Genomic DNA, 70,655 nt, shown 5'->3' with positions numbered 1-70,655 from the left:
CATAGACAGCTCTCTCCTGCCTTTAATCCAAGAGCCAAAATAGGAGAGTCAGTGGCCCAGCCAGGACTTCCAGAGATAACCCAGGACTGCTCACAGCCAGACAAGCAACATCTACTCGTACCCACATTAAGCAGAGCAGAGCCTCCCAGCCTTCTCAGAGCCAAAATTCCCTTTTCCCACCTCCTCTGACTCTTGACATCTCCCGTCTCGCACTGTGTCACCCCCTCCACCCTACAATGCCAAAATTAACTGTATTTTCCCTGCTCAGGATCCACACCCTTCCCTCCCCCACAGAGACCCACCCCTAGCAGGGTGGCTTTGCTAAATGCAAAGGGGTTCCTCCTGCAAGGAGAAGCCCTGCTGCCTCAGCTTCAATTGTCAGTATAAAAGTGAGCAGGGGATGGTGCTTTGAGCAGTCTGGGAGTGGGACCTGCAACTTGGAAAACTCCTTCAGGAGGAACACACAGGACCTATGCAATGCAGAAGGTTTCATGAAAAGGGAAATGGGGCAGTAAAAGAAAAACTATGCAAAATATTACTTTATTAGTAATCTGTTTACTTAACTACTGCAGAGATTAAAAAAAAAAGCTGTCTCCCTATTTATCCATTAGCTCCTCTTCCATCCAGCTGCACTGCTGAATTCCCATATTTATGACATCAGTGCATGTTGCTATAGAGATAATTAATTAATGCAACATAATCAAGTCAGCAATTTTACTACTTTACAGCTTAACGCAGGACTAGAAATAGAGTGGGGAGAACACCAAAGCTCAGTTCTGAAAAGCAGGGGTTTTAATGGTCCTTTAAGCACTGAGAGTTGGGTCTGAAAGTCATTTCCACAGCACATGAAATGTACCACATTTGGCATAATCACTGCCATTAGAAGCCCGGGGAAAAATTAGAAAAACAGCAATAAAGAGGAATGAAAGTTCTGACAAAAAATTACAGGTGGAGAGCAGAGTGCTCCGAGCACCCAGCAAAACTCTTCATCTCCACCTGGCAAAAACACCCTGGCTCAGCAGGCACCTGGCCAAAGAGGCTGCAAGCTGTGATGTCCTAGTGCCTAAATCCCAAATACACGGGGCTTTTTTCCAAGAGCCACCCCAAAAATCATCTTTCCTGGGGTGCCAGCCTTCTCTGGAAGAGCAGCCCCTCGTGGGACCTGCTGAGCCAGCTGGTGCTGAGCAGGGGTTGGGATGAGCTCTCTGCATGGCAGCAGTCGGTGCCGTGCTCAGCCAGGAGCTCTCCCTGCTGCCCAGTCCCAGCCAGGTTTCCCTGCCTGTCACAGGTGGGGCACACGGGGAGGCAGGAGGGGAGACCAGGCACTCTCACCTCTCTCGTCTGTAGCTGCCTCCTGACAGGCAGGTTGACATTTTACAGCTGACAAGGACATCAGTGACTTGTCAATGTGTCCAGACAAGGCATGCTTTGATGGGAGCTGTATCTCCATCCAGGAGCTTGCCTTCCTACCAAGAACTAGGCCAAAAAAAAGGATGCTGTGGAATATCCAAGTAGGTACCACACTTGCTGCTTGTAACTCCACCCTCTTCTTAATTTAGAAGGTTAAAATCAGTCCCCTTTTTCAAGGGAAGCCTTATTTTTTTGTCCTGTACTAATTAAGATCTTTTTATATAGTTTTCAGTTCAGGGTCTCTGCCTTCTGAGGTTAGAAAGACGAAAGCAGCGCAGATGAAATTAGGTCACTTAACCCTCAGGACGCTCCCATTCCTCAGCAGAAGTTGCTCCACACACAGTGGAGCCAAGGGGAAAAAGCTTTAAGAGAGACACATGCAGAATAACTGAGCCAAAGGCTGTGTTCTGGGGACAAGAGTGACATCATAAAGCCACATTTGCCTTCCATAACCATGAAGTTTTTCAGGCTGTGGTATTTCCACTGCAAGTTTCACTGTGAAGCCACCTACACTTCTCAGAGAGCTGCCCAGTGAAGAAACAACCAAAAATTATTTTAAAAAAAAATTAAAACAGAATTTAGTAGGAAAATCAGCAGACCAGAATACTGCTGCCCTGCTTTATAAGCTGCCTCCACAACACGCAGAGAGATTTTTCACAGAGGCATGGAGAACAAGGGGGAAATGCCCTTATTAAGCTGAAGAGGGGAAGGTTTAGATGGGATATTGGGAAAAAATTCTTCCCTCTGAGGTTGGTGAGGCCCTGGCACAGGATGCCCAGAGAAGCTGTGGCTGCCCCTGGATCCCTGGCAGTGTCCAATGCCAGGCTGGAAGGGGTTTGGAACAAGCTGTTCTAGTGGAAGGTGTCCCTGCCCATGGCAGGGAGGGTGGCACTGGCTGAACTTTAACTTCCTTTCCAACCCAAACCATTCCATGCTTCCACACACAATTTCAATTAAAGCACGGAAAAGTGCACATTTTTTATGTTGCATTCATGTACAGCACAGTCAAAGAAAATTAGGACAAAAAAACACCCAAGTATTAAAGGCATTATGATTTGTTTGGTGCCTTCAGCATCAGCTCCCGATTCTCTCCAGGCTCAGCTACTTTCAATAGGATAAATTGCACAGAGTCACTAAAATCCAGAGCTTATTGCACACCATCTGCAGGCAGAGAGAGTCTTCTATTCCCACACCAGAGCCTTTTTTTCTCCTGGCAGGCTGCTGCTGTGACCTGTTGCAAGGCTTCTCCGTGTCTGCCTGCAGCAGAGCCCAGGAGGAGACAGCTCCACCTCCAAGGGTCACTCCCGTGGCAGAAACCTGTGGGACAATTTTCCTGCCGCAGTTTGGACAGCAATATCCAAGCCACCGGAATATTTGCCTGATCCTCACAAAACCCAGAGGAAAAACCCACTCTTGCAGCCACCAGCTGCTGCTGCTGCAAAGGTTTATAACTGGAATAAAGAGAGAACACATCCTCCCTAAAGCCAGACGACAGCCCAACCCAGATAGAGGCAAGAAATCATCTCTGGTGAGAGCAACAATGAGCAATTTAGCTTGATTATATCCTTGCAGATCTCCCTATTTATAATGGTTTGCATTATTTTGAATGCAAACTGGTGGGCATTTTTTTTTCCCCTGTGCATCAGCTCTCGTGACCAAAACTTGTCATTAGCTCCTGATTAAAAGAGATTTTAAATAAGGAGTGGAAGCAAGACCCAAAAAGTGCTGCTGCATCCCCGTCCTCTTGTATCAGACTGACTCTGTTCCAAATGTCAGCTTTATTTACTGTTTGCAGGCCACTAAGCTTTTTTGTCTTGCAAGAGAGGTAAAATTGGGAATACTGGATCAGGTGGGAGAAAAGAGCAACAGAGGAGAGGTAAATAAATAAACAACCATGGGTCCCATGTGCCCAGGAGGCTCCTGGTAGGTCATAATTGCAACATACATGCAAGTTTGTCCACAGATGCAGCAAACAAAATAAGCTTCACTAGTGAGAGCCTGACCTTTTCCATCTTCCCCCCAGCAGAAATCAAGCTCCAACAGGGACCAAAAAAGGGTTAGAAAAAACAAAGATAATAAAGTCAGGCATCAGAAGCACAGGAGACTGAAGGGAAAAGACAGGCAGGTGAAAGGACAACCCAGGAAAACCTGAAATATTGCAAGTCATCCTCCATGGCCAAAATACCATGAGATAACCTATCCCACTAAAATAATGGCAGTGGAGGATGAGGCCAGGTGAGTCCAGGAGCTCCATTTCCATGCTGAGGGGGGAGCTGGCTCTGCCTCAGACACGGATCTGCTCCTTTTGGCACACGTTAGCAGCGCGAGTTGCGGCGGAACAGAATTCCCCTCCAGCAAGGTGCAGGCAGACACCAAACGAGATTAGTTTGAATTTTCCAGACTCGATGGCATCCAGGCCACAGGAAACGTGGCTGATTATTCCAAATGGTGGGTTCCTGACCCCACTGACAGCCAAGCCTCAGCCTTGAGGGGGTGTCTGCACTCACAGACACCGATTCCTCTGTGTACAGAGAACCCAGCGCTGAGCTGGGCCACCCCATCAGCACAGGGCACTGCCTGGGTCACATTTGGGTTCTTTGTGGGTTTTACTCACCTCAAATGCTGTGTCCAGTTCTGGGACCCTCACAAGAAAAATACTGAGGGGCCAGAGCACATCCAGAGAAAGGAACGGAGCTGGGGAAGGGTCTGGAGCCCCAGGAGAGGCTGAGGGAGCTGGGAAGGGGCTGAGCCTGGAGAAAAGGAGGCTCAGGGGGGACCTTGTGGCTCTGCACAGCTCCTGACAGGAGGGGACAGCCAGGGGGGGTTGTGCTGTGCTCCCAGCAAACAAGGAGAGGATGAGAGCAAACAGCCTCAAGCTGCACCAGAGAAGGCTCAGGTTGGACAGCAGGAAGAATTTCCTCATGGAAAGTCGTGTCAAGCTTTGGAATGCTCTGCCCAGGTGGAGCCCCCATCCCTGAAAGTGCCCAGGGAGGTGGCACTCAGCGCTCTGGTCTGGTTGACAAGGTGGGCATAGCTTGGACTCCGTGATCTTGGAGGGCTTTTCCAACCTAAATAATTCTGTGATTCTGGGATTTAGCTCCTGCTTAATTAGCCAGGCTGAGCTCCACCAGGAGAGACACAGCAGGACCTGAGCACTGGAATCACTGCACAGATGCAGCAGCTTAGTGAGTTCAGTCTCCAGAAGGTGCTGGTTTTATAGACATATCTTTCAGTCAAGAGGATGGGAAAGGGGATAGAAAGGAGGGGATCCTCACCCCTGCATCCTGGCAGTACTTCGAGCACTCTGCCTTCATCAGGCAGGCTCAGGGCTTGCTGGTGAGCAAATCCACTGCTCAGAGAGCTCAGAGCTCCTCTCTAAGCCCTCAGCCAAATCCACACTAATGCACTGCTCCCGACTGCACGGGTACTCAGCCCTCCTGCAAGCCCTGAGAGCAGGAAAAGCCAACTCCAATAAATGCAGAGCGATCCCGTTCGATGGCACCTCTTAAATGCAACGCTTAATTAACTCTGCTGGGGCCTTTCCTTCGCTCCCTGTGCTCGTGTTTCTATGCCACCGAGGTTAGGAAAACACCTTCTCCCTGTGCAGAGGGGCCCTCCCTGCCCTGCACAAACCACAGGGCCAGCCCCGAGCTGTGAGAGCCTCTCCTGCAGCAGGCTGGGAGCAGATGGTGGGGTTTTACTGCTCTGGCTGACCCTGGCTTGGAGTGCAAGCCTGCAACCTCACCAGGCTCTGGTGCTCGAGTGGAACAGCAGAAACCAAGCTGTCACCCCGCTGGATCCAGCACTGAGAGTCAGCAACGCTGAACTCTCCAGAAGAAGAGAAAAAGAAAGAAAAGCAGAGATGGGGAGTGGAGGGAACAACCCAAACCAGATGTTTCGAGCAGCTGGCATGGCTGTTTCTCCCAAGATGCTGATGAGCGCAAACTCTGCGGTTTGACAGACCCCATCAGCCGCCCTCTTCCTGCGAACAGAGAATTCAAATCAGCCCTGCTGGATTCAATCATCCTCTCCCCTTAAATAATAAATTGGGGGCAGGACAGGAAAAGGATTTATTCATGTCACTAACTGTCAGGAAAATGTTTACTGTGCTAAAATAACTCGCAGTAAGGGGAAAAAAAAAAGAAGAAGAAAGAGAAAACACCCAGAGGAAAGGGAAACATGAGAACATCAGCTCTGCACGAGGGACTTGGACATGGCCGGGTCAATATTGAGACAGGACAGACATGAGCTCCTCCAGCAGACATTAACAGGGAAAGCAGAGCAGGAAGGAAGGCAAAAGCACATTGGTTGGTTCAGTGTTTGAGCTCTGCTTTTAGGGCAGAGCTGAGAACACACATTATTTTTAATTTTTTTTGTGGGACTTGCAGCAAACCCTGACACAAACTCAACAGGTCACACAGCAGCTCTCCCAGCCCTGGCCTGACAGCCTGCATGACAGCAGAACACATGCTCAAGAGAGAGGGAAAAGAGATTTCAGAAGCAGGGCTGCAAGATGCTCCTCCTGCCAGAGAAAGGTCAGGGCATGGTAGAGGCCTGAGAAATAACAGCAAAAATTCAACATACTAGGAAAAACAAAGACTTTGAAGCATTACTGAGACAGCCTCCAGCTCTGTCACACCAGTCATAAATCCTTTACAACAGAGCATGAGAAGGGCCCAGAACACAAAAGGCTCGAGCAATCTGGCAAAAGTCCACCAAGGACTACTAAACATAAAGTTAATCTGTAACTTTCAGCTCAGGAAGCCCCGGAGGTGCAAAATGCCCCAGACTGGGAGGCAGCAGGAGGCTGGTGCAGATTCTTTCTCAGGATGCTGCCCCTCACTTGAGCCCCACCGGGGAGCTCAGCACAGCCAGTGGACACTGCAGGTGAAGGGGCTCAGGGCCATGTTTCACCAGGCTGTGAGGCTGCTGCACAGCCCCAGGGAGAGGGGCTCATTTAGGGGCACCCTTGGAGAGCTGTACCCACCCACATCTTGCCCAGAGCAGCCGTGGCTGCCCCATCCTGGCAGTGCCCAAGGCCAGGTTGGGTGGGGCTGGGAGCACCCTGGGACAGTGGGAGGTGTCCCTGCCCATGGCAGGGGGGTGGAACAAGATCTGCTTTAAGGCCCCTTCCAACCCAAGCCATTCTGGGTTTACAAGATGTCTAGGACCCCTTCAGCATCTGCAGCAGTGAACTGGGGACAGGCACAGAGCAGAGCCCACATGGAATATCCCATCACTCAACACACCAAACCTGTGCTTTGCTGGAGCACGGCCTTCCAGACAGCCCCTCCAGAGTGGACACACCACAGTTTTCCAACAGCTTGCACTGAAAATTCCCCAAGCTCTCCTGCAATTCATTTCTGTCATCTCATGCAAAACCAGCCCTTCTCGTTTCTCCCATCCTGTTTTTTTATACTGGTGCTCACAGCGGGAACCCTGTACACATCAATTTGTTGATGTTTTGAGCACGTTCCCAACCTTTTAGAGCCCTCCTGTGCTTCAGCAGCTATTCCTCATCCTGGGAGACACTCTGCTGGTGGCACTGAACAGCACAGTGCAGGTGCAGTGGGAGCCATACCAGGGGTTCACATTCCCAGCTTGAGGCTTAAAGGAAACAGTCACCTGCAGAAAATAATCAGCAGGACAATTAGGCACCAATAGCATGGAATTTCCTATTCTCACATCCCCTCAGGCTGCCCAGCATCCAGGGAATGCCCAGAGGCCTTTCTAGATAAATCAGTGCAAAGGACAACCTCATCATGGATAATATCAAACAGCTGAACCCAGAAACAAATTGTTTTCTGCTCTAAGTCTGTGCCTTTCATCACAAGTCCTTAGGGGACAAGCAATGGAATGAGACTCCCTCCTGTCAGGATTAAATCAGGACGACTGTCACAAGAAAATGAACCCAAGTGCTGCACAACGTCCTTGGACACTGCAGTCTCCATGCAGAGGTGGCCAAACACAGGCACATGGAGAGCAAGGTGAGAACCACAGCGAGGCAGAGCCAAGCCCTGCCTCATAACTTATTCCAGCACCAGGATGTCATTCCAGCTCCACCTGCAGGAATTTCTGCAGGTGAGAAAGCCTGGAAGGTTCAGTGGGAAAGGTGTGGCTCTGGGAAGTGAGAGAAGCTGAGGCTGGTGGTGAGAAAAGCAGGGAAGGTGGTGAGCCTGGAGGTTGTATAAAAATACCATTAAATAGCTTGGAAAGTCAAGAGGGTTGGGTTTCTTGGCACAACCCACAGGCAAACGCTGAGTGCAGTTTCCCCAGAGTGCCTTCTAGCAACCTCCAGGAATCCCCTGCTCCAGCCCACACTGTCCCTGTGTTCCATCTCTCCACACAGCTGAAGAGTCCAGGAGCAACATTTGCTGGAGTTGGAGTATTAGAGAACAATGGCAAAATGAAATATCAGTTGACAGAAGGGAACATGCATGATATAAATTGCATTAAAAAAAAAAGTTACTCCTCTAGATTGGGGAATCACAATTGGTGTGTCCTTGTAAAATTATTCACCCCTTTATTAGAGGTTTTTTTGGGGGTGGGAAGTCAATTTAGAAACCTGACTTGATTTGAGCATCAAGCTCAGGCTAAAAGAAGTAGAAATCCAGCTGGTTTCTCAAGTAACCCATTCTATAGAATCATTAGGGTTGGAAAGAACTTCCAGACCAAGTCCAACCCCTAAAAAAGGGGAACACCATTAAAAGGTACAAAAAAGGACTTCAGTACTTTCACACCCACAGAAAAACCCCTCAAACTTATTAGATTCCAGGGAAAAACACATACCAAGCCTTCAAATCTGCACAGTTTTAAAAAGCAGCTATTTCAATGTTATCTGTACAGCACCAATCACAGCCAGGAAATGCAGGAGCACGTTATGGCTCACAGGAGAAATCCCTGCAGGTAAAAGAAGTATGAGAGACAGGAGAGTTCCCAGCACGGATAACCAGTCCCAGAGCAGGTGCAAGGCAGGGAGAGAGCCTCACACAGGGAACAGGGAGAGCTGTGACCTTGAGATGAGAACACATCTGCAATGGTTCTATAAAGATGTCCATCTCCTATTTATATAAAATACCTGTGCAGATAGCCAGGAAGCCATGCATTAAAATCCTGCACCAAGCTTCCAAGGAAACCCCTGATCCACTTCTCTGCTCCCATCTCCATATCAATCCATGGCAAAGCTGTACTAAATGCCTCTTTTCCTCCCCACAGTTAAGAGTAGAAGACCTAGATGCTGGGCATTTTAGCTGAATTATCAGCATGGGCTGGGCTGGGCTTTACCCATGCAGACAGCAATGATGGGGAGGGGGGGGAAAGAAAGAAAAACAAAAGAAGAAAAATCCTGTTCAACCTATTCAAAGGCTGAAATGCCTCACAGCCCTGGCTGTTATGGGGTGATTTTCTTGCCTCTCTCTTCAAGCAGAAAAGCAGCACAGTATGGACTTAGAGATCTAAAGTGGCAGCTGGACTGAGAATGAATGTTTGGTGGGGTAGTACACAGTCAGCAAAACTAACAGCATCCTAAACTGGATCGTTTTGACCAGCTTTAAAATCCAAACTGAGGCTTGTAGGAGACTCCAGAGAATATTGGTGATTCAGAGTTCAAAACGAGCCTTTTTCCCCAGACTGGCTTTGCAGGGGTTTTGGAGAGAAAGAGATGGCAGCAGTAACAAATACAGCATATGTAACATTAGCACACAGGGACAGAATGAACACCACAGACTGATATTATCCCACTGAAATAATGAAGTGCCCTCTACCAAGCCAGGAGTAATGCACTCTCAGCACAAAAGGCCAAGCAGGCTCTAGACTAAACAGTACCCATGGAAAATAAGAGGGCTTAAATTTCCCCCATGAACGTGTGCCAAACCATTCCTGTTGGACAGACACCTCCAAAGGCCATTGAAACGCCAGCAGGGAGCACCAGCACCGAGACAAGAACAGATCCCAGCAGCTTGTGCTTCATACCTTCCCTGCCTGGAGCTCTGAGCAACCTGGTCTAGAGGAACGTGTCCCTGCCCATGGCAGGGGTGGGACGAGATGAGCTTTAAATTCCCTCCCAACCCAAAGCATTCCATGATTTCCCAGGAGGGACCTCTCCCACTGCAGCACTGCGCTGCTGGGATCACTGGGACTCTGCTCTGGAAAACAACAACATTAATGATGTTCAGAGAAGGCATCAGCTCGGGCAGGTCTCTCAGTACCTTTTATAACAGGTCCACCTTTCAGGCACTGCACTGAGCCATGTCTCACACCCTTTGATGTTTCAGGAGCATCACAGGTCACAGCTAACACAAAAAGAAGCCAAAAGGCCTTTTGCAAGGACAGAAACAATTCTGAGAGAGCCACCCGGGGAAAGAAATCCAAACCAGTATCCAAAGAACTCCCTGTTCCAGCTCTGCTCCAGCTCAGCTTCACCAAGAGCTTGGTTCCCCTGCGGATGGGTTGGGCAGAGGTGGGGATGTCAGCCAGAACAAACTCCTGTCACCCTCCCGGAGCCACCCCTCCCAAATAAGCACACAGCCATCATGAGGATCAATTAAAACCAGCAGGAGCAGAGGAGAAGGTGCAATTCCACCCAGTGTTCAACTTTTCCATCCCAGTTTTCCTGGGGTTTTTTTGGGGATCGGTAAATTTTGCCTGTGAGCAATGATAAAACTCTTAATTAAACTTTAAAGGGGGACTGTCTTTGAACCAGAGGAGAGGCACAGCAGGGAAGGGATGCATTATTTAAAGGAGGGTTTGTGTTTTCTACCCCAGCAGCCACCACGAGATTTACCAGGCAAAGCACGGCACTACTACAGAGTCAAAATCCGAGTGCCCGGAGATGAACATTCCATGGTAATGCATGCCTGAATAATCCCTTTATTACACCTTCTGATTGTAACTTTAACAAGGAACAAGTTTTACAGCTAATATTTTGGAGAATTGCAACGGTTTTATTATTATTAGTAGTATTATGGCATGCCAAGAATTCACGGGAGAACGAGCCTCACCTAAGTTTACTTCTTCCATCAGGGGACTAAAGAGATTTTTCACATAAAAATTACCTATCACATGCTGCCTGTAAAAAGATGCGGCTGTAAACATCCTGGGGGCTGCAAGCGAGTATCACAAAGAGCAAAAAATTCCTGCAGGAAGCCTGTCTGGCAAGTTCTTCCTTGCCTGCATCCCGTACACCTCCAGCCCCCTGCAGCTGCTGGAGCAGGGCTGTGCTGGGGATGTGCAGCCAGCCCCTCTGTGTTTGCCTATCGTTTAAATTCGACGTTTCTCGCTTTCTTTTTTCCCTTCTAAATCAAAGAAGAATTAACCTTTGGAGGGGAAAAGATAAATAAAAAACCTGCACGGCCCATCTCCTGCAGTGTTGACACAATTGTTTTCATTTGCAAGCAAATGGGAGTTGAACTTAAACGTCAAATATTCATTTATCAGCATTAACCCAGCTGCCCCTCCCCTCTTTGTCCTCGCTCGCTCAGGCCTTTTTCTTGTTTGCCTTTCAGTGGGTTCGTGAGTGTAGAGTCATTTTTGTGCCCCAGATTATCCCCTGAACTCCTCTGACCCACCGCTTGTCCCCGCCTGTTGAAGCAGCATTAAAAAAAAATTTATATATATATATATATATATATATATATGTAAAATCGGACTTTCAAAAAGGCTGCCATCCAGGGAAATCCATTCTCATCAATGGCGAGACTCCCCGAATCTGTTCTTCACTCCTTTTTCATTTGGAAATGTCAACGCGTGCTGTCAGAGTGCAATTGTTTTCCTTAATCATCCGCGGCAGTGAAGTAGAAAGTGCTCATCTTTGCGGTGGGGAAAAGCCACTCTCTTTATTCACACCCCACTCCGTTTCAAGAGGATGCTTTCCAGGCTGGCTCGGCCCTCGGGAATCGCGGCTCATCCACTCATCTTCTGTACGGGCGATAAAGATCCTTCCACCGGGAAACTGGGGCTTCTTGCGCTGCGGTCGCTGCTGAAGGAAAGGCGCAGGCACAAGGACACGTCCTGGAAGGAGCCCGAGAAACCTTCAGGAAAAGCCATCGAGAAACCCTAAGGAAAAGTCATCTAGAAACCCGGGCATCCTCTTACTTTAAACGTGGGGACTAGAAAAAGGAGTGGGGCTTTGTTGTCTCGATTTTCGCCCGAGCCAGAAAGGCAAGCTGCGGAACGCGGATCCTTTATCGCTCTCCAGAGCTGTTCCTCGGTGTAACAAGCTCCTTAAAATCTTTTCAGTTCAGTAATTGTTGGGGCTTTTTTCCCCTCAGCAATCACAAAGAAAAGCTGCTGAAAGGTGCAGGCAATAGACTTCTTAAAGAGCTGTTGACAACTCCCAGGAAACTTTTACATTTCGAATGCATTCTGCCCACATTTCCTGTATTTTCTGTGGTTCCTAAGTTCCTCAATTTAGCACACAAAGCTATTTGCATGAAAATAGCATCTCGAGAGTTTCTTACAGAAGACTTACAATACCTTGTCTTTAAAAAAAAATACACCACATAATTGTAGAATAATAATGTGTTGAACATCTCAGGTAGACGGGGTAAGAGGAGAATGGAGCACAGAACTGATTGCAAACATTTTTCTTTCATTTTAGTTCCCATCAAGCTCTCATTCTCCAGCTGCCATTCACAATGGTACTCCTAGATACACTAATCTAGTGCCATTATCATTCTCTAAAGGCAAGAAGCGCTTTTATTAAAGCAGAGACAAATTAATTTAATGGTTTCACTGTCTGTGTTTCTAAAAATACATGTAGATTTCCTCTTGACCTGCAGAGAGAAAATTCTATATTGATACATTCTTGGGTAAACCCACTCCTAATGAAAAATAAACATCCCACCTGGCAAGCACCTTTTGCCCAAACTCCCAGAGAAATGGCTGGGATCTGTGATGCACCACCCAGGTCAGCTGAGTGTTAGCTGAGAGATTAAATCTCCTTCTAGAGGAGACAATCCTCAATAAATCCACCAGACTACAAATTCCACCAAGATAAAATGTTTTGGGTAGCCAGCAACTCTCACCTAAGGATGCTGCACCTCCAATCAGCATCTTAAATTACACTATGGAATAAATAGGACAGCTGGCACTTCAACATGCTCCAGATTAAAAAAAAAAACACCACCAGAGGGTTGCTGGTTTTTGTGGGTGAAATTTTGCTGGTGTTTGTGGGTGAAAGTCTCACAAAGAGAGGTTGCTCCTGATGCTGGATGTTGGGATGAGCAAGGTATTTTCCAAGCATTTTATTTGCTTGGGTCCTGGAATTCACACTTCTGTTTCAGAACTGCTAGTAAAGAGGTACTTGGCCTCAAACTGTGCCAGGGGAGGTTCAGGACATCAGGAAGAATTTCTTCACAGAAAAGCTTGTAAAACAATGGAAAATGTGATAGAGGTGTTCAACAGAGGGTTTGTGGCATTCAGTGCTCTGGTCTGGTTCTCCAAAGGAAAAGAAACAACTCAACAAACAAACAAAAAACCAATCAAATAAAAATACCACAACAAAATCAAGAAAGAATACCCACAAAGAATAGCAAATCATTGGAAAGAAGCCCAGGCAGCACCTGGAGTTTTCTTTATGGATATCCCAGCTTCAACCCTGCCTTTCTTACAAGAAAGGTCAGGATCATATCCTAAAATGGCAAATAGGAAGAACCTCTTTTAGGGTGAACAAATGGAGAATTGTCTTGATGACTGGCAGTATTCAGCACATCATCACACAAATTCATTTTAAAAAATGGCAAGGTCACCCCAAACAGCTCTTAGGTAGTAGCCATTCTCATGGAAAAGTTTGTGTGCACAAATGCCAGAAAAACACAAAATAGCAAGAAATATACTGAGAGTAAAAAGAAAAAATTAAAAATCATTGCAAGTAGAGGAGCTCTCCCCCAGGAGGCAGCAGGAGGTTTTTATTTTTTAACACTTCTGACTGTTATTGCAAAGGCAGGAAGAAAAGACAAATTAGAAAGATGAGAAGGTAGCAAAGCACAAGGTCAGCAATAATGTGACTCCGAGGTATTATTGAATTCAGTCAAGGTTAATCACAGGAGCCACATTTTTACCTTGGTGCCTTCACCAGGTGGCTCAACATGATGTAAGGATCCGGCCCAAGAAACATTAGATTCTCTCATTTCTGCCTCACCAAGAAGTATTTGCGAGACCCTGGTTAATTAAACTAATAAACCACAAGTGAAAGCCTGGGCTGGTGCCACTTTTTGACAAACACATTGTTTGGCATTAACAGCCCTTATCCCATCGTGAGGGGATGGGAGCCAGGAGCAGGGAAGGAGCAGCACCGGGGAGAACAAGACAAACCAGCTGATTTTCAATTAAGAGCTGAAATAAAAATGAAGTGCTTTTAGAGCTCGGCCTTCAAACTGCCAATACTCTTAAATAACACAGATACCTGGCCATCCTACAGCCCTGTTAAATCAACTTCATTTGTTCAAAGCAGAGCTCAGAGGTGCTTATTTAACAAGCACCGCTTCAGCATGACTCAACACAGGGAGGAAGCCTTCTGGGGCAAAGGAAAACATCTCTGAGGGATGCTGGGAGGAAAAAATTCTCCTTGGACTGGAAATCACTCACCACAGGAGTTTCTGGCCAGGCGCAGGGCACTTGGAGATCATCTGTCTCTGCTTAGGCTGAGGTAGGTCCTAGTCTGTCCCAGGAAGGAATGCTGCTGCCTCCAGAGGTTAAGCAGCTGGTGAGGGGTGGAGGTTGGGATTGCAGGCTCCTGGAGGGAGAAGCAAACACCTCAGAAGGTGGCTGAGCTCAGGACACCCTAAAAATCCCTCTCAGTTACTACTTCCTTCTTCTTGGCTTTGCTCGAGGACCTTTAAAGCATCGCAAGTGGTTTTGGCCTGGAGGTTGGAGGTTGAATTTGAAAGATGGGTGCTGATGTCCTTACAAACAACCTGATGGGTGAGGGTCTTTGGAGAAGTGGGCGTTAATGTCTTCGAAATGGGGTTTATGTTTGTTAGGGAACGCAGTCTGCCTCCCGAACTTTAGGGTGATGGCAGAAATGTATCTGCACGAACCAATTGCAGAGTCTAGATGGTCTGAACACCTGGTGGACTTTCCTCACACGGAGCACCATTAATGGGCTGGTGTTAGTTCTTGCTAGGCCTGGACAGAAGACTCTAGACATGATGGTATCTCATTTGGACTTGGTTGTTTATTATTTGTTATCTAAGTTACAGCCTCATGAGGTGTGAGCTCTGTCTAGGAAGCCAAGAAAATGGCTACTTCTAATTCGTTTCAAGGACTTTTAAACAATAAGCAAAACCAATTAAAACCTGACCTAAGTTATTTTTATTTACAACCCAATTAAAGATCACTCAATGTCCGCAATGCGGGCTTTCACTGACCAATCAGAAAAGATCACCAAAACCCAAGAAGAAGAAGGAAGTGAAGAAGGATCCAGGCAATGGCCAAATCCCTCCATATTGTCCCTTGTATATATTACTATATTCTATTTCCCAAAACCCCAAACTTTAATCACTTCAGCCTGTGACATTACACACTTCTATACAAACTACACCCACTCCCAGTGCCATCACTCAGTTTTGGAAGCCTCATGTTCTCATGTCCTCAGGTCAAAGCCAGTGCCCTCCTGAGGGTCACTACCTGTCAAAGCAGAACGCCTGATATTTTCAGCATCCAACAGATCTGCAGAACCCAGAAGACAGCCTGAACTTTTAATTTTGGAAGAAAATAACATGTTCAAGGGAGGGAACGTGTGATGGGCAGTTCGGGAAGGCTGCACCTTCCTCCTACCTCAGCCAACAGGGAAAGGAAGAGGGCAACACGTGGCTGGTAATTCAGGATAGGAGGCTGAGTTCTGTGAGAGAGAGACCTCACAGGGATGTGCCCCAGTGGACTCCCCTATTCAAATAAAGTTTCAGGACTCCTCCTTTGTGGACACAGGCTTTTCTTAGCATGACTTTTCTGCACAAACTGAAGCCCTGTCTTGGAGGGTCAGCAGCATCCAAGCTGTCAGTGGGATCCATTGATGGTGGATGGCTCCAAAGCTCTGTTTCAGTCCCTGTAACATTTCGCAGCCTATTACCTGTCACTTGTAATTTGGCCACCTCCCACCACAGGTCACTTGTGCACACATTGTACAGATTCCAGCTTTTTCTCCAGGGGTATCCAGGCATCCTCTGCAAGCTCCCACCTGTCCTCACCTCTCCATCCTTACCAGTTCCCTCTGGGTGGATGTACCTCAGGCACCGCTGCTGCTGCTGCCACCTCACCATCCTGGTTGTTTAGGGCTGAGGGAAGCTCCTGGACCTTATTCACCACATTTTAAGTGCACAGAGCTTCATGTTTCATTAGTGATGACTCTTCCCTGTCATTATCTTCTGCTCTAGTTTCTCTATCCGGATCTCTTTGAACCATTTACAATAAGATCCACTTACTCCAATCCCTGACCCCGCATCTTTTGATGCAACACACAACTAATTCTTTGTGAGAGCCTCTTTCCTTCTGCCAAAGAGCTCTCCAGGAGCAGCTTTGTGTTGCAGCCAAACCCATTCAAAGGCCCCTTCACACACTTATGTTGAAGCTCTCTTTCAATCAGCTCTCCTCGTGGAAGTGCTCTTGTCCACACGTGCTCCAGGCTCTCGTGCACTCCATACAAAGCCTCTCAGCGCCTCCAGAGTGGGGTTTATGGACCAACATGCATTAACCTTTCCTCTAAAAAACCTGAATATGGAGAACCAATGTTATCCTAAAGGCTTAATTACCAGTGGAACAGCTGCAGCCCTTGCAGAGCATTGAACTGCCTTCTTGGGATGCTTGGATGAGGGAAATCGGCACAGAAGTATTTTGAAAGAGTGCTCCTTCATTTATCTCAAAACTACCAATAATCAGGAGTTAATTTTCTCTGTCCTGTTGGAGCTTGTTTGATTTCTTGAGAAATTAATACCTGTCCTTAAGGTTAGGATGATACAAGCACCGATGATTTTTCAGTGGCTCTGCTTCAGGCTTGTAGAACAGCAAAACTGTCATCACATATCATTAGGTAAAGCAGAAGTTTCATTAGGGTTAAAGCAAAAAGAACATGCATTAATATTCTCTGTGATAAATGCAGAAGCATGTCTGATAGAATCATAAAATACCCAGAGCTGGAAGGGGCCCACAAGGATTATCAAGGCCAGCTCCTGGCCCTGAACAGGACACCCCAACAATCCCACCCTGTGCCTGAGAGCAGTGTCCAAATGCTCCTTGAACTTGGGAGGTTTGGGGCCATGACCATTCCCTGGGCAGCCAGTTCAGTCTCTGACCACCTCAATTCACACTTCTGGATAAAAAACATCCTGGACTCTTCTGAACTATCAACATAATCCAAAATATGAGTCAAGCTGGAGCTGTGGCAAAGGAGCAGCGCCACAGAAACACATATAATTTAATTCCCACCTGCCCCCATGCATCTAAATTTAAATCTTTACGAGTGCCCTGCAGCCGAGGTGCAGAGGAAACATTCAGGTCCCGGGTTTAAAATATTTACTGTCCAGTGAGATGTGACCCTTTCCTTAGGGATGCACCCTTGCTTTGGGGAGGGGGAAAAACGTATGAAGGTGTTAAGTGCATAGGAGCACTCTACTCCTCCACACACACCAGCCCAAAGCCCAGGGCGATGCCAAACCAGCCACTGCACTCTGTTCCACTGGTGAGCTCCAAAGTACAAAAACTGAGGCTGTGCAAATGACCCTGCTCTGCTCTGCCGTGAGCCCTGGCAGCCCCCAGGACACGAGCACAGAGCCCTGGCAGGGGGATGCCTCCCACACTCACCCAGCCCGGGGCTGCCACTGCCCGCATGTCGGGGAAAATGGGTTTCTCAGCCCCTCCGTTTCTGAAGCAAGAAGTAGAAAAAGGGACAAGACTGCAATTATTATTCGAGGTTTCAGAACTGGGAGGGATGGGGGAGGCTGGAAAATGTCACAGAGTTCTTGAGGACGGGACACAGGCTGGCTTGTGGGCAAATTAACACAACCGGGAGAATTCGCTCAGGCTCATCAGGGTAATGAAATGTGATATCCACTGGAGAAAGCAGGGGCAGGGACAGCTCCACTTTGCTGTAGCAGCGATGCCCTTTAGACAAAAGACTCCCTGGTGGAATGCAAAACAACTCCAGGACGGAGTGTATTCAAACAGGATCCAAGGATAGCAAACCCGTAACCTCGTAAGTAGATCCCTTCTGTTTTTTTCTGTGCTGCACCAGGATGTGCCTAAGAGTGTGTGGGGAGCAGGCACTCAGAAAACACTGCCATTCTCCTTTTCTCCTCCCAGTCCTGCTGTTCAGGGTCCAGACAAAAAGGTTCCACCCCAAAAATCCTTGCTGACTACACAGGTACAGGCCACGTTCATCAGCCACAGGTTCTTTAACACTGAGTTACAGCAACCACTGGACCATGCAGGGAGGCAAATCCACCTGGTAAACCACTCTGCCCATCCAGACACCTCTTTTCTCTTCCAGATCAACCCAAACCAGCCAGGACTCATTTCCTGTGAGGACAGACAAATTTGAGCTCCTTTTAAACTCTCCTGTTCAAGACCACTGGTTGTTAGGATGGTCTGTGTCATCTCAAGGCCAGCAAGGAAATATTCTTTGCTGTCAACCAGGACTGCCATTCCCACCTCTTCAGAAATGTTTTTTGGTGCTGGTCCAACCTCTGATCCCATGGCACATCCTTCCAGCAGCTCCCAGCCCTTGTGACTCTCCAGGTGTGCAGATAAAGACAGTTTTTCTGTAAATCAAGCTTCTTTCAGGGCCCTCTGCCTTGCCCTTACCTCCCCATCTTCCATCATTACAACCAGATTAATTTTTCAATAAGCAAATCTCCTGGAAAACTCTTTCAGAGGAACTTCAAGGAGATCCTAGGAAAGGTTCTCCAAAACAACTCTGTTCTTGCCCTAACATAGTTTGAGCATTGTGCACACATATGGAGAAGGAAAATTTCCCATTACCCTATGGATAACACCACCTGAGAGCTCCTCTGCGAGGCTGCTGTAGCTCTGAGTGAAAGGGAGTCACCAGTCCTAAGGAGAAGAAAAAAACAGGGATCACAGTTTTAACTCCCTTTTCACACCTTCCTTTGCAGAGGAAATACTGAATTAAGATGTTGGGTGAAGGATAACACATCCCACGCTCTCCCTCTCAGCTTGAAACGTGTAGCCCTCTGTTCCAGAATCCCAAATTGCTGAGCTCGGGCAAGTGATCCATTTATTAAATAATTTCTTTGGTGCTGCCTGGACTTGAATTAATTTTAGTGAATCCATATCCAAAGATGCCAACCCTTATCCCTGAAAGCCTGAACTGCTGTGACATTCTGTTTTCCCTAAGACTGTTGCCTCAAAGCCATCTCCAGGGTCTTGGTACCAGCAACACAGGGATATTTGTTTCTCCACACAGCTTGTTTGGGGTTTTTTTAGGGCTTTAAATAAGCTGTTGCAAAAACGTTGACTTTGCAAACAAAGTTTCCACACGGAGCAATTTGTCTGCTGCGTGGCATCTTAATTTGGATGTGTGTTTTAGGAAGGGTTCAGCGGGCAGCAGCAGCCAGGCTTGGGGAAGTTACATAAATCAGTACATTCACGTCTGTGTGTGCTAACAAGGAATGAATGCCTCCTTCCCTTCCAGTTAGCATTGGCGTGTGTCACGGGCGCCTCCTCTCCCCACCTCTCCCACTGTCTGCAGGATACCACCACAGGAATTGTCATATTGAATTACACTGATAAGCCATCCAATTTAGTGCCCTCTCCCCAGTCACACCCCACACCAGCTGCTACGGATTTAACTCTCCTGCTAATTGACAATGATGGAACAGCACCACCACGAGGGACGTGTTTCCTCTGCATTAGGGGCCCTCCTCTCCTTTCCTTCCATGTTTTGTCACGGGGATTTTCATCCTGCCTCGCATACCTGGGAATGTTGCACATTGCTGTGGTTTTTTGGGAGGGACATGGCAGTGTCAGCCATGAAGACGTTCTGAGGGCTCTGCCAGGAAGACAGGCTGGGAGACCTGGGGCTGTTCAGCCTGGAGAAGACTCCAGGGAGACCCAAGAGCCTGTTCCTGTGCCTAAATGGGGTTGTATAAAAAGGAGAGAGAGTGACTTTTTATAAGGGCTGATAGTGAGAGGACGAGGGGCAATGGTTTTAAACTGACAGAGAGAGGTTTAGATGGGATATTAGGAGGAAGTTGTTCCCTGTAACGGTGGAGAAGCCCTGGCACAGGGTGCCCAGAGGAGCTGTGGCTGCCCCTGGATCCCTGGCAGTGTCCAAGGCCAGGTTGGACGGGGCTTGGAGGAGCCTGGGACAGTGGAAGGCGCCCTGCCCATGTGGCAGGGGGTGGAAGAAGATGGTCTTAAATTTCCCTTTCAACCCAAACTGTTCTGTGGTGCTGGCAAGGAGTTTTGCAGTTTGGTACATTAACTGAGTGAACAACTATTGATTCCTGTATTGCCCTTCAGTAGCAGGTGACCACCACTTAAACCTCCCAAAAAGGGCTACCTGCCCAAGGGCACGGGGTGACTTGCCACTATCATTCAGCGACTTGAACATCTCAGTTACTGTTCTGTCTCTTCTGCAAATAAAGGTTGCAAGTAAAGCAACCTCAGGAAGGACAATTTAAAAAGTGTGATGCTTGCTGTAGCAGGGAAGCCTTCCCTTGCCAGAGCCTATCTTCCCAAACCTTCTGTTTGTGCTGGATCTCCCTTCCTGCCCGCTGGAGGGCTCCAGGCAAGGCGCCAGCTCCCACAGATACATCCAAGACCTCTTCTCAGCCCAGGGCAAGGAAAGAAGGAGCCAGACCAGACTCAGCCCTGCTGGAAGCCTTCCTCCCATGCACCGGGCATGCACACAGCCCCGTGACTCAGATGAACAAAACCCATGGATAATTGCATGTTGCAGGGATCCCACGACAAGGAGGGGATGGGGATGGGCTTGGGCTGCCTTGCAGAGTTCAGCTTTCTCCCTCAGCCAGGAAATTTGCAGCATAATTAAAATGAAATGTTGGTGTCTGTGTTGCACATTGAAATATTGATGGAGGAAGGCATAAAGCATTTTATGAACGCAGGCTTCCACTTTGTGATTTACTGCCCCCAAACACCGCTTTCACAGAACCTACTTGGGAAAAAACAGGGAGAGATGAAAGAGCAATAGGGGTTTTATCACTGCAGAAAATGGGAAGGGAATTGGACAAAGTTAAATACAATGTATTGAGATAGACTTCGGCTCTGAACTTCAGATACAGCAGGAGCTCACTCACACCTGGAAAAGGTCCTCTGAAGTAATTTTTTCCCCTTTCCTTGTGCCACAGCAATGCTGGGAAGGGGCTGCACTGCTTTTAACTGCAGTTAAAAAGAGGTCAAGCCTTTGTTTATAATGGGGCTTGCAGTGAAGCACTCACAGCTGTGTGGGAAGGCACAGGAAGGACTCTCCATCACCTTTACCTGTCACTCTGTCCTTATTACTCAGCCCACCAAGCACACTTAGGCCAAAGGGACTGTGGCTCCATCCCTGTTTCAAAAAAGGGGAGGAGGAAATACTTATTTAATTTTTTTAAATTATTTAATTAATGACCTGATTACAGCACAGGCTAAGACAGAGGCTTTTGCTGTAGCAACAGCAGCAGCTAACCTGCCTGAAGTATATTTGCCACAGAAATGAGTAGCAAATTTGCCTCCAGGATGAGAGAACTCCCAAATCTGAGCGAAAGATGAGACGTGCACAGAAGCACTTGAGTCTGGAGGCTGGCACTCAACCTACCCAATGGCAGGCTCCTTGCCCCCAGCCCCAGGCACTGTCAGGTCCAGCTGAGGTCATGGACAGAGCCTGGTGGAGCAGTTCAACACACCCAGGGTGTGAGATAAGGTGCCCAAATGCCTCACATGTCAGGGGTCTGTGCTGGTTTGGGCTCAGCCCAGCTCCCCCAGCTGGAATATTCTCTTGCTACTTGATGCAGGCATAACCTTGTGTCATTTATTTTAATTCCCAAGTTCATTAGACTTCAGCTTTACATTTTCTACCTATGCTACATTCAAGTTCCATTTCCTCTGCCAAGCTTAAGAACTTGGCTTTCTGAGCCGACTTTAAACCATTAAATTTTGACCATACCTTTGGATTCAAGAGTTTACAGGTACAGTTTTGAACCCCTGGTACAAAGCAGCTGTTGTCCCACAACCTGAGGCAGAAGAGGAAAAAAAGAGAAGCAAAACCAACCAGGTTGAATATTCAAAGCTGGCTGGGTGGAAGAGCCTTTACTAACTACTCATCTTGTGAAAATACGTTTCGTTTTAAGGTCTGAGCCTGTTTTAACATAGAGATGGGATTCATCCAACAGGGCAACTTCCTTGCAAGATGAATTTTTATATTCCATGCTCCCTTTACAAGTAATTCACTCAGAGCCATGCAACAAAACACTTTATGAAGCCCCTCGATTTACTGGTTCCTCAGTAGAAAATATCTGTGGAAAATTAAATATATGCACATATTGAGAAAAACAGTAAGTGATAGATACCATTCAATGAAGTTTTATGTGACCAATTGCTGTTGGTGGATATGTGATTTAAAGATTGCATTAAATATCTGAAGCTTTAACTAATCACTGTATAAATAACTTACAGCAGTGGCTCCAGGCAAACAATGGATTTTCATCTTCTCAGCAGACCTGTATCAACAGAGGTGGATTCAAATTAGGATCTACAGGAGGATGGAAAAAACCCACTAATTCCAGGAACGCTACTGGAAAACCAGAGAGCAAGCCTGAGTAGAGGAACCTGCAAGGAGTAAAAATATCATCTGTTGTTCGTCTCCAAAACTCACAGTGCCACAGGGAGAAAGGCCCAAAAGGTCTGAGAGACACAGGGAAATTATCCACTGCACAATCCCTCCCTGGGTAATCCATGGAATTGTTAATAGAAGAAAAATCCACTGCCCCCAGGACATTCATGGAGGATTGGAGGATCACACTGGATAACCCAAGAGCAGGGGACAAACTTCAACATCTCAGGAGGTCTCACTGAGCCCTTTTAGCTCTTCAATTTAAATAATTTTAATCTGACAGAAGGAGGAGTTGTTTCAGGGCAGATTCACCTGGCAGGAAGGAAATTACAAAACTTCCCAGTATGGCCAAGCATTTGCTGTGTTGCAGGGACATTCAGGAAATAACCTCACGGATGAGCAGGGAGAGCAATACCCTCTTATTTGGGGGAGCAAGGGTGAGCACACAGCTGTGGCTTCCCAGGAAAACACCAGATGTTTGCCTGGGTCAGGAAACACTTCCAAAAAGTGCAACTCTTCCTTCCGGGTTTGGAGGCTGTGCAGACAGCTTTGGGTTACCTGTGTGCAGATGTGGCTCCACCACTGGCCAAGTTAATAGTTAGGAGAAGGAAAGTAATTAGGACACCGAAAAATAATCATCTTCACTTTGTCTCCTTCGTGGCCCAAGAGACATTCTCAGATTCCTTAGAAAACAAGGATAATCATATGGTATTTACCACCTTTAAAGAGCATCCTGTCTCCTTTTTCCCCAAGGATGGTCACTTGGGATAAGGAGAAGAGCTGAAGCTCCTGCCCATCTTTTCCTTTAGCCAACACACAAGGGGCAGGGAGGGGAAGGAAGAAAAATATCATCAAGGTCAGTTTTCCCTGGGATGAGGAAGAAAAGTGCCCTTTCACTGTCCCTTTTGGCTCCTGCTCCTGATGGTGAAATTCAAGAACTAATGAAGATAGATGGGTTCATCCATACAGTTGGGGTCTGGATACTAATGAATATTATTTAATGGTCAAGAGCTGTCACAGGGCACATTGATTAATTAGCAGAGTTAGGAGGAGAGTGACTCCACCAGCACATCAGCTACTAATAATAGAACCCAAATCAGTCGGGAAGCAGAGCCAAAAGGATGAGGCAACTGTAGGCTCACAGCTCACCTTCACCACAGGAAACAAAGGCAAAAACTCTTCCAGATGGATCTTTGCACCTCTGCTGGTCAGAGGTGTGTTGTTATAGGGCCAGGTGTCCTCAGGGAGGACCACTGGGGGTGGAGGTGACCGATCCACGGTTGTGGCTGTGGGTCACTGCTGGGAGAGGTCAGTGAATGGATGGTCCTTTCCCAAAGGATCTGCTGTTCTTTTCTGCAAGGGGATCTACACCCCTTTCAGACCTGACAAGAGACCTCAGCACAGCCCCTCTTTGCAACTTTCTATCTTTTGAGAATACAAATTTTAAATCAGAATTGAGTCTTAAACACTTTGAGGTCTTGGTTTCTCCTTGCTTCTGCTCCCTACCTCTACAAATAACCCCCCACACATCCATTTCAAGCATAATCTACTCAAAACATGAAATCTTTCTCCCTGTGTGGCTACACAGCCTAGGAAAAAACCAAACAACACAACACCACCACCACCACAAGCAGCTTGTTATAGAAGTTTTCTGCACTACTGGAAAACAAACCAAAAAATGAATTAACAAAAGTGACCCCTGGGAGAGGAGAGCTGCACTTAAGATAAGCTTCCCAGGTGTCTGGAGGAGTGCAGGGAATGATGAGGAAATAGCTCTATCACACATACACACATTTGTTAGAGCGCACACTGACACAGCTGGGAGACACTGACAGCTCTGCAGAGTAAGACTAATTTCTAAGCACTGAAAATCATCTTGGTGGAAGGCTTAGGAGTAAAATTATCCAGCCAATCTGACAGAGTGGTCATAATTTTGATGCCTAACATCTCAGTCATGCCTGAGTCACAAATTATCTTTCTGCCTCAGCAGAAAGCAGAGGTCTTCACATTTTCTGTTGACATGACAGACTTGATCGCTTGCTACAGGAGTTTGGAAAGTAAGACAGGTGGGTTTTGCACCATGCTTACTGCCAGTGAAGACAGAGGCATGGGGCAAAGATCCTGTTCCCCACTTCCCTGGTTTCCCACAAGCTCTAAAATACCCTTTCTGATGCTCTGTAAGGAAAAGCCACAATTCCACGCACTAAAGCCCAGCTAAATCTCCCAGCAGTGTAAATGGAAGTGAGAGAAATAAAAGCCAATCCCTTAAACTAAACCTGGAGTGTATCTCAGATTGTCCCTCAAATTTTATCAGAAGATGGTACCACAAAGACAGCAAAAAACCTTCTCCCCAGCTCCTCCCTCCTCGTTGGTGACTTCTGGCAATGAACACCCAAAACGTGTCTCAGAAGCACAGCACCTACAGTCAGATTTTTCTGCTTTGTAGCCCAGAAACCAGCAGGTTTGTAGTAGGTATTTTACAGCATTAATTAATGAAAGCTATGCACCACTAATCAAAATGGGGCCCTGATGCTGCAGTCCACACCTGAGCTCCAGACACAACAATTCAGATCCCAAGTTTTGCTGTGCTGATGAGGAGGGTAAGACACACCAGGTGGGCTCTCACCGATGCTTTAAGTTTTAGCTTTCATATTTTCCAGATTCTGTACTGCTTTAGTATGTAACTCTGAACTTCATATAAAATGTTAGCAAGTTCTCTTCACAGTTCAGTCAGACAAAACAATCCTTTTCCAGCCAGATCCAAGGATTCTTGGGCTCTGATACCCTCTGGACCACAGCTGGGGCACCCTGGAGGTGCTGGCCAGAGTGGGGGGGCAGGAGCTGGGTGTTCCCCTGGTCCAGTGGTTTCCCAGATGTCTTGCCTGTCCTGGCAGAGTCACCAAAAACTGATGCCTGGAGAGGGTGCCTAGGACACAGGGTAGACAGTGTTAAAGGAATGAAGTAGGTATTTATTTAAAGGCCTTCAAAGGATGCACCTTGGGCAGTACAAGAGCCTGGCCTGGACTACACCCAAGACGGATGACCTGTCATGCATATTCACACTTTTATAAGTTTTGGTCCATTTATATATTGGGGTTAATTGTCCAATTACAGCTTCAGTTAATGAAGTCCCATCCTCCCAGGTTGCTCTCCTCAATTCACCATTGTTTATACCTTTTGGGCCTGAAGCTGCAACAGTGTCCTTGGTTCTCAGGCTGGAAAAGGATTGTTTTAAACTGTGAAGAGAACTTGCTAACACTTTATATGAAGTTCAGAGTTATATACTAATGCACTACAGAAACTGGAAAACATGAAAGCTAAAACTCAAGGCATCATCACTCCTTCCCCCTCACAACAGGCACATCTTCGCAGGAGGGTGCCCAAAACTGCAAGTGCTTTTAAATATCACAGTTCTGCCTCCTGCCCTAAGCTGCATTTGCCCACAGAAACAAGGCTGAATTTCCAAGGAGCAATTGGGGTGAGACACTCTCAAACCCTTCAGCTGATTTAAGGCACTTGTCAGTCACACAAACCCTCAGTTACCTGCTTAAGAAGACAGAGCAGCTGCAGTCACCAGGCCTGAGTGAATCAGCCTCACCTGCTCTGCTGTGCATCAGAAGAGACAGCTGAGTTGCTGCAGAGCTCCCTGTGGCCTCAGGCTCAGGTCTGCAGCACCACCACAGAACCTGTATTTATGGCCATGCTGGGCATTTGTTGTTAACTGCTGATCAATACCTGGAGGAAAACCTTCCCTTCGCTGAGTGATGCCACTGCCACTGCCCAGAGGTTGTTTTTTGATCCTGCTGGCTTTAGCTGCCATGGTGGGCAATATCACATCTCCCACTTGCCCTGGAGCTGTTCATCCTTCTTGTTATCATAACAGGAATAGGAGTTTGGGGAGAAAAGTTCCCGGTTTGTCCTCCCTCTTCTTCTGCCCTTGGCCTTGGGTCTGTTCCTTCTTTACTTTGTGGGCAGTTTGTCCAAAGCCATTGATGAGCTCTCCTGGTGGAGATCCTCTAATCCACAGATTAGAGGTGGATTCCCTGATATTCCCATCCCATTAACAAGCACTGTGTGTCCCTGTGGGACACACTCCTGTTCCTCTCCTTCCCTCTGTGTGACCAGCACGGGGACCAACCTCTCCAAGGACAAGGACCCTCTGAGGGGCTCCTGGCTGAGAGAAATCCTACAAGACACAAAACCCCAGAATGGGCTGGGCTGCAAAGGACTCTAAAGATCATCCAGTTCCACCCCCTGCCATGGGCAGGGACACCTTCCACTTGCCCAGGTTCCTCCAAGTCCTGTCCAACCTGGCCTTGGAGACCTCTAGGGATGGGACAGCCACAACTTCTCTGGGAACCCTGTGCCAGGGCCTCACCACCCTCACAGGGAATAATTTCTTCCTAATATCCCATCTAAATCTTCTAATCTGAATCTACACCCTTCCAGAAAACAGTCAGGTCTCCTTCCCAGCACTACAACACTGTCACCAACATCTTGGCTCCCCACAGTGCCTCGAGCAGGCAGCAGCAGCAGTTCCAGTGGAAGCTCTCTTGCCACAGGACATTAGCTCTGAGATGATAACACAGGGCAGCTGGTGCCACGTGCCCCCCAGGAGCTCACAGCACCAGCAATTTTCTACTCTGGGTCAGAAACAGCCACCTCCTTTCTCCTTCCTCCATTCCAGCTCCAATGCTTCGGCGTTGCAGGGTCATACACACTGAGGAGTCATTTCCAAGACGAGTCCAAGGCACTACTCAGACAACCTTCAGCAACATTCAGAGGGATGTCAGCAGAAGTCCAAGAGCTGAAATGAACCACCATGAGTGACAGGTCCTTCCTTTCGAGCCCAAAATCCTTCCAAGAGAGACACAGCTGTCACAGGGGGCAGCAGAGCTGGCTGGACTCACACACAGCTCTGTTTTGCTGTAGCACACCCACACAGTGCCCAGCCCAGGCTGTGAATCAATGACACTTTGTAGTATTCCATCTCTCCCCTCCTCACCATGCCTGCCTCAGGAATTCTTTATCCCCAGACTTTGAAGCGAGCTGCTCTGTTATCTAATTTGCTACCCCCAGCGGGTGAGGCACAGTGGCATTTTTGGGTTCTGAAGATTGCCACGTACACAATTCTCCCATTAATTTTGATCCTGCTTTGAACAAACAGTGCAGACAGCATGGTCCAGTGGTCCTTCCCACTAACAGCAAGAACAAGCAGAGCACACGGATTCAGTGTGTGAGAGCAGCACAAAGCTCATTAGGCTGGGGAGGAAGAGAGGTGGTAATGTAAATAAAACAGTAACCTCATCAAAAGGAGTATGTTTAATGCTAACAAGAGGAAAAAAACCAGTGCTGCACCTGACGTGAATATCATGAGTTTCCAGAAGCAGGTTCTGCATTAAGAAAAATGCAAAATTTGACAATGCGTCTCCAGCAGCTCCTCGTGCAGCATGCTCCATGCTTGGTTACCTCCCCAGCAGTGTCTCCACACCTCCCAGGCTCACCTACCGCCCTCCTCGCAGGGCTACAGATGAAGCTGAGCACCCAAGCACACTCCCACAGACAATCTGTGAGAGACAGGCACACCCCCCAGCCACCAGGCAATCATTTATCACCAAAAAAACCACCTCAATCTGTCTGCTCTCTCAGCCCTGATCAGAGAAAAAAATACTACTATGAAAACCCCCCAAAGGCAGATTTAGGAAATAAAATCCACAACTCTACCATATAGCAAAGCTCCTGGAGTTGGCCTCTGTCCCCTCTAGCACCCTCATCATGTGCCATGGCCCATAAACTTCCAGGGAAATAGCTGCCTTAGCATATCTTTTCTCCTCTCACCATCTCCTGTGTGTTACAGTCACTTCTTCCTTCTAAAGCATCCATGGTGTTAAATACCTCACTACTCTCTGAGCAACTCTTCTCACCAGGCTTTGTAGCCTGATGTTTCTGGTTCTGATCAGAGGGTTTGTTTGCCCAAAAGCTTCCCTACCTTCTCTAATCCTACCCCTTAAAACATTCCTACAGACAGACCTCACCTTTACATCCACACCCAGGGCCCCTCTCCTGTCCCCTTATTGCTTTTTTTCCTGCAATTGCAAAGTTGGGAATGAAACCCTAGGACTTCCAGGACCTGCAAACAGGAATGGCAGCCAAAGGATCTGGGAACAAGCTTTTAGCAGAGCCTGTTGCAATAGGGACCTACAAACTGAACAGAGTGTCTTCCTCTGGAACTGGAGTGACAGGACAAAGGGGAATGGCTTTAAACTGAGAGAGGAGAGATTTAGAGGGGATATTGGGAAGAAATTGTTCTCTGTGAGGGTCAGAGGAACTAGAACAGGTTACCCACAGAAGCTGTAGTTGATCCATCCCTGGAAGAGTCCAAGACCAGGCTGGACAGGACTTAGAGCACCCTGGGATAATGGAAGGTGTCCCTGCCCATGGAAGGGGGTGGCACTGGATGGCCTTTAATGTCCCTTCCAACCCAATCCATGCCATGATCTCCAGCAATGTGGCTGGAGAGACACCCTCAGTGCAAGAATGTTCCTGCAATGGCACCGATGTTCCAGTGGCTTCGGAACACAACCAAAGGATCTGGAAATGCTTCTCATAGGAAACAACTTAATCCCGAAGACCCAGCTGAAGAGCTGCTCCGCAGAAGGCAGCCCCGCCTTCGCAGGGCTGGCAGGGCCAGGAGCCACCACTGGTTTTCGGGACAGGCGGGTTTCTAGAAGCCCCCCTGTGCCCTCCTGGAAGGCGCTGCCGTTCCAGGAACATCCCCGGTTTTCCAGCGTTTTCCTGACCCCTAGTGACAAGACGTGGCTGTGCAGCAGCGCTTAACATGCAGCGCTGAATTCTCCCTGAATAAACAAGGAACAAAACTCTTCAACATGGGAAAAGGGTTTCCAGATCTGTCAAGATACTCACCCTGCTCAACCCCTGCAAATCTGCCAGAAAATCCAACCTGTTTAACAAAGAGCCTCAAATTTGGACCGAAAGTGAGGAAAGAAGCTGAATGAACACGGGAGGCTTCCCCCGTACCGGGCTCCAGCTGTGCCCAGAGAAGCCGAGTTACAGGACTAATCCATCAGAGCAGACAAAACAAGGGCTGGGAGGAGGCAGGTTTGATGGATTGCCTTCCCCCCGTGCAAACGCATCCTGTTGCAGAGACCTGGGTGACCTTGGCAAGGCCACCAACTCCATGATCTCACCGCTGGCCACCACGGACCATGGAGCAAACTCCTGGGAAGCCGGCGGACAGGACCTGTGTCACAGGGGTGCATCAGCTGCCAGGACCCAGGCCCTTGAGTTTGCTTTCAAGGGCAAACACAGAATCCAAACAGGATTGTTCTGTCCCAACTCTGAGTTTCTTACTCTAAACCATGCCAGATTTCTCCACAAATTAGCTTGGAATGGCAGGTGTCTGCCAGCACCAGTCTGACACGGGAGAAGGGACCCACGGCAAAGTGCTCTTAGAAACCTTGGACTCAGGTTTGCATCATCCTCCTCCTCTGGGAACCTCCTTTCAATGAAACACTGCTCACTCCTATATCCTCTCATAAAGCGGTCACCTCCCACTTTGGGATTCATGTTATTGACATATTAGAAGTGGTTATGCCATTTTATTGACCCTTTTTCCATCTTATTTTCCATGCAGGGTACTCTGCCTGAGACAAAAGACCTTAACCTGACACACAGTGTGAGCAGAACAAAGCCCCAGTTTCTACCAGCCTCCAATTTATTTTGTTCATTGCTCTGAGGGCCTCAGTGATTTTGACAAAACACTGCTACAAGAGGAAATCTCACACATAATTAATTAATGATTCATTTCTTTTATTGGGCCCTTTTGTCAACTTAAACTTGTCACTCCTGCCATAAATCCCCTCCAGTGCTAAACAAACTCTTTAATTAAATGTATTGTGCCATGAGAGCAATGTTTCAGATTGCAGATGATGAAAGAGTTTGGCCCACCCTGGTTTAAAACACCCTTTGGGTCACAGCTTCTCTGGGCAACCTGTGCCAGGGTCTCCTCATACTCACAGGGAAGAACTTCTTCCCAATATCCCATCTATCCCTGCAAAAGCAAATTTTGACATGGGAGACAGAACACTGCTCCCAAGCAAAGCAGCTTTCAGGGTTAGATATATGTATTTTTAAAGTTATTGACAAAATAAGAATATCAGTAGTGAAAGATATGAGACCTCCCTCCAAATATGCACAATCCTGTACACCTGTGGGTTTAGCTGCCACCAAAAGCAGCACAGCTGTAAAACAGACAAAAAGGAGAGGCAAAAAGAGCAAAAATCTGTTCCCAGTAAACAGGTTCACCCCTTGCACAGGGTGCAAACTGCTCTGAGCAAACACCTTGCCCAACACCCCTCAATTAATCATTAAAAACAAACCTAAAGGGTACCATTTCACAAAGGGAAATTAAAACTGTGCAGAAGGGGAACTTAGAGGTTCAGGAGTTGGAGTCAGCCAAAGGATTCCCCTGGGCACAATTCCACACTGCAGAGCGAGGAAAATCTCAAATGCTCTCTTGTTGTTTTTCAGGACCAGTCCGTCCCTCTGCACAAGACCCCTGCCATGAAAGGTTGGCAGTTAGGGCTGGATTTATCCCCCAGGAGAGAAAATGCCATTACAAAGGAGCTGAGCAATCAGAAGACAGTATAAGGAATCCTTTTTCTCCTGATGTTCTCCACCTTTAGGGAGCCGAGGTGGCCATCAGTCGCTCTGCACTGGCAGCACATATGTTGCCAAGGGAAATAGGATCAGACCCCAGGCAGGCTGGAGAAAAATCCAATGGAGGGAAAGCCAGGTAACATGAGGGATTTGCTTCCTGCCCATCTCCGGATCAATAGGGAGGCCCAGAGAGGCACTGTCACCAGCCCAGCTGCCCTCAGTTCACCTGCTCTATTATTTACAGAGACTCTTCTGCTGGGCTGTGATGAAACTGCCAATCCTGCACTTCCAACTTAGGCCAAGAAAGTATTCTGCTGGCCTTTCCCAACCCTACCAGCAACCCCACCTCCTGATTTCATTGCTGGAAACCTGGAGCACACCTCCTCCTGCCATCCACAGCAAAGCTTCCAGCCCCCAACTGCACACAGTTATTGTCTGCTGAGGTGCTTCATTGCTCTCCAAGCCTTTTCTCCCCAGACAGACACTCCCAGGACACACAAAAGATGCTCATTTTTCCTTTTCATTACCCTGGCAAACAAACCTAGAGAGCGGGGGGGGGGGGGGGGGGGGGGGGGGGGGAATTTAAAAATAATTTTAAAAAAAATTTAAAAAATTAAAAAAAAAAAAAAAAAAAGAAAGTAAGGATTTGCTTCCCTCTAATTTGCCTGCTGGAAAAACAAATTATCTCTGCAGTACCCACAATCTCTTACACTAGAAAACAAAATGTGCACAAGAGTATATACAAGGGATGTTTTTCATACTGTAATAATTAAAAAATGGAGTTAGTTACTTCAAAGGTGAAGAAAGCCATGAGGGAATAGCAGGGGGCTGGATTTCTGTCTGCCACATACACTAGCACAGTAAAAAACTGCTGTCAGCACTGGAAAACTGCCCATCATGTGAGCGGGTTTAGCAGACGACGAGCTGCAGGACACGGGCACAAATCCATCTGGCCTGGAGAGGGAAAATGCCAGGGAGCATCACTCAGCATCCACGAACACACCGTTCCCTGGGCAGCGGCAGCAAACACCTTACAAACGCCGGGAAGTGCGGTGTGGGGCAGTTCGCCTTCCTGCACCCCGTCCGCACGGCCCTCAGTGGCCGGGCCGCGGTGTCACCGGCGCAGCCGGGGGTTCTCCGAGGTCTCACCCTCCTCACGCGTGCTGCCAGCAGCACCCAGCCGCCCGCTCCATCCCACCTTCTCCCTGTGCCCCAGGCTAGGGAAGTGACCTGCAGAGGAAGGGGGAAAGGAACCTGTCCGGGCACCCGCCGGGCCGCACAGGCGGCGGCCGGCGCTGGGCAGGCCCCGCCGGCCGGGGGTGGGCCCGGTGGGCTCGCCCCGCCTCCGCCAGCCCGGACCCGCCGCGGCTCCGGCGGGATCCGGCACGGCCACAGCGGGACCGGGACCGAGGCCACGGACAGCCGCGGGCCATGGTGAGTGCTGCCGGGAAGCCGGCTGTGTGTCGTGCCTTCTGGAAGGCAGAAATGTTTCAGCGGCGGCTGGAGGCTCCGGGAAGAGGCAGGAGGGAAGGGGGGAAGGAGCCGGGCGCTGCGCTGTGGTTAATCAGTAACGCGGGCGCTGCCGCTGCTTTTCCGAAGGCAGCGCTCTCCGGGCTCCTTCCCCTGCCAAGGGGAGGGAAAGGGTCCGCCAGCAACGAGCCCCCTCGCATTTTGTAGGGCAAGGGCGGCCCCCGCACGGCACATGGCTGTGCTCCATCCGCACGGCCCTGCAGCACACCCGGCCCGCCTGGGCAGCGGCTTTTCCACAGCGGCAAAAGACCGCGGGCCTTGTGGAATACACCACTCCAGCCCTGCCCGCTGTCCCCTGGCCCTTCTCCTAGGTGCAAGTTCTACCTTCATTGGGAAAAAAAATCTTCCCTGTGAGGGTGGGAAGGCCCAGGTTCCTGTGGCTGCCCCTGGATCCCTGGCAGTGTCTAAAGCCAGGTGGGACAGGGCTTGGAGCAGCCTGGGACAGTGGAACGTGTCCCTGACCATGGCAGGGGCTGGAACTGGGTGGCCTTTAAGGTCCCTTCCCACCCAAATCATTCCATGATTCTACAGAAGGGAAGATTTTAGTTAGAGCTAGGAGGCTTCATATTCTCCCAATTTCCCTTGCTGGTTCCTTTCCCTCAGCTGTGGAATGCATCTACTTGGTTTCCGGCTGGCAAAAAAACCCAACAAAACTAAAAACCCCAACCTTTTGGCAGTTGAGAACCAGCAGAAGAAAACAAAATAATTTCATTTCCCTAACGAGGAGAGTGTGTTTTAAACGAGTAAGAGCACATGGAAGCTTTAACATGCCAGCAGGCTGGCCAATGGCCCGGGGTGGAGAAGGATGGATTGGAGCAGGACGGAGGGCAGGGACTGCTCCAGGCAGAGCCTTTGCCCTCTGACACTGCCAGAGGAGCTGACTCTGTGTGCTCTGTGGGGCAAACCTCAGCCAGCCCATGCCTCCCGCTGGTGCTGGGAGGAGCTGGGCTGGAAAAAGCCCTGTGGGCCATTCTCCCACAGAGTCACAACCGAGAAAAAGAACAATTACACCACGTCCTTTTGTTGCTCTGCCCAGGGAAGGCTGGTTTGGAATCCAGCCCCCTGCATCCACACCCCTCTACTCCAAGCAACAGCTCCAGCTTTTGCATCTTCTCTCTTTAGCACCGACAAGGAGCAGGTTCCAGCCCCTGGTCCCAAACCCTGCCAATTCCCATGAGAGCCCCCTGCCAGCGCCCTGCAGAGCCATCCGCTGTCCCCAGTTATCCAGTTGCTAAGCTACCTGTGCCCGGCTTATCACTCCATCAGCAGGGAAGGGCAACGGCTCAGGGTTTATTGAGCTCAGTCATGTTTACTCACTGCCTTCCCTCCCAGCACAGCGCTCCGTTGACTTTTGGGGGTGGGGAGGGGGTGACAGAGCCAGGGTCATCCAAAATGCAGTGAGGACAAAACATGCAGAGGTAAGGAAGGCCTTCCCCAAAAATCCTGCAGCTGCAGTGCCAGGGGGACAGGAAGCATGCCACCCCCAGCCACCCCACGCTAGGGTTCAGTGACACCCTGGCACTCTCCATTCCATGCAGTCTAAGGGTCATGGATGCACAGACAGGGAGGCACCCACACAGCCATGGAAATGGGGTATCATCTTTCCAATCTTCCCCAAAACATGCAAGAACCACCCACAAAAACATCAGTTTCACAGCTGGCTCTCTGGTTTTGTACAGCCTGGGAGCAGGAAAACCACAGGAGAGGATGATTTGCCTTGTTTTTTCAAGGTGCCATTTCTGAGCACTGATGCCCAAGAAAAGCATCTCAAGGGGCTGCTGAACAAATACCCACAAAAAACTGGGCCAGAATTGTTGAGACTCATATCCAACTTGCCACATTTGGCTCTACAGCACATAAAGGAAAAGAAATTGCAAAGAGGTCTTTATCATCACCAGCTGGAAAGGTCAACTCACCCAAACCTGTCAGAGCTCCAGGAGTGTTTGGACAAGGCTCTCAGGCACACGGTGAGATTCTTGGGGCTGTCCTGTGCAGGGCCAGGAGTTGGGAGTTTGATGATCCTAGGGGGTCCCTTCCAACTCAGAACAATCTGTGATTCTGTGAAAGAATTTTAATTGCCACAACATAACATTTCAGAGAGCAGTGCCCCTCTGTACTCGCTCCTGCCTTCCCTGCTGAGCCAGAGCAGAGCTGGCTTGGGCAGCCCCCATCCCCAAGAGCCTCATTTTAGTTTTATTTCTGCACATAAATACTCCTCAAAGCCAAGAACTGCTGCTTCCCCACTACCACCCCTTAAAAACTAAGTACCAGCAGCTCTGCTTTGGGCACACAAGAACAACCACAATCCCTCCCTCTGCCCTTCGTTCCTCACAGGCAGAAACAGCCTCTTAAAATCCATTGTAATATAAAGGAGATAGAAAAAGGAGCTGAACTGCAGCTTAGTGTGACTCATCTCTGATCCACACCACTTCTTTCTCCTCAAAAGCAGGCGATTTCTCAATAAATGAATAATTAAATAAATAAATAAAAAATAAGCCCTCCTGCTTCAGGAACCCTAAAGCAACTCTCAGATTTAGAAATTAGCACAAGAGCTTCAGCTTTTTAAGCTTTTTTTTTTTTTTCCCAGGAGATTTTATGTAAAAGAAAATATAGTTTGGAGTTTAACTTGACACACATATCATTTCTTAGTACCTCAAGCACTGTGGGAGGTGTTGCAGGTGAGAGGACAGAAGGGAGCAGCTGGACTTCCTTGGTACATGCAGGATGTATTCCAGGCAGGGAGCAGAGGACATTGATATTCCAACCCTCTCACCCAGTCTGCAGCTGCCTCCGTGTTCCCGTAACTCCAGGGCCCATGGGATGCCTCACTGCTCTGAACATCTGCTTCATCCCCCTTGTGCCACACTGACCTGCTCCTCTTCACTTTCCTTTCCCTGCCAGGCAGGAAAAGCCCACAGGCTGAGCACGGAGGAGAGGGAGCAGCTGCTGCCAAACCTGCGAGCCGTGGGGTGGAATGAGGTGGAAGGCAGAGATGCCATCTTCAAAGAGTTCCACTTCAAGGACTTCAACCGGGTACGAGCACTGGGGGCACAGAGTTTTACACACTGGGACACCCAGTTTGCAGAGCAGAGAGTCCCCTCTGCAAAGCTCTGTCAAAGAAAGCTCTCTATGTCCCTCCTCAAATGGAATGGCTGAGCAAAATAACCTACCCGAGATACCAAAGTGCTTGACCCAGCATGGCTTGTCTGGGCAAACACTCCTAAGAAAGAGGAAAACCCATAGAAAACTCCCAGAATATCCCAAGCCTTGCATTTGGTTGGGTTATGTAGACACAGGTGGTATAAAATTAATTGGAATGGGGTGAAAACCGATATATTGCAGGGTAAATGGTTCAGAGTTAACTTTCCTTCTAACTCTGCAGGCCTTTGGCTTCATGACCAGAGTGGCTCTACAGGCAGAAAAACTGGATCACCATCCCGAATGGTTCAATGTGTACAACAAGGTAAAAAACATGGACAGTGGGGACAAAGCAGAGCACTTCAGGGAGCAGCTCCCTTTTTTGAGGGATAAAACAGGAGCAGTGGTGTTCTCATCAGCAGGACCTCTTCCCTCAGATGCTATTCCCGTATCACAGCCAGCCTGCAGCTATCACAGATCCTTTCTTCCTCCTTTTCCCCCATCCAGCTGAGCAGTAGCTGCCAAAGGCTGGCACCAGGGATGCTTTTTAAAATCTGTATCAAGCAGCAGCCCCAGGAAAAGCTTCTGGGGAAAGAGTGAGTTGAAAATGGGCACAGGGGGCTGCTGTGACCAAGGCAGGGGTGGCAGTGACAGCTTGTGGCCAGGATGAGCTGTAGGAAGGAGAAAAACCAGGCAAAGTGCCAGAGCGCCTCTGCCACCCCAGGGAATTTTGCTAACAAGTTTGGAGCTACTGCCTCATCAGATGCAGCACTGGGGAAACCAGCCCTGCTGTTTCTGTCACCAACACTCGGCCTGTCTGTCTGCCTTAGGTTCACATCACCCTGAGCACCCACGACTGCGGGGGTTTATCGGAGCGAGACATCAACCTGGCCAGCTACATCGAGCAGGTGGCAGCTTCCCTCTCCTGACCAGGGATACAGGCAGCCAAAAACCCACTGTGCCACTGTGTCCTGCCTACACGGCTGCACCCAGAGCCTTTTCCCACTTCCAAGCTAGATCCTGGATCCAGCCAGCCCGGCACCTCACCAGCCTCCCCAGCACAGCTCAGATGGGTAGAGGCACTTCTCAGGGTGCATGTATCCATCTCTGAGCTTGCAAATTCCATCCTTAAACCCTTCCTTAGCCATGTGATCCCACACCCCCAACTGCTGAGCCTCTTACCAGGAGTCAGTCATGTCACAGAGTCACAGGATGGTTTGGGTTGGAAGGGACCTTAAAGATCACCTCATTCCACCCCCTGCCATGGGCAGGGACACCTTCCACTATCCCAGGTTGTTTCCAGCTCCATCCAACCTGGCCTTTAACACTGCCAGCGATGGGACAGGCACAGCTTCTCTGGGCAACCTGTGCCAGGCCCTCACCACTGTCAGGAAAGAATTTCTTTCCAATATCCCATCTAAACGTACTCTGTGTGAATCCATTCCCATTGTCCTGTTACTACACGCTCTTGTAAAAAAAATCCTTCTCCATGTTTCTTGTCGGTTCCTTCAGGTACTGGAAAGCTGCAATTAGGTTACCCCAAAGCTTCTCTTCTCTGGGCTGAACAATCCAAATTTTCTCAGCTTTTCCTCATAGCAGAGGTGCTCCATCCCCTCTCGTCACCTTGGTGCCTCCCCTGGATTTGCTCCAACAGGTCGATATCCTTCCAGAGTCAAGTTACACCATTGCACCAGTAAATCTGTCCAGAGCCTGCCCCAATTGCTGCTCCTTACCTCCTGGAATGTGCTTTCTGCCTAAAACATGTTTTGTGAACCCTTTAGCTTCTCTGTCATCAAGCAGCAAGGTGCTGTGCAATTTGTTATTGCTGTAACCCCTCTCTAGCAGTATTACATCAGGCACGTGGTCTCACCCCGACTGGAGTCAGCCTGCAGTAGGATACCAACTGAAAATGTTTACAATAAACATCTCGTTTGACCTGATGGCTCTTTGGAAAGAGGCCTCACTGATCAAATGACACCAAGAGGTTTTCCCAAAGGCAGGTACTGCCCTGAAAGGTGTTTGTGCCACAGAAAAACTTCACACAGCAATGGCAGGTGCCTTCACCTCAGAGTGACAGGGGTCTGAAAGACAAAGAGCTGATCAAAGCCAGGACAGGCAAAAACTGCCTGTGTAAAATCACAGCTGTGCCACAGCCAAGGCCCAAATGCAGGCAAAGTACAACCAAAAGGCACAAAAGCAGCCCAGCACCAGGGCAGGGACTGCTTAGGGGGGAATGCTTCCCAAAAAAGAGGTTGTGGGTAGATATGGTGGTACAAGGTCTTCACTGATACAATGAACTATCTCATGGGAAACCAACAGCATTTGCTTTCTGCACAACAGTCTGGGGAAAAACACTACAAACACCCAGTTCAGGTCTTTTGTTCTTTTTTTTTTAACCCTTTAAAATTCTACAAAGTATTAATAGAAAATCCATAGCTCTAAACTTCCAGCATCCTTGAACATCACACAAGATGCAGACAGACACCACCTTCATGCTGACAGAAGGACAGAGCAGCCCTCAGACAGAGTTAGTAAGATTCATAAACCATCCTCCCTGCCACAGATCAGGCTGTGCATGAGCAAATTCCAGGAACAGGTCCCCATTCATTCAAACAAGCACTGAAGCAGAAAAATAAGAGCTCAGTGAGCCTAGATAGCTAAATGCACCATTTTAATACAAACCAGGCCCATTTTCACCAGCTTTCCAGCTATTTCAGACTCCAGTTTGACAATGGCAAATCAGAGCAAAGCAGAAAACTGCCATCAGATCAACTCATCCCATTTGTCCATGAAAAAGTCCTCGTGGATTTATTGGGCAAGGTATTATTGTGTTGTACACAACCCTTCTGCTCCCCTCTCCCCCAAGTCATCAGAAAAGTGCAGATGAAATCCATGGCATGAAGACACACATCTCTTCTTGGTCCATCCCACTGGATATTCTTCATTCTAGTACCTAAGAACAGGTGAGTCCCTTGGGAGTGCTTTGTACAAGCAACAAATTGAGTGTCCCACTTGGAAAACCTGAAAATCCCGCAGGAATTAACTGTGGCAAGGATCTCTCCAGGTCTGAAAGTACCATCCAGTTTCAGATCATAATCCAGTTCATCAGATTCTTACTCATTTTGTCTTTGAAACAACCACACAGCCTGTAAATCCATTTTTCCAAGACCATTTGGCATGATAAAGTAGATGCAGATTACGGGTTGGTGACAAGGATGAATAAAACCTACACACCAGGGAATTACAGTGGCCTATTCCCGACCACAGGATTACATTTACAGTCTAGGACAAATACATATGGAACAATTAAACCCACAAATATTATTAATAAGCAAAGCCTAGAACAGAATACATTGACTTACAAATAACATCTTCAAATACATCCAAAAATGTGAAATGGAGCACTGATCTGTTAGATCCACCTACTTCCTGGGAGGAAAATGCAACCAGGGAAGAAGAGAAGGGAGTTTTGCTCTCCTTCAGCCCACTCCAATCCACCCCTTCTTTCTTTTAAAGCAGAAACAAAAAGAGTACCTCCCTTTTTTTTGTTTTGTTAAATCTCGGTTCCAAAGAGAACCATCACAGTAGCCAGACACTGAAGACTCTCCAAAGTACTGCAAACTCAGAGATACAGCAATGGTCACATTGGCAAGACCTTGAGAGAACAAATAGGTCCAATACAAACTGCCAGAGCTGGTATCACCATCAAGAGACTCTCGGGCAATTCAATGATTTCAAAAGGGCTCAGAGACTTGCATGAAGTCATCAAGCTCAGGGCAGATGGCCAAAATGCTTCTGTCTCCTAGCAGAGGGAATAAAGCTGTTGGAAAGCCAGGATCCTTCCCACAATGGCTGGGCTCAAGACTCGCTGGTTTGTGCAGGAGCTGGTCAGTGACCTTCTCATTCCTTAAAATTCCTGTGCTTCAGCCAGGGTCAGCTTCAGGCTACCAGGCTACAGCAGAGAGAAGCCTTCAGACGCCCTGCACAGGACTGTGCTGACACGGCATGAAGTCTTCACCCACATGTGGGATTCTGCCTGGGAAACTCTCTGCTCCATGCAAAAAGCTGAGAGGAAACATGGGAAAGCCCTGCAGGAGTAACTCCAACACTACTTGAGAGGTTCTTGCTTGCCCTTGAGCCCACAAGTGCCTCACAAGGCTGTGAGGAAACTCTGTTACCCTAAAAACGGCAGGGAAAAACAGAAGGCTGAGCCACGTGCCCAAGGCTGGAACACCTCCAACTTCCTGCATCCTTTCCTTTGCTTCTCCCAGCATCTCTGTAATACTGTGAAGGGACTTGGCTCATTACAACTACTATCCTACCTAACAGGCAAGGGTGCTTCCTCTGAGGCCAGCCTGCCTTTGAGGTTTGTTTTCAGAATTAGTACCATAAAGAAACGACCACAACCAAGGTCATGGTCAAACAGCTGAACCCTCCAATCCTCCCTGGCGTGCCACAAAAAAAAAAGCCAGAGAAGCTTCAAGGCACAATGGTGAATGCCCTTTTGAGAATGTGCCTTAAAAGAATCAGTGCAAAGAGCTGAGATTACTGCTATTACAAAAGTCACCTTTTTGATACTAAAAGACCGTGGTAAAAAAACCCATCTGCGCACAACGCCCCTGGCTGTGACACGGGCCAGGGCCTGGCTGGCTCTGCTACAGCATCGTGAGGGGACAGTGTAAAACCTTCAAGTTCTGAACAGTGAAATGAGCTTTGCACCTCCCTCCAGATTTGTGCAAGGGAAAACAGCACCCCTGGGTGGTCAATGCATGTCTTCTGCAAGAGGCAGGGGAGCAGAACAGCCACGATGTACCTGGGGTTTTCAGTATCGTCCTGTTCCTCTCCCTATGCCACCCGCTCCGTTTCTATTTCTGCTGTTGTTCAAGAGATTCCAGAAAAGGATTTTGTGTTGTATTTTTCTCCCCCTTAGCAGATATTGATTGCAGTCTCATTGAGATCTCCACAGGGGATTTCAAAAGGAGGCCTTGACTACCTTCCCTCTGCCAATTTATCAGCTCTGCATTACACAGATATAAGGCTCCCAGCACGGTCTGTTAAATGCAGCAGCCTACAGGAATACTCAAGAGAAAACAAAATTTCCAATTTACTGTCTACCATTAACTTCCAGGAAGACTGGAGCCCTGGAACACAATGTGAGAACTCAAATTTAACACTTGGCTGGACACTGGCTGAGTACCAGGTCTGAGGAGGAGAAACAACACAGAATGAAGTGACATTCAGAATACCTGAGGAATTCGGAGCTGTGGAATGGACATTCAATTCACTATCAATAGCCATGATGAAAACAGGCAGAAGGGAGGGAGGAAAAGCCCTAAAACAGAAATTGGGCATGAAACCAATGCAGATTTCAGAACAGACTAAGACAGGGAAGGAATTTTTCCAGATCAAGCCACCCTCAGACCTGCAGTTGTAGGAACAAAGGTACTGCAATCTCTTTCCCTAGGAAACCTTTAGAACCGCCCCAGTGCTCGCTGGCAAGGCACTGATTTGTTGCTCTACAGTCAGTGGTGGCCGGGAGAGCCGTTCATGTGCTTGTCACTGCTGAGAACATCCGTGCTGTAGAGGCCGTCCAGGTATGCCTGGGAGATCTCGGCTACCAGGCTCCTGTCCGGGACCGACTGCGCCATCCCGTAGATGGCTCCCTAGGCAGAGAGGAGCAGGCTGTTACACAGGAGAAACACCCTCAGCCCAAACAGCCCCTCACCGCCTGCTGGCCCTCTCACCATGCCCGTGGTCTTGGCATTGAGGTCCTTCATGATGTCCTGGATGCTGTCCTTGACGTCCTTCAGGAACTGCTCAGCCACGCCGGGCTTCGTGTGCAGCTGCGTGATGCAGAGATGGATGCTGGACAGGCAGGGCAGAGGGCAGAGATTAACCACCTCCAGTACACACAGCCCCACGTCTTGTGAGCACCCAACAGCAGCTGAGCCCTTCTGTGGCCACTGATAGCTGTGTATCTCCTTAAAACAGCATTCCCACTAAGGGTAATCTCTGCAAAATGCTTGCTAGAACCAGCTCCTTCCCCCTTCCTGACCTCACAGTTAGGTTAAAGTTTCTCACCTCATTCCACGTACCGCTGGTGAGAAAAATGCAGCTGCCTGCAAGCACAGGGACCCCTGCCATCATTTCCTTCTCCTTCCTCTGCTTCTAAGCCATCACCAGAAGGAAGCACCCACCTCTGACCTGTCACCTCAGGCTCTCTGGACTTTGCTTCACATGGCCAGTCAATATTTTTTTCAGTGCAGCTGCATCTGGGAACACTGGCCCCTTTTGCCCACAGAAGCCCAATTTCCCATTTAAGGAAAGTCTCCGACAAAGATTAATTTTACATTGAAAATTATCAGCTCTTCACTGTTGTTTTAATTTCCTTCATCTTCAGTGGGCAGGAGGAAGACAGTAAAAATAGATAAATCAATCTACAAACTCTCAGTTAACTAAAGATGAGAGAGAGCCTTGGTTATTTATATTTTTCTGCTTGTATTAGATGGAGGTAAATAGAAAGGGAGCCTCAGATATGTCCTCTGCCAGGCTCATTAAAATTACTATTACTTTATCTTCACTGCTGTATAATGGCAATTACAAAAGTGATTCCTGCTCTGCAGAGGAAAATTCTACATACAATTAATCAGCTATGAACAACAGTACTCAGCAAATCACAAGAGCTACATGGCGTGAAGTTGACCATCTTGCATACTCTAGCTAAATACATCACTCCCTGCTCTCCACACACTCACCTTGGTGGGAACTGCAGGACATTCAAGTTCCATCCTTTCGAAGCTAAAAAATTAGATAATCGATAGATGTCAAAAGTGTCCGAGCCAATGGAGAGGACAGACACCTCTGGCTTCCCAAAAATGAAGATGCTGTCAATTTTTCTCAACCTTGAAAAGAAGGAGGAGAAAAGAAATGACTGATCAGGGTTACAGGGTTCAGACATTCTGTCCCCCCAATTGTAGCCTTAAAGGAAAAGCTGCAGAACAGATGGCAGCACATTCCCACCCAAAAATCACACACCCAGCCCGGGCCATTGGGACTTGCTAGAGGACCGGGGTCATTACATCCCTGAAGTCAAGTAAACTCAGGAAGAAATGGAAAAGAGGCAAGACAGAAAAGCAAGGGAAGACAGAAAAGCAGAGAAAATCAGCTTCTCTTACACAGCCACCCAAGCACCCCAACAAGGAAGAATATAACCCTCCTTTTGTCCTCCCTCCAGATTCCCCCTCAGGCATGACTGAGGCAGAAGGAATTCTCAAAGCCAAGCTGAATAAAGGGGGCTGCACCCCTGTCCTTCAGCTATCTGGGCACAAACAAATGTTCTGTGCCCAGCAGGTCCCACCCAGCAGGTCCCAGGGAACAACAAAACAAAAGCAGTTTGGGAGGAGGGCTCCAGCCCAGGGCTGCAGAGCAGGAGCAGGCCCTGAGGCAGCACGTACTCAGACTCGAGGAGACGGGCTGTCTGAATGATCCTCCTCGTAGCCTCAACGTAGCCCGACTCGCCGATGTGCAGCAGGGTTGCCCAACAGGCAGCTATGATCCCACCAGGCCTGGAGCCTGCCACAGAGGGCGAGGCATAAATTCCCCCTTGCCAGTCAGGGGCTATGAAGAACTGGTACTTCCTGTAGTCCTTGTCACTGTAGAGCACCACCGAGGAGCCCTTGGGAGCGTAGCCGTACTGCAAGGGGCACAGAAAGGGTTAGAAAGCAGCAAGAGGCACAGGAATGCATCCAAGGCCTCACCGAGATCCCATCTGTGGATCTGCTGGACAGCAAAAGGCTCTGCAGAGGGCTTGGGACAGGCTGGATGCACAGGCAGAGGTTCAGCAGGGCAAAGTGCCAGGTCCTGCCCTTGGGTCACAGCGACCCCCTGCAGCTCCAGACTGCAGCAGAGGGGCTCAAAAGCTGGAAAGGGCCTTGGGGTGCTGGTGACATGAGCCATGAGCCACCACGTGCCCATGCAGCAATGGAACCTGGCCTGGATCAGGAACAGGGTGACCAGCAGGACCAGGACAGTGATTGTCCCTCTGTGCTGGGGCCCCCTCAGTGCTGTGTCCAGTTCTGCCCTCTGTCCAGAGATGAGCGAGTCCAGGGAAGGAGGAAGGGGCTGGAGCCCCAAGGAGAGGCTGAGGGAGCTGGGGGGGGGCTCAGCCTGGAGAAAAGCAGGCTCAGGGAGGACCTTCTCATCCTCTACAACTCCCTGACAGGAGGGTGGAGCCAGGTGGGAGTCAGGTTCTGCTCAGAGAAAACAAGTGACAGGAGAAGAGGAAACAGCTTCAAGTTGTGCCAGGGGAGGTTACTGCTGGAAATCAGGAGAAGTTTCTTTGTGGAAGGGGAAAAAGGAGCTGTCAGGGTTGAAGGGGCTGCCCAGGAAGGTGGTGGAGTCTGTCTCCATGCCTGGAGGTGTTCATGGAACATGTGGATGTGGGACTCAGCGCTCTGGTCTGGTTGATAAGGTAGGGACTGGTCACAGGTTGGACTCAATCTTGGAGGTCTCTTCCAACCTGAGGGGTTCTGTACTTTGGCACAGTGCACAAGGCACATGAACAGAGCAGCCCCAACCCCTGCACCTCAGTGCTCCTCCACAGAGTAGGGAAGAAATGCCTGAAGGCCAGGATGGCAACAGGAATCACACCCCAAAATAAAAAGCACAGGAAGACCCTTCTCCCCTGTCCTTACCTTGTGGGTGTCAGCAGAAATGCTGGTCACACCTTCCACACGGAAGTCAAAGGGACGCTTTAGGGGGAACCCTGCCTTGTCCATGAAAGCAATAAGGAATCCACCCAGGCAGGCATCCACATGGAAGGGGATTTTGTACTTCACTGCAAGCTGTGTGTGAACAAGATATCAGGGAACAACATGATGTGGCACCCAAACTGCAGTCACCAAACATATTTGGCATTTCACAGTTAAATGTTCATTGAACCCTTTGAGAGCATCACAGCACTCTCAAGCTGTGGAGGACAGGTGATGTGGAAGGGCTGGCTGTTTGTGGGATGCCTTTTCCTGTCTTCCACACACAGGAAAAACAATGTGGCATTTTGGTAGTTTGCTGTGTTTGCCAAAGGAATGTGTCAACATTGTCTGAAAGGAGTATCCAACAATAATAAAATAAAAGGGCGTGAGCCAAATGAACAGAAGGTCAGAAGCCCTGGCTGGTCACATACAAAATAAATAACTGGAGCACAGAGAGGAAAGAAATCAAGAGGTGTGTTCAGAAAATAAGATCCCAGCCCTTTGACTCCTACTCCCTCCACATGTTCCTCAGACTTCCACATCAATTTTGCTACAACCAGCAGGCCCTAAATCAAAGCCTTTTCAGCAGGTTTGCCATTTAGGTGTTCTTTCCTTTCAGGCAGCAAAGAACAAACACTTCTGGTTGGTCTCACAGTCACACATTCCTCCTCACTCCCAAACTGCATCCTCAGCTCATCTGAGGACAGTAATACCCTGGAACCCCTCTACTCTTCTTGTGCTGGTTTTACTGCTACAACACACAAATTCCTACAGGTAGAGTTATCCTACCTCTGCCACCTCTTCAATGGGGTCCATAATTCCATGTGGGAACTGGGGAGCAGAACAGACCAGCATGGCTGTGTTCCTTGAGATTGCTCTCCTCATTGCCTGAAGATTTAAAGAGAGAAGATGTTCACATTCCATTTACCAAGGGTCATCCTGCCAAAAATATAGAGATTGACAACATGCAGAGTCTAGTCTTAAAAACCAATGCAAAAGAGTGTACAGAGAGGAAAGCAACGAGCTACAACCATTCATCCACTTGGAAATAGCATATTTTTGTTCACTCTCCTCTGAAATCTGGGGCCATTTATTAAATACATAAATTACCTGAGTCTCAATAATCCCCCAAGACAAGGGGATAACATCCAATTATTTCAAATACAACTTCATCTGCAATGGCACTTAGTCGTGCTGTTTTTCATTGTTTCCAGAAAGCATTCCTCCCTCTTTATCCACTTACTCCCTCTTTATCCACTGACTGGCTACCTGGACAGGTAGATTTCTTGCTTAATTGCTGTGCAACGTTAATGTCCTCACAGAGAGAGACTAAAGTGATACCTGAACATCCACTTCCATATCCTTGGTCAGTGGTATTTGGATCAGCTTCATCCCAAAGTAATGTGCTGCCTTGTCAAAGGCGGCGTGGGCGCTCACCGGGACCAACCTGGGAAGGAACAGATCGAATGAACACAACATGTGCTGTCTCCCATCTCGAGTGGCAGTGGCTGAACAGCCTTAATTAACCCTGTTTTCTGAGGCCTCAGATCATTAGCAGAGCCTTGAATGTTAGAGAGGGAAGAAAAGAACCACCAGTGTTTCATTTCTTTTTACATTTTCCCCTCAAAGCAATTAACCAGAGAAATATTTCCATGCACCTTCTAGAAAAAAGACAGCACATTAGAGACAGCAAATCCTCTGTTAGCAGTGTAATGATTAGCACAATTCCTCACTGGAGCTCTAGCCGGCCCAACTCCAGCCTCTGAGTTTTCAGGCTAAGCCCTCTTTGATCTGAATAAATCAAAACCTTTGAATACTTCAAAGGGCCTGACAATCTCTGCTGAAGAGCAGGGCTGATCTGAGGAGGCTGTCTAGAGCAGCAGACAGGTATTGCCAAAATACAGCTGCTCAGCACAGCCCCCAGCAACATCTGTGCCCCCCAGGCTGCTTTAAAACTTCCTGTGCTTTTGGATTTTTCATTCCACACAGGTTTCTCTCCTCCAGACACAGATGGACAAGGAATAGGTGGTAATAAGCTCTGAAATCAAGGATTATTGAGGTCCAGCACCCCTTGTCCCCAGCTCAAGGGGACAGTAAATCCCACAAGCCCCCAAAGGAAGAAGCTGTGGTGGCACCACTCACATTTCTGGCTGTTTGATGCCTCTCTCGTAAGCCAGGTCTCTGTACGCCTTGCAGGCCATCAGGATGCTCTCAGTCCCCCCAGATGTCATCTGTCACCAGAAAACAAAGGAAAAACAACAATGGGTGTTGCAGGAAGGAAAAGCAGAAATGGGATGTAGCCACAGCATCTCTTGCCTCTGCTTCAGGGGTGCACGGGACAAGTCAGGGTTTAAAGGGCAGCAGAAGCCACTTAACAGCACGAGGCAGCTTTCTGACACTCAGCTTGGAAATGCACATTTAAATGTTGGATCCTCTATTTGAATGGGATGGGAGAAAGAGAAAACAAACAAAAAGTACAGAATTCCAGAGCCCAACAGGAGGGGACCACATTGCACAATCACCTCACCTCACAAAACTACTTGTACTTAAGCTCTTGATTACCTGGGCACTGTTTACCTGCATTACAGATTAATTATGCCACGTATACGGAAACAACAATTCTGTGTTAAGTCAGCTGAAGTCCAACAGGGTTTATTAGGTCTGGAGCAGTGCCATGCCAAGGCACAGAGTCATCTCAGGGTTGGCACCACTCCTGAGCTACAACCTTCCCAGAACCTGGAACACTGCAGGACTCAGAGCTCCCTCCCACCTCCTCTCTGCAGAGGCCAGCCTAGGTCTGCTCAGTACCAGAGCTTCCAAGCCCTCAGGGACACAGGAAATTTTACACCAGGAGGAATTTGTGCATTCCTCTCCTATCCACACCACCCACTAACCCTGCTGTCCCAGCCCTCTTCACCCTGGCCACAGGGTTGCATCAGGAGGTGAAAGAGAGGGAGGCACACACAAGTTTACTATTGCATACTTGAACTCAAGAGCTGCTGCAAATACACAAATTAAACTCTTTACATGAAGGAATTCCTCAAGTGGGAGGACTGTCTCTTGTGGGTCAGCTTTTATGAGTTCTGGCATGCAGAGGACACCGGGCACAACCTTCCCCAGTAAAATTTTAACCTGGGAAAATGTGAGGTTGATTTTTCAAGCAGCCTGCATGACTGACTTACTGGGTGAGCCATAACCTGAGGATATGGGGTAGCTGGGACAGTTATACAGAGGTTCAGGTAAATAAGGAATCAAAATCTACTTACACTGCTTATGGGAAACTAATTTTGCTTCTCAGACCTGCTGAACCAACTGCAACTTCCCCTTTGAACCTCCTCCCCCTCACAAATAAACCTAAAAGGGACCCAATCACATTTGTATGCCTTATGATATCCGGAACTTTGAGGTTTCCTTTGGTTTTTCCCAGCTGACATGGCTGCAAACCCCAAAAATGCCAAGAAGTGTGCCTGTGTGACAATGACTAAACATGAAGTACAGAGATAAGAAACAAAGTTCACAGCCTGCCAGGATTTGTTCTAACACAATCCAAGCCAGGAACAGCTGCTGCCACAGGCAGTGTGGAAGTGACTGTCATACCACAGACAATTCCTGCTTTTTGGGGGAAGTTTAAAAGCAACAGCTGTCAGATATAAAACCTAACAGAGCCTCACAGTGAATAAAGATGCTGCTGCACTAATTGTGAAGCAAATGGATGGCAGCAGGAACACAATGTTTTAAGGGTTTTATGGGCTGTGCCACTCACTTCTCAATACCCTTTATGAAAAGATCTGTCAGGCTGTGATTACCTTTGGGAAAAAAAAAAACAGCTGGTGATAAAACTGCCTTCCTACTGGGTGAGAGAAGAGGAATGGGGTTATTGCACGCTTGTACCTATCCTTGCAACACTGCTTAGGATAATGATTGTGAAAACTGCTAGCAAGGACATGGGGATTCGTGTTACTGAACACCAGGCCTGCTCCTTGTTGGGCAGCATTCCCTACGCTCACCTAGATAATCTGCTCTTGAAACAGCAGCCTCTGTACAGCTGTATTCCCATTTCAATCCTAACATTAAAACACCAACATCTTGCCTTCATATGTAACAAGCCTTTGCTCAAAGTCTGGCTTTATCCCCTGCATGGAAATGCTGAGCCACACACAGTTTTTGGTAGGTCACAGCCAACACTTGTCAGCAGTCAGTCACATGCAGGGTGAGGAAGAGCATCCAGGATGGATCCTTCTCCCAGGCACCCACACTGGCATGCAGACGACCACACAGAAAGCTTGTTCAGACAGCTGAAAATCCACCCAAAAAGTTGAATTTCAGCCAGCTCAGCTTCCTAAATTGGCCCACAGTCAGCACAGTGACTCTCTACCACGAAGAAGTGCCCGAGTCTGGAGCAGCACCTTTATCCCAGCGCAGCTCCAACATAAAAATCCTCTTGGTCCACACAGATTAAATCTGTGGATGGAGCCTGCTCCTTTACAGCAGGCTTTGTCAGCTCAGTCACTGACAGCAAACTCGTTCTGCTGTAGCCAGAGCCTGAATCACTGTCACAGGATCCAGCTTCCCCAGTGCCTGCGGCGCCGGCGCCCGGCCAGCGCTCGGTGATTCAGCACCCGCCAAGGGCTCACACACATTCTGCTCTCCCCTCAATGAAAGTCCACAGGCTCGGGCCATGCCAAGGGGAAAAGGGGCTGGAAACAGGCATTGTTTTAAGCAGCTCTGCAACCCTGCACTATCTTCAAAGGCCAGGCAAAGTGTGGGGGAAAAAGGAAAGTAAACAGACATTTTGTGTTCTTGATTTATTTGTTGTTTTGGAAATGGGAGGGGAGAGGAGAGCACAGGGAATTAAGTATCCCTCCTGCTTTCCAGACTCAGTCTATCACTTCCATTGCTCCCTCCCTCCGAATCCCAGTGCTCTGGAACCTCAACATTACAACAGCAATAAGAGATATGTTCCCTGTTCCAGGATTCCTTTGGCCATGTCACTGTCAAACTGTCAGACATTAAAGAACCACTTCGGTTCACGGTGTCTGAAGTTTTGCTTCCTTTCTTTCACCTGAAGAAACATGTCCATTCAGACCCTGGAGACAGAGCTGACCAAAAGCTTCACTGAGCTGATCTGCCCCATGAATTAAAAAAAAAAAAAAAAAAAAAGCAAACTACAATTTATTTCTAAGGTAACAGAGTAAAAAACCACACCACAATCCACTGCAGTCATAACATTGTGGCAGCCTCTCATAAAACCCTTGGAAACCTGCAGGTTGTAAATTCCACAACTCGTGTCCCTCAAGGTGACCTGCTCATCACTACAGATAAAATCTGACTGATCTGCACAGTTTAAGCCCCCCTCAAGACACATCACTCACATCTCCTAACTTCAATTGTGCAGCCAAAGTTTGGAAGCCACAGAATTTGGGGAGAAGAAACAAAATGGGTTTCTACAGGAAGCTTAGGCTTGCATCTGGTGATTTTGCCTTTTTTCTCCTGTCCTCTGCTGTAGAGTAAGTGGAAGAAGAATTCACAGAGATCCACATCAAATACTCTCACATGTCACTCACACACAGAATTTTTCCCTACACTTCAAATCTGCCCTTTATTTTTAAAGTTCAAAAAGCTACTTTAAAAAAAAATACTGCAGCTTGCATAAAAGTGGTGATTTCTCCCCAGATTACAGGGAAAATCCACACAGCCAACACTGCATATCAAAACACCTTATGAACATGAACACATCAGACAAGAACAAACTCCCCTGTTCCTCTTCTACGTGCTGAGCTTAATTAGTCCTTCCAAATCCTTGCAAGAATGTGATTAGAATCTTCCAGGCACCCAAACTCACCAGATTCCTGTCTCTTTGCTCTTGCATAACACAATTAAAGTAAGAACAATAGTGGTAATTAGTGAGTGATAGGAAGCATCCATCCACTGCTTAAAATGATTACTTTTAAAACTGCTTAAAAACTTGAAACATCTCTCAGAGCAATTTAAGGCAAAGGCATGTCTGATCCCCCCCTAACCACCAGGGCACTGTTAGGCTTTTATGCCCATGTCAACAAAAGAGAATTACAGCCCACATGGCTCAGCTAAAGGCAACTCCTGTAAATAACACAAGCTGCTCATCTGATTTAACATTCAGAAATGTAAAGAAGACAGGTTTCATTCTGGCATTTATGGAACACACCAAAAACCCTCAAAGAGGAAACTCCCCAGAGATCTCGCAGAGGGAGATGCCCACATGACACAGGGTATGACCAGGCAGAGATCCCAGGCTGCTGAAAGCCTTGGGAACAGCATGGATGTGTCACTGGGCTGCTTTTCCCAGACTGAGCAGCAGAATATTACTGCCACAAAGTGCTGTGGAAATGAGAGCACAAAGGAACTGAGACTGCCTCACTCCGAAGTCCAGACAGAAACTTTTTGTTGCTTTCCATGCAGCACAGATGCAGACACCCTCTCCAGAAACACCAACAACTTCCATCTGCCTTCAGGGACCAACACCAATGCACTGGCCAAGCAGCCCTTGCTGCTTCAATCAGGTTAGTAAATGCAGAGGACAGGAGCCTGGCACTATGACACCCTGCCTCTCAGAGGTCGCAGTGAGGAAGTTCAGGGGGGCAAAAGCAGTTGTTCTAAATCTCGGCACTGCAAAAGTTCAATTGAGTAAACCAGAGGCCTTCTCAGAAGAATGAGCCAGCTGACCCTCTTGAACAGACTGAAGATAACTCAGAGCATTGCACCTTCCCTGGTTTAGCATCAAAACCTCTCTGCTTTACACTCTCACCAGTCATAGAAGTATAACTGCAGTATTGAGCCACCAGCTGACAGAAAGCAAATGATCAGTTTGAAAAATTGCTCCTTTTAATTGAGTTTGTGACTGTCCAAGCCTCCAGGAATTATACTGAAATGTTAATTCAGTTCTGAGGAGAAGAAAAGAAAAGAAGGCAAGTCTTTGAGCCCAACTACTCAAAGAGCATGTGATCTCCATATACCCACCCACATCTCTCCATCAGTGATCAGCAACTCTGGACACTTCACAGACAGAAGAGCAGCAGGAGGGAGACAAGAACTCCACTGGAAACACTCATTCAGACATGATAATTACAGGGGTGCAATTAATCTTCCATTTCCGGCCAATCAACTTCCCAGCCCTTCCCTTCTCCTGCAAACAGGGCTGTGTTCAAGCAGCTAGGACAGAATCCCACAGCAGGTTGTGCACTTCCCTATTTGCTTTGTGGCACTGTCCTCAGGAGCAAGAGGAGGACAGAGGGAAAAGCAGGATTCCCCAGAGCATATTCGTGCAGGTCTCACTTTGGCTGCGGCAGTTTTTGACCCCTTCTGCCCTTCTCTTAGGCAATTTCACTTTTGCATTTCAGTGGCAGAGCACCCAGGGCCAAGGCTGACACTTCTGCATCGTGTTTTACGTAACCAAACTCGAAGAACCCCCGTGCAGGCTTCAGCAAGCCAAGTTCCCCAAGCACCCATCAGAGGCACCCAGCTCTCTGCCTGCTGGATCAGCTGATGTCCCAACTGCTGACACAAACGAGTTCCAACAGCTTCATGCCCCTGCCCCACTCCAGGGATGATCTCCCCAGTGTTGTCTGCACTGCAAGCAGGAAGGAGCTGAGCTGAGGTGAAATGGTTTTTATAAACAGAGTTCCTCCTTAAACTAGGAGGTGGTACAAGGAATACAGTCCTGAGTAGAAAAGTCAGGTCAGGGGACGTCACCTCCTCCTCTCAAAGGCAATCACATCTTGCACTCCCACACAGTTGAGTTCAACTTCAATCCCACTGGGAGTCTGATCCCAACCACACCTTCTAACTCAACTCCTTAACACAAGCAAGCCTCCAGCTGACAGGAAAAGCCCACTCAAGGCCAGTTCAGGTCATAAGCTCTTGTCTTACATTGCCTTCCAACACTGAAAGCATCAGTTTAAGAACACACATTTGGACTCTTGCTGAGAACTTTATCAAGGCTGTAAAACTGGTTTGCACTGGAAGGCCACATGAGCCTGGGAACACAGCTTTCCAGCTGGACAGCTGACAAGCCATGCCATGCCTGCTCGTTGGTGAGTAGCCAGCCAGCCAGCTGGCCCTGCCCTCCAGCTCAGCAATCTGGCAGGCTCACACATCTCCAGCTCAGAGACTAAAACTGAGGGGAGCTTCTCCGAGTGACACTTCTCTGTTCACAGTTCCCCACTGACCTCCAGCCAGGCTGCATGACACCAGCTCTCTTTTCCAGCTGTCATCAAGCCCGCATCACTTAAAGAGTGGGAAAAAAGCTGAAGTGAAGGGTCTTGTTTAGAGAACTGTTTCTCTGAGTGAAATTGTCTCTCATAAAGCTTCACCAAGAAGAGCAATTAAGCAACCTGCACGCAGCTGGCATGGAATACACCAGAAAGAGCTTACCCTCATGCCCACCTGGAGAGCACAAGGTGCATTTGCAGTTATCAAAGCCAAAAATACCCAAGAAGTTGAAGAGACAGTTGAAGACAGGCTACTTACAGCACCACAAGAGTTGGGGCCCCCGTGGAAGAGTGTACAGGCAATCCTCACGACTTCTGCTTCCATCTTCCTCAGACCAGGGAATATATCTGGATGGAGAGGATTACTCCAGGCAAACTCTTCATACACCTTCAGAAAACAAAGAGAGCAAGTTAAACTTGCAGATGAGGCTTTGAGAACTCCCCATGTGCACTGTAGAAGCAAATCAGCTGCATTTTACTGTATTACAGGACTTAACTGCTCCTGCAAGTAAATGCCACAAGCTGGGAAGCTGAGGAGTAAAATAAAGAAAAAATAAATGTTTTTCTATTCACACCTCTGGAGTGATTCTACAGCACAGCAATATCTCCTGTTGTAAGGACAGACCTGGTAACTTTGCTGTTTTTAAAGAAGAACACAAGATACACAAATCAGGCAAAAAAAGTGACTTTGCAGAACTTGTTCTTAAATTTACTGTTAAGAAGGAGTTCTGAAGCAGGCAAGAAAGCACAAATGCCCACCCACACCACAAGAAAAGTGGCTGTGGAAACCAGTATTTCTGCTCATTCTACAACTATGGACTCACAGGATACAAGGCTGGAACAGGCCAGTCCCAACCTCCTGCAGTCCAGATCAAAAAGCAACTGCAGGGATGTTAAATAAAATACAGCAAAACAAACCAGTGAATAACCAGCACAAACAATGGGAATGTTTCTACAAAGTGATCCAAGCCAAGGCCCCTCCAGAAAGGCTGCTCTGAGCTTTGTTTCCCCAGAAGTGGCACAGAAAATGTCAACATGAGGAAGAGAACAGCAAATGCAACACCAAACAGAGCCCATTACAGCTGCTACAAAAGCTGTTCCCAGGAGCAAGAGGGCCAGACTTCCCTTTCTAGCAAAACAACTCTGGAAGGAGATGTACTGGAAAACAAACCTTTAGGCTGTTTAGGTTGTTTTGCAGCCTTCTCAAAGGGAGAAGTTCCTGAGCAGGTAAACAGCCCTCACAAAGACGCCACTGAAGCGTGCCAGTGCTCCATTGTCTAAGATTTGAACCACACAGCCACGCCAAAAAACATTTCCCAAAGCTTCTCTTTTGCTCAAACCAAGAGGAGTTTGGTTTTGCTCAGTGGAAGTTGTTGCAGTACCAGCCTCCAGTTCATTTGTAATTACTAATTACTTTCTCACTCAAAACAGCACCTCATCTGATTAGATCCCAGTTATCTCTACAAGGTGTTTTCATAGGGACAGTTAGACAGCCAGAGTTATGGTGCCCAAATTGCCACTAATTCCCCTTCCCAGACTAAGGTTTTAGATCTTCCCTTTTTACTTTGGGATGCTGGAACAGCTCTGAGGGGTTTCTGGTCACCCTGAAGATGCAAAGTTGGCCTGCTTGCACTTTACCTTCACCAGCAGGTGGGTGAGGTTCTCTTCACCGCTGTACACAGTCCCAGAGACTCTCCCATCCTGCCAGCGTACGTCTCCTGGAAGAGAGGGAAGAGCACACTGCTCACAAACACAGCCATTCCCAGCCAGGGTGGAAAAGCACACAGAAATTCCCCTCAGTTCCATGGAGGAGGACTCAGCTCTTGGGATTTCCCCGAGGTTTGTGGCCCAGGGGCAGCTGTGTGTGAAGCTGAGCCCCCTGGCACCGTGTGAACTTAGCAAACAGCAAGTAAATGACCATTACAGAGTCAGCACATAACCAACATGTAGCTGGAGCAAGCAGTTATATTAATAAATAATCCACTTAATCCCCAGCAGTCTCCCCAAACTGCTGTTCAACCAACTGGACACTAAATTAAAGCCACTTTCAAAGAGCACCCACCACCACTGTAAGCTGAGAGGAGATGGAAAAGCCAAGTTTGTACTGCTAAAATCCACAGTGTTGGCACCCTGATTAATTTTCACCTAAACTGGTACTTCCAGGCAATTTCCAAAGGGAGTGAGGGGAGGTGGGAAGGGGAAACAGAGGGAACTTTAGAAAAGAAAACAGAACCCAGTGAAGGAAGGAAACAATTTAAGAGAAAACACAGACAGAAGCAACATTAGCAACACACAGCAGTAGAAAAGAAGCAAGTTGTTCCAGGACAGTCAAACATGAAATTGTTTGTTTCTGAACTTGGAGCAGATGCACTGTTCTAGCAGAAAATTCAGGGCATTTCTCAAATTTGGGCTAGAAGCAGGGCAGTCATATCTTCTCCTCTGGACAGAATGTCACCCAAATTTGCTCATTAGGCATAACAGGCACACGAATCAGGGGGAACAGGTTTACATGAGAGAGGCAAATCAAATTAAGTGTCAGACACTGCTTGTGTGGACTCAAGCCAGGAGAACATCATCATCACTCTTCCTTAAAAGGCTTTTTCAAGGCACAAACCATTGTCTCTCTTAATTGAGGTCAAAGTCTTGGGAAGTCCCTAACAATCCTACTTGGAAAATGCCTTTTTTTTGATTGTGAGAATTTTCTGGTGCTACACAGTTCTGGTAAAAGTCAAACATCAAGGCAACCGCTCAGAAATGCAATCCAAAAAGAGAACTTCCTCCATATTTCTCTTCTCCTCAGCTCTGCCGTCTCTCCATCAGCCTAGAATTCTTGTGGAAGGAATGGAACTTCAATGTAAATACCTGAATGCAGCATTAGAACTCCTGAATCTTAGTCACATCCAGAAGAAAAACAGACAAAAATTTGCAAGGGGACAAAGTATTTAAGCTGAACCCATGAGCAGGAGTCACTGGGACTCATTCAAGAGAGGAAGTGTCATGTTTGGTGTCTGCTGCACTACAGACTCACCTTTTGAGCTGTACTCTTTCATCTTCTGCAGCACTTCGGGCTGGCTCATGCCTTGTTCTGGCAGTGCTTTGATATAATCCTTTTCATCTTTCAGGAAGGACAAACTGGAAGTGACATCATTCAAGGCTTCATCAATCTTCTTTTGAATCTAAAATGAAAGAAAAAAGCCGATCAAACAATGGCACTGGTCAAATTCTAAATAATGGCTGAGTGTGTGCAGGACAGGACCTGCTGCCCACACCTGTGGTGTTGATGGAACAGATAGGAACTGCTTCACTGGGAGCTTTGACCCCTTTCCTTAGTGCTTGAGAAAATAAAACTCAAGGAAAAAAACTACACTTTTATGTAGTTATGACCTTTTCAAGTCACAGTTTTTAATTTGTAGAGGTCTTCAGATGCACTGGTTTGTACCTTGTCTCCTCTACCACCCCAACACACGGTTTAGAAACTCATGAAAATAGAGACACAATAAAGAAATCTCCACTACAGGCACAGTTCCGAGATTTCTTTCTTCCCACCCACACCCTGCACTCTGGAAACCCCAGACTTCTTCTCACAACACATTCCAAAGTAAAGGTTCTTCTTCCAGGCAACACAAGTGTTGGGATATTGACTTTTGGACATTGGAATGTCTCAAAGTCAAGGCCTCTTGTGAGCACCTGATAAGTTATCAGGTATCAACCTACCAAAGAGCAGAAAGAGGTCACAGAGCAGGAGTGCTCTGGCACAGGGGAGCAGTGGTAGCCCTGAGAAGGGAAGTCTGGACACAACAGGGATTGTATAGTGTCCTTTTCTAACAGGCAGGAAAGAAACATAAGCAGGAGAGAATTTGTCTGATCAAGGGCTACTCAGGTTAGGAGCTGAAAGCTCAGGCATTTAACAGGCATGGGAGGGGATTTAATCCCTTCCAGAGGGATGTGGGAAAAACTGGAGAGCTCCTTCCATCTCCAACGCAAAAGGTAAAAAATTCCTCTGTGCCACTCTCTTTGGGTAAAATTGCCTGGAACAGCTCTGACCCCTGGAATCAATGTGTAAATACACCAGCACAGCAAGCAGCAGGAAGTGCAATCAAGTGTGATACCATCGTTTATGAGGCAAAATAAACCCAGCTGTGCATTTCTTCATCCCGAGTCCTTAACGTGCCAAAACATGCTGACAGTCGTGGTTTCAAGTTTTTATAAAAAAACAGCACCAAAAAAACCACCAGCTCCCAAACACTACAGCTCCTGTGTCCCTTTAATGATTACACAAAGTGCTGATATTCTTCTGCTAACTTTTGCTAATAGTTATCTGAGCCCTGAACTAATCATGGCCAGTTGCTTGATTAAAATAAATACCCTTCCACGTTTCACAACAAACCCTTGGCTGTCTCACACTGCTTCAGAAGAACAGCTCCAGGTCAATCCTGTCCCTTCTTCTAGAATTAAAATCATTTTCTTAAAAATATAACTATGAGGAAATGTTACTGGGGAATTCACTCATTCTTGGTTAATATAAATAGCTCAAAAGTCAAAAAGGGGTGGAACCCCCTTCTTATGGGAGTGATACTACAACAAGAAGATTGGGTAGAAATTACATCTGTCATCAAAGCAGGAGGCAGCAGAAGACACTCCAGATCTATATCCTGGGTCATTAGGGTCACAGTGACACGGCAACAAAGATGCACAGAACTGTGTATTCTCCAAGAGAGCTGAACCAAGGACCTGGAAAAATCCTCTAAGTATTTGTTCAAATACTTACTATAGCCCCAACAAATGGCATTTTTCTCAGCAGTTTAAAGAACTGTTTTTTAGTTCGGGATGTCAAACCTGAAAGACAAAAGGCAGAAAAGGACCTAAGAAATGAAAAAAAAAAAAAAAAGAAACTTCTGATGCAGCTCATGATCCAGGCTCAGCATTCCTGATCCAAGCTGAAATAACACAGCAACCCAGAGGACATGGTGAGAGAGATGAGTGAGAATCCAAGAGCAAGGTTTTCAGGGATGGACCATGCCATGGAAACATCTGGACTGCAGAACAGCAGCCACCTACATTCTTACTTACATGGAAATTCACACCCACACATGGAATTTCACAGGAAAAAGAGGGATTTTAGGGTTTGCTAAAGGTAAGGAATTATTATCATTTCCTGCCTCTTCAAACCAGAATAGTCACTTGACAACGAAACCACTGAGCAGTGTGAAACAGGCTCCCAGACCAAAACAGGGACATCTGTGACAACGTCCACACGACGTGGATTTGCCCCATTTGATGCACTGGGAGGTGACTCAGGGAAAGGGGATGGACAGAGGGAAGAGCAGAAATTCCACCACAGCACAAAGACTCAAATGAGAGAAGCCACTGATGACAAGTACTGGAAAACTCCTTGGGTAGCTCTAAAGGCAGGAATGAAATCAGGATGCCACAGATGCCTTATAGCCACCAAAAATACCTTCCCAGTCCTACCTGCACACCAGCAGTTACAGGAAGAACCAAGAAATAACTAAATAAAGTTCAAAAGTCAGCCATTTGAGGACTTTGCAATTTTATCTACACTTCATATATATTTCACTTCACGTATACAATTTGAAAAGCTATCAAAGACACTAATTGGCACATTCTGTAGTATTTGTTAGTGCCCTAATGGTAACATTTCTGTTGCACACATCTCAGGGTGCACACTGTTTTATTAATAATTTTCACAGTGAGAAAAGACTGAAAACTGAAAATCCTGACAAGCTAATCAGATCTTCTAAGAGCTACTCCACACTTAAAATACATTGTGCAACAGTACAAATACTAGCTAGGAAAGTAACTGTCCTGAACAGAAGTTTCATACCCATTTGTTCCTTAGAGACATTGCCACTGTTCAGATGCTCCCATCTACAAAGAGAAAGGGCTGCTTGAGAAACAAAGACACAGAAGGAGACATCAAGTTAAAAACTTGGCAATTTTTAACAAGCTGCCACCAGAGTGTAACCCTAAGGGGCCTGTGGGAACTGAAATGCAGCTCTGAGGGCATGGCAGTGACCTCAGGCCATCACACGACCAGAGAAAACTGCAGGTTCTGCAGAGCTCAGCTCCACTGAAGAGCTGCCAGTATCAGAAACCACTCAAAACAGGAAGATACTCCGGAAATAGGAAAAGAAATACAAGAAGAAAATATCCTCACACTATCACATGCAATTATCTTGAACATTCTGAAGATGAAACACACTCCCAACATGGAATCAAGACCACATCTCCTCCTCCAGCAGGAAGGGAAACATCCAAGAGTTATCCAGACACTGTGCAGCAGTGACTAAGTTCACAGGAACCCAGCTCTCCATAAATCTCCCCAGGGCTTAGGCAAGAAGAGACTGTTGTGACAAGCAAAGGAAAAAGGGAGACAAGGGAAATGGAAGGAGACAGAAGCACATTCCATGCACCCTCTGACAGAACAGGGGAGCTTCATTTACCAGACAGGCCTTGACTTTCATTCAGGAGAGAGTTTGGTAAGTATTAGGTGACAGCAGAAAGTCTGTTTTAACAAGTGTTTGCCCTCGTTCCACCCTCTTCCCTTCCACTGCTCAGGAACAACTCAGGGCCACCTCCCCTCCCTCCAAAAGTAAGAAACGCCCCCATGTCCAGTACTTACTCTCAGGCTGGCAGAGGAAGCCATGCAGCCACACACTTGCAAGTGTGGAAGAAAAGGTCAAGCCAATGAGCTGCCAGGGCTCGAGTCCCTCACACCGGGCGTTCACAAAAGCTGTCACCTTCTCCCAGTACATCTGGAGGATTTCCTTGTAGGGAGTAATGGCCTCCTGTGCAGAAGAAAAGCAGAGGAAACTGAGGAAAGCGCAAATGAAAACAAGAAGGGCATCAAAAAGGTATGATTAAAAAGGTATGCAGACCCCCATGCTTCCCTTAATTCCAATAGGTAGAAGATAGTTTTTATTCACTTCTGCTCAAGAGTCACAGATAAAAATACACACCTCGAGACACTTCAAATACTGAGAGAGAAGCACCAAGAGCAGATGAGCAATGTAAGGTTCTCTGCACAGTCCCAAGAACCATCACCAGATAGTACCACTGCCCGAGAGAAGGAACTGTGTAAATGACTTTTTCCCAAGGAATTCTCAGGTGGTGAGTGAAGGCACCACCAAAACAGGTCTATTAAGTACCTCGGACTGGATTTTCAATGAAGATGGAAGCACTCAGCGAGTCCTTAATTTAAAGATCTAATTAGCATGTTACACACCAAGGGAGGATGGGAGAGGAAAACACTGCAGCCGCCAAAATAACCCCCAGAAAATGGTGATGCAAGCACAATTCCAAAGTCAAAGCAGGAATTACTGTCGGGACACAGCCCAAGTTCCTAATCAATAGCTTCAAACCAGATGCTCTTCAAGAGCGTCAGAACTGGGCGAGGAAAACTGGATGTGCACAGGAGAAAAAGGACATTTCCCAGAAACAAGGGTCTTCCATGCAATCCTCTGGGAAAAGGTTTCCACAGATAAAAAGAACAAGCAAGAACAGAGCCCTCTTCCAAATTCCTCTTCCCTTCTGACCAGCCCAGTTTTTCCCAGTTTAACTGGGGAGAGCTCCAGCACTTGAGAGCTTCATCCTCCAAACAACAGGCAAAGAAAAGTACGTGGAGCTTTTCAAAAGATTTGTCACTAAACCTTGGAAGGAATAAATCCTTGGTTCTGTGCCGTTGGACTTCGGTGGGAATACAGCAGTTTTTCAATAAATCACTAAATTAAAAACTGCTAAAACTTTGCTTCTCAGGACCCTTCACAGGTCTCACTTCTGGGTCAAGCCAACAACAGAAGAAGCATTTAATTAACTGGGGTTTTTTTAGGGGGTAACGTGTCATTCCAATAGAACTGGAGAGGCTACAACAGTAAAAAATAGCCAAGTTTTCCCAAAAAAACAAAGGAGGAAGGCAGCTTTCCTTACCAAAAAGCAACAGTAATGAATAGTCACTACATCGGAAAAGGAGTAAAATGCAGAGTTTGAAAGCATTTAAGCAACCCAAACATAAATTCCCGCAGAATTAACCGCATTTACCCTTAGCAGAGGGGGGTTTTTACCCATGTCCCAGCACAGGCCGAAGGGACAAGGACTGAATTCGGCAAAAGCAGGCAGCACTCAGCCCTGAGAAGGCAAATTAGCACCTATTCCCTTGGCAAAGGGCAATTTAAAAATACATCAGAGCCACTTCAGCCTCCAAAACAAGGCGGCCACACAAACAGCTGCAATTAGGCAATGTCCCAGCTAATGAATGCCCCGTCCTCCAAGCCACTCACCACAAAGCCACTTAACCCCAGAATTGAAGGGAAGAGCCACCTTTTCCGGCTAACCAGAGGTGGCACTTAAGTTTCAGCGAGTTTACACAATCTTCCCTGGCAAATCCCTGGAAATGAGAGTTTAACCGACAATGACTTTGGTTCTTTGCCTAGGATGAAATGCCAGGACATCACTCTGTTTTGGAACTGCACTTAAAGGATGGAAATGGAGCCACTAATGGGCTGGTGTCTCAATAGCTGCTCTCAACTCATGGCAAGAAAATGCTGCAGCATCAAATATAAAGCGGGCTGTGCTTTTTTCTTTCCTGAAGATGGAGGACACTGTAAGCCTTGAATCAAAAAGGAACATGACCTTATTGACAGGAGTCACTCCAGTCGATGGCCAAGTCAAAATAAGTAAATCTGACGAGAGACTGACCTCCCTCTGGGAGAAAGCTCTGGAGGGTCTGCAAGGTCCCAGCTGTCTGCACACTTTGTTGTCACTGAAACTCCTGAGCACTGACATACAGGAACTCAATGGTATATCCAAGTTTTGAACAAATAAGAGAAGGTTTTCATTATGTTTATTCTAAGACATTGAAGAATTTACTACCCTTTCTTGCTTAAAAAAAAAAAAAATCTGAACTCAATCCACAAGTGTTACAGTTTGGCCAGGTAGTTTTTTCTGTATTTCTCACTTTCCTTCTTCACTTATTTCATACTTAGATGAGTTTGAATGATGAGGTTGATCTATTTAGGAGGCTATTAAAAACTGGGATAAAAAACCCCAGTGAAAATTGGCGTGGAAGATGTCTTAGCAGTGAATTACAATTTCTCAGCTCCCTGGCTAACCATGCCCTCGGTTTTTCCCAAATGCTCCTTTCCTTGAAAGCATCCGGCAGGACCTGAGAGACCTTTACTTTCTGAATTATTCACTTAATCCCACACAAACCAGAGGGCATTTAGAAGGTTGCACTGAAATGCTTTTATTATACCCAGGAACATGCTGGGTTACAAAGGAGCTTATAAAAAGGGAGTAACTTTTTACATGAGCAGAGTGACAGGACAAGGGCGTGTGGCTTTACACATTCCATCCTGACATGGATGGCATGTCAGGAAGGAATCCTTCCCTCTGGGCTGGTGAGACCAGAGAAGCTGTGGCTGCCCCTGCATCCCTGGAAGTGTCCAAGCCCAGGCTGGACAGGGTTTGGATCAACCTGGTCGAGTGGAAGGTGCCCCTGCCCAGGACAGGGGGTGGCATTGGATGCTCTTGAAGCTCCCTTCCAACCCAAATCATCATGGGATCCTCTCCGATTGCAGTCCCAGACCACTTCCTCATTTTACAGGGAGGGGTAGGGTGAATAAACAGCCTCTGTGTAGCCCAGCCATCGGAATCCCTTGCCCTGTAGCCCTGGAGGTGCTGCTCGGAGTGAAAAACTCTTCCTGCTTCCCCAGCTGGGCTAAAGACAACAGGCTGACCTGATTTTAAACCTGTCTACAGAACAGAATTTCATGTAAGACAATAACCTGCTTATTTGTGAAGGCATCAAAAAATAAAGGTTTCCCTTCCCATTAGAAGAGAGTAGATAAGCTGTTTTTATTTCTGTAAGAGAACCTTCCACACGAAAGATTCACAAGCCACAGGATTATTTCAGAAGCAATTTTAAAACCTGCCCTGTGAGCATGCGAAAGAGCAGGGAGAAAAAAAAATCTCCACTGGAGGATTTGTTTTTAATTCTCAGAGCAGTAAGACAGACCCAGGTATCAGATAAAATACTAATTGCTATCATTAGGACTTGCAGTGCTCATTTGTACTGATATTAATGCACTCAGCTACCTAAGCAGTTTACATACTGAATTTTTAGCTGCACAGATTAGGAATACATCCTTAGTACTTTATTTCGAAAAGCCATTAGCTAGCTGAGCTGCTTCCAGGGACAGCACTTAACGCCACTACAAAAGAGCACAAATTAACTGCAGTAATGCTCCTCTGTCCCAGATGATAGAAAAGGGAGGGGGGCGGAATGCCAAAGCTAATGAGAGCACATTTTGCATTTTTGCCAGAACAGCATTTCCTCGGCGGCTGCGAGGTTTAGGATGCAAAAAACCTTAAAAGAAAAAAAAGAGAGAAACAGAAAGGCAATAAACTGGAGAACCTCAGACTTTTGTTACAAGTGCCTTCTGTTTCTGTGGAAATGGAAACAACTGTCTGAGTTTACCTGTGGGAAAAATGGGAAGAAAGATTTTACCAGCTAAACCTTCCTTCCTCCAAAAGAACTTTTAAAGTGAATTTAAAATGGGGCCACAGAATAAAAGCAGCTTTAAAAAGCAAGTTTATGTTATGCAATACCATGAGGCTGACTGTGCGAGGAGGAAGTGCTAAGATCAAAGAATCACAGAAAGGCTTGGGCTGGAAGAGACCTTAAAGCCCATCTTGTTCCAATCCCTGCCATGGGCAGCGACACCTTCCACTGTCCCAGGCTGCTCCAAGCCCTGTCCAGCCTGGCCTTGGGCACTGCCAGGGATCCAGGGGCAGCCACGGCTGCTCTGGGAACGCTGTGCCAGGGCCTTGCCACCCTCTCAGGGAAGAAGTTCTTCCTAATATCCAATCTAAACCTCCTCTCTCTCAGTTTATACCACATCCTCAGCTGAATCCACACATATTCCCAAACTAGGGACCCTCTGAGCACTTCCCCACACCCTAACTAACTATCAGTGTCTGCCATCAGGTTCCCTGAGGCCCCCAGAGCGGAGGCAGGAGGCGGCTGTCCCACAGCTCAGCACACAGCAGGTCAAGGCCAAGGGAGATGGCTCCAGCAGCACGAGTTAGGTCAGCTCCGATGAGCGGAATACCGGCACTGCCACTGTAATTAAGGCCTCTGCTCCAACACCACCAGTTTTTCCAAGGAGAAGCTTCCTGACCGAAAACAAACCGCACAAAGGCAGCAAGGACACGGCAGCCTCACTTATTTATTCTGCTCGTAAGCAGAAGGAAGGCTTCAATTAGCCCTGCCTTCGCAGACACCTCGTTGCCTGCACGTGGCTCTGGCCACAAAAGGCCCATCTGAGTGGAGCAGGCAGCCTGGCCGCAGGGAAGCGCCGGGCTCCCAGCCACCAGCAGGCCGACTTCCTACCGGAGAGATGGGAATGGCATTGAGCAACACCAGCCCAGCCTCGTCAGAGCGCTCGGCGCTGCCTGTGCCTGCGGTGTTTTGATTCGCACCCCAGTAATGACTCTGCTACTGAGTCCCTCCCTGCCAAAGCCAGCCCGACAAATATCTTTGCATAAGCACCAGGCAGGGGATATTTGTTAGTCAGCTCCTAATTACAGCTGGAGGTTTGGACCACGTGCTGCCCAGCCTGACCAGAGGATGTGGGCAGACAGAGCGACACCAGATGCGTGATCTGTCAGAAATCACAAATCATGAACTTCTGGATGTATGGGTAAGTGAAATTAAAAACACATTCAGGCCACACTCATCTTACACAGCTCCCCAATACCACCAGTTTCGTCTGCATTGCATTTATTTCCACCACTGTCATACTAAAACGTTTTCCAGAATGACAGCGGTTGGGGGCGGGGGGGTGTTTGCCACGTTTAGTGTCTGCAAAATGAACGTATACATACTGTACCACCAGCCCTGAGAGCTCAAGAGGAGTGGCTAAACAATGGCTAATTATAGCTTCAGCACAAAAACAAACAAGGTTGCAAGTCAGAGTAAGAACAGCAGCATTCCAACTTCCACTGCAGAGATGGAATGTAAAACTACCAAAACAAAATGGGAAAAGCCTGATCGGAGGCTCAAAAAAGATACGATTTTACAGGAGCCCAAAGGACTCCTAAAATCAAGTTCAAATTTCATTTAACCCAAAATACACACAAGGTGTCATGTTCACTTTGCTTACTTACACAAACCAATTTATACAAGTTTCTGCAAACATCTAGGCACGCTCCAGGCAGCACAGACCTCACGAGAGACAGGATCCACCCAATGGATGCTGCACGTGAGCTCTTCATGGATCTCTGTGGGTCACCAGCTCCAAGAATGTGCAAGGAAACGTCCTCTGCTGACACCCACAATAATTAGGGTAAAAGAAGTGCTCGGTTCCCTGCATGCTGGGGCTCATCTGGACGTATTTCATCCCTCCACCTGGCCTCCTCTCAGCCTCAGATCCCTGCATGCCTTCCAGAGAATAAACTGGGTATTTCTTTGAAATATTTTGTGAGCACCCGGGTGCCACCAAGAGGTACTCGCAGCATTCAGCATGAAGTCTTGGCAGGAGCTGTCTGGAAGCAGACCCCGGCATGCCAATTGTTCTGGGAGCAGGCATCCATGAACAAAGGCAGCAGCGAGCCCTGGCACAGCCTCCCAGCAGGGTTATGCAAGCCTCGGACAAAGCCCCCAGTATCAGCACAAACTCAATGCTGCTATTATACATGAAGAGCCCTGCTCTTGGGCAAGTCCGACCACAGGGCAGAATCCTCAAAAATTATCTTATCAACACACAGAATCCTTCAACCCCTGCAATATCTAGTCACATGCCCTTCCTGATATGGCATGGGAAAATCTTGATGAGCAAAGAGAGACAAAGAAACACTCAGAACACAAAGGATTCTGAGTGACTCTTACATACAAATTTCTAGGAAATACAAACATTTCCTAATATGAAAAACTGTACCACAATCACCACAGCAAATAGACCAGAACACCTGCTGCTACATCAATTGGTGGAATCTTAAATCTCAGTTCATGCTCTAAGGGCAGGACTAAAGCATATACTAGGCCTGCTAGCACTTGAAAGGGAATGTCTTTCACTGCCTGATGCAAAGAATAGGAGCAACAGAATCACAGGCTCATTTGGTTTGGAAGAGACCTTGAAGATCATCTCATTCCATCTCCCTGCCATGGGCAGGGATATCTTCCATGAGACCAGGTGGTTCCAAGCCCCTCCAAACTGGCTTTGGACACATCCACAGATCCAGGGGCAGCCACAGCTTCTCTGGGCACCCTATGCCAATGGCTCACCACCCTTACAGGGAGAAATTACTCTCTCCTAATATCTAATCTGAACCTAACATTCTGCCAGTGTGGAGCCATTCCTCCTCATCTCTTGTAAATAGCCTCTCTCCACCTATCTTGTGAGCTCCTTCAGATACTGGAGGCCACGATCAGGTCTCTCCAAAGCCTCTCTTCTCCAGGCTGAACAATCCCATCCCTTCCAGCCTTTCCTCAGAGCAGAGCTGCTCCATCCCTTTAATGACCCTGCTGCCTCCTCCAGACTCTCTCCAGCAGCTCCACATCCTTCCTGTGCTGTTCCCCGCCAGGCTGGGGCAGCTCTGCAGGTGGGGTCTGAGCTGAGCAGGGGTGGAATCCCCCCTCCCCTGCTGGGGGCTCAGCCCAGGGCAGGGCCAGCTGGCACCACCAGCACCCCCAAGTCCCTCTCAGCAGTTCTGTGGTGGAAGCAGCTGGAGCAGAAGATCAGATGGGGACATCTTTTTATTGGCAAAGTTGTGTACTTGGAAAAAGAGACAAGCAGAACCCCCAGATCCTTACACGGAAAGGGGCTCTACGGAATGCCTTTGAGCACAGGAGCCACAGCAAGGCTGTGATTGCTGCCGCACCAGGCAGACCACACACAACAAATGCTGTGATTTGGTTTATCTCCACACCAGCAAGCACTGCTGGAAAATCCAAGGCAGGAAGTGAGTGAGGCATCACCTCAGCAGACCCTCCCCTGCTCAGCGATTCTGAGACAACTTCTTAGCGTGGGAAGAGGGGGGGGAAACTGAGTAGACTGGACATGACCAAGACATGGAAAAAGAAAGAGTTTACTCTGTCTAGGTAAGATAATTTCCAGTGCTTCGCACTGCCTTCTGCTAAGGTCACAGGAAGGATGGCAGAGTGAAACCACAGTTCAGGAAAAACGCTGCGTATCACTGTTTCTCCAGAAGAAGCCTCATGCCCCGAGTACAAAGCCAACTTCCTAAGCTTTGCAGAAGCCAGGAATCCCGTGCAGTGGCGACTGTCTAATCTAGTGAATAAAAGAGCAGACACCTGAGCAGGACTTTCAGGTGCAATAAGCAGCAATTTTCTCCGCAAAGCTTTGGCACAGAAGGGACTGAGGTGAGAACAGCCTGACCACACAGCACGGCCCCGGCAACCCCAGGCCAGTCTAGACCGCCCCCTGCACAACAAGCAAAGCATTTACCCAGTGCCAAATTCTGGCAGCTGAAAGCAACCCCAACACAATCTGTGCAGGCTCTTGGTGCCGTCCCAGGCTACCCATGGCTGCACACAGCTCCACGCCAAAGCGAGAAAAGCAGCAGCGCTTGGGAATGGAGTAACCGGGCGGGACAAAGGAGTGGGACAAAGATAATGCTGTTTCATTTATCTCTCAGCAGCTGCGATTTCGATTTCCCTCGCTGACAGGGGGAAAAGAGTCCAACCAAACTACCAAAAACCTAGTGCCCCTTCCAGGTTTGAGGAATTGCAAAACTCATGCCGTGCCAATGTGGGCTAGGGCCAGCTATATTCCAAGCAATCCTGAAGTTTGCTTCCAGCTAAAAAATAACAGCCAATTAGCAAACAATGTCTCTAAAAAATAACAATCCATCAGCAAATGCGATTTCTCTTAGCCAGATCCCAAAATCTTAGCACCTTCCCCAAAATCCTGAGAAAAACATCATTCTGCCCCACCCAAGAAATTAACCGGAGACAGGCGAAAACACCGTTTCTAATCCTCTCTGCCCCGAAACTAGGTAATTGTGGGGAATAAGGAAAGCAGCGTACGAATAAGAGGGCTCATTTAGGTTCAGGGGAAGGGTATGGGTCTCGGGTGGGGGCCGAAGAGAGGGCCTGACCACCCACCCTCGCACCCGCCGGCGGCCGAGCTCGGCCAGGCATCCCCTGAGGCCCGTCCGGGACCCCTCAGCCCGCACCCGGCTCCCGCCGGACGAGGCCCGGGCCTCGCTGCCTCACAGGCCGCGCCGGGACACCTCTCTCTCCGCCCCACACCGGCGTCGCACTCCCGGCTCACCATCGCTCCTGCTGCCGCCGGCCCTTTCGCTCCTTCCTCCCTTCCTTTTTTCCCTCCTCCTCCTCCCGCGCCCCGCGGGGTCCCGGCGCGGCCGCGCCCCGCCCCGAGCCTGCCCCTCCCCGCTGGCCCCGCCCCGGGGCGGGGAGGCCACGCCCCCTCAGGGCGGGGCGGCGGAGGGAGAGCAGCGCCCCCTAGAGGCGGAGAAAGGGCGGGAAAGCCGCGCCCCCTCAGGGCGGAGAGGCGGCGGCAGCGCAGCGCCCTCGCCTGGAAGGAGGCGGTAAAACCGTAAAGATAGAGCTGGGTTTTGTTAAAATACAAAAAAACAACAAAGAAAAAAAAAACCCGCAAACAAACAACAAAACCAAAAAAGTTTGTAATCCCCCCTGGTTATTAATTGTCTGGTGCTGGAGTCCCTCTGCTTCAGATCCAGCCCGGGAGAGCTCAGGGTGTGCACCTGGAGAAGGCCCAGGGGAGATGAGGCCTCAGGGCCCCTGCCAGGGCCTAAAGGGGCTCCAGGCGAGCTGAAGAGGGACTGGGGACAAGGGGGAATGGCTTCACACTGACAGAGCACAGGGTTAGATGGGATATTGGAAAGGAAATGTTCCCTGTGAGGGTGGAGAAGCCCTGGCACAGGGTGCCCAGAGCAGCTGTGGCTGCCCCAGGATCCCTGGCAGTGCCCAAGGCCAGGTTGGATGGGACTTGGAGCAGCCTGGGACAGTGGGAGGTGTCTCTGCCCATGGCAGGCAGTGGGGACAAGACAATCCTTAAGGTTCATTCTAACCCAAATCATTCTGTGATGTCTTTTGAGGAGAGTTTTTGTTCTGTGCAAAATATAAGGCAGGAACTACTGGCCATTGTAGCATTATCCAGTCTGTTCATTCTGCTAATCCATGGATTAAAATCTATTCTAGGTGGATCAGGTGGGACCCCTCCATCACCTTCACTGGCCACACCTGGGGCTGACAACCACTTACACCACAAGGATCCCAGAAACAGTTTATGGGCAGGAGAAGGATTCTCCCCTGATTCCTGAGGCTATTCCATAAAGCTGAACTGTGGGAAGAGAGCCAACAGCCAGACTGCCCAGGTGTTCAGGAGAGTTTAAAAGGTTAAAGGTCTCCGTGTCCCCTGGCATTAATTTCGACTTCATGAAACAAATACAGTAAGCAGAATAATGTTTGGGACCAGCCATGTACAAGCACAGTGGTTTTTAGACATCCAGGGCAAACCTGACAAACACCCCAAGGCATTTAGGTTATGAAAAGGAACATTTTGAAGCAACTGTGTTGTAGAATAGTTGCAGGGAGGAAAAGGCAGCGAAGAGCAGCAGCAAAAGGAAGGGAAAACTTTTCACATCAGTAGTTCCTGATGCAGTGACAGCAGAGCTTCAGCTGGGGCTGAGTTTTGAGGGCAAACATACAGGTGGGTGCTCTGGTCGCCAGTAAGTGTGAGCTTAACAGATACCACAGCAGCATTTGGTCATTTCCCAAAAATTACCACCTAGAGCAACTGCAGTGCTCTGTGCCAAGGAGTGCTGCCTCTGCCACCTGCACGATGCAGTGCCTGGAGACACTGCCCCTCTCCTGGGAGATGGCAGCAGGAGCAAATGCCCACATTAAGCCATTTCTGGTGAATCTCTACAGAACACATCCTGGCTTTAGAATTTATAAATCTGTGCAGTCTTTTAGACAGATTCTGGGGCAGCATTTTAAACTTTTGCTCTTAGCCTCCCTGGCTTTTGTCTCTACACCCTTTTGAAGCAGATATACCAGCATCAGCTCCTGGCATTTGTAGTTTGCTGCGTTCCAGGCGGTGGCTGTTTGTCTGCTGTCACCGTGCCATCCGAGCTGTCTCCTCACAGAAGATGACACCTGGTGTAAGCCAGCAGACAGTGCTTTTATCTCGAGCTATCTGCCCTCGTGGGATGGTTTTTAGAACCGTGCCTAGACATCAGATGCTCTTTTTAGCAGAAAAAGGAACAGACAGGTCTGTTAGTAACCCAATACCAGTCTCACGAAGTCGGTCTTCTTCCCACATGCGTGCCAAGACAGAAAGCAAGAGATTTGGTTTTCAAGAGAACCCCAAAGGAGCTGTGCTTTTCCACTTTAAAAACCTCTGCAAACACTGGTGACCCCAGCCTTCAAGAAAAACGTTGCTCTTTAGAAAATAGCCTTAAAAGACACATTTATGTATTCTAAATAACATCTTGCTCTCAAGGGGGTGAGAGGAAATCTTGTTTGTTCCTTCAGCCCTGAAAAGAGTCTCTTTGGATGCATCACTTCAAGCTTCGTTAATCTTCAAGCACACCTTCACATAACACACCAAGAAACAAAGAGCTCTGTTTGTTTAATATGGCTAAAAGCACAGGCAGAAGGGAATATCTTGCTATGAATATCTGGGTGGAGAGGAAAAGCCACATAAGGGAGGGAGAGGAGCCATTTGAGTGAGGGGACAACGGTGGCGAAAGAGCAAATAGGTACAGGTTGGCCCTGAACCTGTTTCCATTTTTCTTTGGTCTGTCACACAGCCCAGGCAGAAACTGGTTTTCTCACTATTCAGGTGAATTTTTTAAATATCAGAGTAGCTTGGCTTCTCCTCACAGGTGGCAGGATTAATGTCGAGACTGTGCCAAAGTGACTGCTCTCCCAGAGAAGGGAGTTGCCTTTCCCAGGAGAGGCTAAACGTCACCCAGCCAGCTTTGCCCATGCTAAAACAGAGCTCTCACACCTCCTTTAAAGGATGGCTTGGAAGAGGGCTGGAGAGAGAAAAATCCAAATGATTCATGGGTTTGCAGTGCTCCAAG

The 70,655-nt window shown here is 48.0% G+C and overlaps 2 protein-coding genes and 1 long non-coding RNA gene across 3 annotated transcripts; 1 reads left to right on the top strand and 2 right to left on the bottom strand.

Moving 5' to 3' along the window:
* Nucleotides 1-10,059: 10,059 nt before the first annotated feature.
* Nucleotides 10,060-29,243, bottom strand: LOC134555144 (uncharacterized). The gene is made up of 5 exons (XR_010081376.1): nt 29,120-29,243; nt 22,037-22,082; nt 18,382-18,453; nt 13,996-14,143; nt 10,060-11,438 (listed from the first exon to the last, which is right to left on the bottom strand). It is a non-coding gene; the product is annotated as an uncharacterized LOC134555144 (long non-coding RNA).
* Nucleotides 29,244-32,152: 2,909 nt separating this feature from the next.
* PCBD1 (pterin-4 alpha-carbinolamine dehydratase 1) lies at nt 32,153-36,539 on the top strand. The gene is made up of 4 exons (XM_063406294.1): nt 32,153-32,308; nt 35,306-35,437; nt 35,787-35,867; nt 36,373-36,539. Exons 1-4 carry the CDS (start codon nt 32,306-32,308, stop codon nt 36,469-36,471), a joined length of 315 nt encoding a protein of 104 aa, XP_063262364.1. The 5' UTR covers nt 32,153-32,305; the 3' UTR covers nt 36,472-36,539.
* A 1,657-nt stretch (nt 36,540-38,196) lies between these two features.
* Nucleotides 38,197-67,997, bottom strand: SGPL1 (sphingosine-1-phosphate lyase 1). Its single transcript, XM_063406293.1, has 14 exons — nt 67,853-67,997; nt 59,182-59,347; nt 57,307-57,374; nt 55,567-55,714; nt 54,177-54,256; nt 52,798-52,926; nt 46,435-46,523; nt 45,634-45,739; nt 45,082-45,180; nt 44,236-44,385; nt 42,997-43,235; nt 42,298-42,444; nt 41,287-41,407; nt 38,197-41,205 (listed from the first exon to the last, which is right to left on the bottom strand). The coding sequence occupies exons 1-14, from the start codon at nt 67,853-67,855 to the stop codon at nt 41,065-41,067; spliced, it is 1,686 nt and encodes a 561-aa protein (XP_063262363.1). The 5' UTR covers nt 67,856-67,997; the 3' UTR covers nt 38,197-41,064.
* Between the last annotated feature and the right edge of the window lie 2,658 nt (nt 67,998-70,655).

This window comes from Prinia subflava, chromosome 9 (genome assembly GCF_021018805.1).
Source record: "Prinia subflava isolate CZ2003 ecotype Zambia chromosome 9, Cam_Psub_1.2, whole genome shotgun sequence".
NCBI classification, from domain to species: Eukaryota; Metazoa; Chordata; class Aves; order Passeriformes; family Cisticolidae; genus Prinia; species Prinia subflava.
Note: the sequence above shows the minus strand (reverse complement) of the source record. Positions and strands in the feature narration are given on the sequence as shown.

What these genes read in the sequence shown, in the direction of transcription:
- SGPL1 (XM_063406293.1), bottom strand. An exon ending in GGCATCAAACAGCCAGAAAT is followed by an intron (nt 45,740 to 46,434) that starts GTGAGTGGTGCC and finishes GTTCCTTCCCAG; the next exon opens with GTTGGTCCCGGTGAGCGCCC. An exon ending in GCCCGTCTCCTCGAGTCTGA is followed by an intron (nt 42,445 to 42,996) that starts GTACGTGCTGCC and finishes CTTCTTTTCAAG; the next exon opens with GTTGAGAAAAATTGACAGCA.
- PCBD1 (XM_063406294.1), top strand. An exon ending in ACTTCAAGGACTTCAACCGG is followed by an intron (nt 35,438 to 35,786) that starts GTACGAGCACTG and finishes CTAACTCTGCAG; the next exon opens with GCCTTTGGCTTCATGACCAG. An exon ending in GGTTCAATGTGTACAACAAG is followed by an intron (nt 35,868 to 36,372) that starts GTAAAAAACATG and finishes TGTCTGCCTTAG; the next exon opens with GTTCACATCACCCTGAGCAC.